This window comes from Xiphias gladius, chromosome 22, assembly GCF_016859285.1.
Source record: "Xiphias gladius isolate SHS-SW01 ecotype Sanya breed wild chromosome 22, ASM1685928v1, whole genome shotgun sequence".
Taxonomy (NCBI): Eukaryota; Metazoa; Chordata; class Actinopteri; order Istiophoriformes; family Xiphiidae; genus Xiphias; species Xiphias gladius.
In genome coordinates, this window is record NC_053421.1 from 23,469,812 (window position 1) to 23,540,336 (window position 70,525).

A 70,525-nucleotide genomic window follows, 5' to 3' on the forward strand; every position below is an offset into this window, starting at 1 on the left:
GGATGGAGAAGACAGGCGGAAAATGAACAACAAATACAGATGACAAATAATAAAGATAGAAAATCAAAATGGAATTCCATAAAAAGAGAAGAAAAGTGAGTCAAATTAATCTTATAAACACACACGCACACACACAAAAAAAAAAAAAATACTGCAATACAGATTCCCTTTTTCTTCACCTGGGCCTACAAAATTTCCGTTGGTCCTTTTGTTTTGAAACATCTGGTCCAGTTGGACAAATAAGAAGCTAACTGTTCTGATTTTTTAGGTTTCTACCTTATCAAGTCTATGGTAAATCCTGAACTGTTAAGGTCTGGCTCTGTGATAAAAAGAGTGAGCAACCAAACCTGAAAGGGGAATCTCAAAAAAAAAAAAAAAGAAAAGAAACAGAAAAATATATATATATAGATATATATATAGATATATAAAGAAACACTAAAATGAAAATGTAACATTGGGGACTCCCCATGAGCACAAACAAACACACCTGTCAAGTCAAAATCTTCTTTGCTTGGATTTTTCACTGCTTCTACACACATTCACACACAATTTATCATTATCATTATTATTATAATTATATACTACTTTGTTTGAAACATTCAAAAAGTACTAGAATCACTATTGTCAATATTGCTGTGACCAGTAATCATTCTTTTGTAGCTCCTCTTGGTCTGCACCACAACAGCAAATCAGAGCACAAAATACCAACCACATGACTTCTTAAGAGCAGGACAGGACTTCAGATCAAAAGTCATCGGTAATAATAAATACTGTAACGGTCTGAGAAACAGCATGATGTCGTAACAAACACCCCAACACGCTGATTTTGAAAAAAGATAAAACCCCGACAGGACCGGGAGGAGTGGGAGTGTGTTTGGGGTTTATCTTCAGATGTAGAATTTACATCTAAAAATCAGGGTGAAAACTGAAGTGTCTGGTGTTGAAATGTTCCTCGTCCCCTTTTCGCAAGGGGTGGATGGCCTTTGATGGGGCCCATCTTGGACTTGAAAGAAAAAAATCTCTGACAGAAATAGCGAGAGAGGCGTCTTGCTCCAGTCAGCACTCTCTTTTCTCCTTCTACGCGTTTGTTCCTTAAATCCACACAGCAGGTGGTGGTGGTGGTGGCCCCCCCCCCCCCTTTTTTTTTTTTTCAGCAGGCGTTCACTTGAGGCAAATGTGTCTGACTGTTCCCAGGACTTGGAACTGTTCCCAGTTTCCAAAATCACAGATCCCTTTCCACTAAATATATGAAATGTAGCAGGTCAGAAAAGGAAATTAAGTCTGTGATAGTCGTAAAATTGGGGAGGATGTCTGAATTAAAGTTACTCTGAAACAGGGTTGGCCATTTTGAAATGTCTAGGATTCTTGAGGAGTAGATGGTCTGAATCGGCCCACCAGTGGCCTGTTTCCATACACTACATACAGATCACTTGCAGCTGTGGATAAATTATTGCTGTGGTCCCGATAGCTTCCAGCTTCCATTGAGTTCACTGAAGTTGTTACTGTTTGAGGCTGAAGGCGAACGTTGCCATTTCAAGTCAGTCAGGCGAGGCGAGTTGTGGGTAATGTAGTCCCCCCCCCCCGCATGTCCCACACCTGGTTTTAGCTTTGAAATGAGGGAGGGAAAAGAGGGAGAACAGAGGGGTCCGCCACGGTGTATCTAGAGGTGTGGAACAGTCAGAGTGGTGTTGACCAGAAGAGGTAGGGCTCAGGCCTCAGTCTGGGACTCTTTGAGGGTTTCGGTGGGGGAGTCCTGCTGCACCTCTTGGACCACAATACCCCGGTGGAGTTTTTCTAAAGACTGCTTCATCTGGGAGATAAACATGGTTGGAGTGATTGGGGGGGGGGGTCGCCAGATTTACTGGATTACATAATGTAGAGACGACAACCGAGCACATTATGAGCATAAGCAGTTTGTGTGACACATGCATCTTCTTGCTGCCTGTTCCCCCTGCAGATGGGCTCTACAAGCATTTCACTTCACAGACTAAAATAAACACACATACCTGGTCGAGAAGTGTGACAGAGGACTGCAGGATCTGCTGCCACTTGCTGAGCTGAGCCTGGTGAAACTGCCTCTGGAGCTGCAAGACCTGAGCCCACTCTCCAGCCGTCTGGGGTAAAGGACTGAGGAGAGGAGGAGAGCAAAAACAAGAGGAGAAGAGAAAGAGAGGGAGGAGGAAGGAGGAGAGGAAGATGCACAGAGAGAGAACAGGACAAGTCCAGAGTCATTTGAATTTTTTTGTAGCCAGTTGTCGTAAATCTTAAACCTTCCCTAGGGGGCAGCAGAAACAGGCTATAAAGTCAACACATGGGGAACTTTTTAGCAAATGGTTGTCTATTTAAACTTCCAGCAGATAGAGGGATAGGGACATTACAGACCTCAGATCCCACAAGAATAACACCATAAGCCTGAGACCAAACACCAATTAACACCACGATCCCGCTGGGTGAGGAATGCAGAGACCAGAGAGTCTAGTACGGTATATTTGTATGGAAAACAATGCAGTATGTTTACCTGTCAGCAACTGAATACGAGTGCCATGTCTCCAGTGTATGGGCCGCTCTTTCCAGAGCATACAATTTGTAGAACAACAGCATGTTGAGAGCCACCAACACCACCAGACTGACAGGGACAGAGAGAAAAGAGAGTTTCTAATTTACTTACTGTTATGAAAATACTCAAAAATAGTAAAAAATCTTCAATAAAGCACAAGAGCATCAGTAAGATGTAAACAGCAAAACGCAAAATCTAATGGAACAAAATGTGCAGGCATAAACATTTCAGGGTTTGTAAAGGCCGTCAAAGTCCATTCCAACTCTCGATCATAACACACTGTGATTTTGTTACAGGAAAAATCCATCCTGACACAAATATTAGTGTTACAAACAACTACTGCTGATATACATGTTGCATTCTTGTTCTGAATTTCTGCTCTGATCTAGATTTGGTCGAGGCAGACGGCTGCCCACCATGTTCTAGGTTCTACCTGTTAAAAGGGAGTTTTTCCTTGCCGCTGTCGCCAAGCGCTTGCTCATGGGGGGATGTTGGGTCTCTGTAAATATAACTATAAAGAGTACAGTCTAGACCTGCTCTATATGAAAAGTGCTCCAAGATAACCTCTGTTAGGATTAAATAAAATTGAATTCAATTGAACAGAATAGATGTTTTGATCCACTAGCTCCATTTTAATAGTAGGATAAAGACTTTTTCCTGGACTCACCAGTCAACAATCACAAATTTCAAACACAGATACCAATTTCTCCACTGGTAGTAGCTACCATACATCAGAATGCAATGCAGCAATAACTCCTGACAACGTCGTGCTCTATTATAGCTTTCTACCTTCACGTTGAACCCGCATCTGAAATCTAGTCAAGATCTGTTCTTTGAAAGTGGGTACACCAAAAAAGTGTGTAAGATATCAGAGTGATATACAGTGATCATACACAGCAGTGTAAAGGTCCCTCCAGACTAGATGCAGAGCAAACCTTAAAAGGCATTCACACACACACTTATGGAGGTGGGGTGTGTTGTTGGCAAACTACAGCAAATATTTGTCCAGTCTTTGGATGCTTGTCGCAAACAAATGAAGACAAGTATGACACAAATACTGCTCAAAAGCAGCCAAATTTTCTTCACATTCAATCTGAACACACATTAACAGATTTCAAAGGTGGATTTTTCCTGTAAGAAAATTCTTATTCTCATAGATCATATTTATGCAGCCAGTGTTATAAAAATCAAAGCCTCTTATACGAACCTGATACAGATCCTATGCACAAGAAGTATTGCAGAAAGGAGGGGGAAAAGAGAAACAGCAAGAAAGGCATTGTGAGGCTGTTAGTGTGCAGAAGGTTGATACCCAACATGTCTGGATTAGGGAGCATTCAGACATGGATAGAACCAAGACAGCAGAAAGCTAATATAATCAAAACTATACAATCAAACCAGGGATTTGATCAAGCAGAAATCCTAAAATTTCCACTATATTACATACTGTAATATCGGAAAGGATGTACTACTAAGGAGGTCGACCACATGCAAGGACACATACATGCCTTTATGTATAGACTGCACTGATTTCCACTCTATAACTGTGCACTCACTCACTTGACCAGTGTGTAGAAAAACACAAAACATGCCGAAAACAATCTTGAATTACTAGATCCAGAGGAAAGCTCAAAGATTCAGAAAGTCTGGTGTTATTCATGGTCTCAGGGCAGCAAACACACAGTACACACTTGAACTTACATGAAGCTGACGATGAGGAGGATGGTGGATATACTGTTGTGTCCCCCACCACGTGAACGCTCTCCCAGCTTCAAATACTGAGCACCTGGAGCAAAAAAAAACAAAAAAAAATAACCCACTGATGATCAGGGTTCCCATTGTGTTTTGGGTGTATATTTCAACTAGCAATAACTACATCTTTATGTTTCCAGGCCCTTAAAATACTATTTCCATGAGCCAAAACATTAAACTTTTCTGTAAAATGATCCGTTTATGAATTTGACCAGTTTCCCTTTCTTTCCGAGTCCCCGATTTTGTCTAAACATTGCTCTCACAATTTCTTGACATCCCATTAAAGGTCCACTGTGGAGTTTCTGACCTCTTGTAGTGCTATGAAGCAGTTTTTGTTATGTGTGGACTCCCTGCATTGTTTTTCACATGCATGTGCATGAAGACACACATTCATACACACACAGTCCTACAAATGGTTTACCAGTGATCTACTGGTCATCTAGAGGTGGCTTTAATGTCCCAGCAAAGGCAGGGAAGAAGAAGACAACAAGCTAGTAAACATGGATGTAAACAAGGCAGGATTTAAAATACTTTTTAAAAAGAAAATCTGTTTCACTAATATTTTATGAGAGGGGAAATAAATTCAGGCCTTTTGTTTGACCTCAAGGATACACGCAATGAGTTTTGGTGAGTAACACTCAATGTAAGCATAACTTTTCACCAAGTTAAATTTAAGACATTTTAAATTTTAACCACATAGAAATCAATTCAATACATGTTTCACAGTCATACTGGCCAAAGTATGAAAGATATAATAAATAAATAACAGTACAACAGTAGGGATGATAAAGTCTAAAGACCTTTTTAGAATTTTAGTACCTTGTAAGGTTTTTTTTTTTTTTGTTGAGGAAACCTAAATTAAAGCATTTTAAGACTTTGCAAGACTTGCAGATAAACTGCTTTTGTTCATTTTGTTTCTTAAAAAATTCCACATGGCACCTTTAAGTTTAAGGATCAAAGATTAAGGTTTCTGTTTCTGTAATATAACTCCAGACAGAACCACAAGAGAGCAGTAGTGCACAGAAGATGGATTCAGGCTTATTGCTTGGTTACATGACCATCAATGTCGCTGGCAAGGCTTGACATTCCAGCACTGATCCAAAGCACTTCAACAATTTTATCCTGGCTGACTCACTGGCTTCTCTCCTTTCCCTCTCCTCTCCGACTCCTCTGTCCCCTCGTTCTCCGGTGCCCAAACCTCCTCCGTCCCTCTCTCTCTCCCTCTCGCCCTGCCGTCGGGAGCAGGTGCGTTTGCGGCGGCGAAGGGCCGGTGGGGTCTTGGCAGCATCGGCGCCCACTGCTTCGCCTGTGGTCACCACGGAAACCTCAGACTGCAGTAGTGTCTCCAGCTTGCACACCTCACTCTCTGCGTGGGGCAAAGTAAATAAATGGCGGAATTAAAATACACATAACCGAGCTTCTGGTCACAATGTGTCTATTACTTCATTGAAAAGTCAGTTCTCAGTGTATGAGGACTAGAGGCTTCAAATTTACACACTGCACTTCAGGAAATTGCATATTGGACCACAACTGGCTTCCAAAGTAGTTGCGACTTCAAGATCTTGCTCATAGTTACATGGCTTAAAAATGGAGATTTAAGGTGAACACTGAGAAATTTTCCCCCTTGAGCAGATGGATGTGAAAACAGTATAAAAAATTATCCGAGTGAAGTGATAGGCAAACCAGATTTTTGATATAAATTCAAAGCAAGCTATCAAAAAAATAGTTTTCGTACTGGTATTGTAATGGCAGAAAAATTTAACCAATTTAAAAACAATCACCCCTAATTCTAAAAGCCTTAACTGTCCACGTATAACACCTCATCTCTTTGACACTGTCAAATCATAATGTAAAGAAACCATGAGCCACATGAACTGTCTCTCATCATCTTTTTATGTTGAAAAGAGAAAACAGATGTGGCTCACAGAAATGGTAAATGGACTGCGTGTACATACCAACATGAAACTGTGTGTCTGGCTTTCATTTCAGCCGTGCCCTGCTCAAAAGTTTCACCTTACTTTTGTTCAGTTATTTACAAAAGGGTAGTATGCCTGAATTGGTCAGTGTGGTTTCCACGGACTGTGTGTTAATCAGAGATACGCTGATGGAGGCAAACCATGTGACTTACCCATGTGTCTGTAATACTCCTCAATTCCACTCCAGGTGTTCTTTTCAATCAACGCTTTCACCAGACTCCACGGCTGCTTTCGGTAGCAAATGTCTGAGGAAACTCTGGGCAGAGGAAAAGCAACACACCCCGTTTAAAACGTAAAAAGAAAATCTAATGTGTGGATCAAATTTATTCTTTTCACTTTTTACGAAGAAAAACATTTTCATGTTGTTTATAAAAAGGACAAATTCAACCTGCTCTAAATGGCTGACACATTAATCAGCACTCTTCAGTTAGTAATGTCATACACTTCCTATGATTTTCAATCAGCACCCAACTACAAGCAGGAACCCGTGTAGATGGCCAATGCAAGTTCCTGTAATCCCTGCTAATTTCCTTAGAAACCAATCAATCCAACTGACAGTTCCAAGTTTTTAAATGAGAACTAAAGAAAACTAATGGGTCAGATATCCATGTTCCGCAGAAAGCAATCAGAAAACATGCTCACCATGCCAATCACAGTGCACCAAAGTTTAGAATATGATGATCTGTGTTGAGTGCTTGACACTTTCCCAGAATATACTACTGGAATTTTTTCAACCTTAAGACAATCTTTTTGTTTATCTGCCTGTAACCAGCTATCATGACTTATTCAAAGATGGTTTTTTGGGAAAGACAAACTACTCTTAAAAAAAGTGCTAGAGAGAAGGGGTAAATAACAAACAATAGTAGAGATAGTGGTTTGTCTTTCTAGAAAACATCTTTGAATTATTATTAAATTGGCACGTATGATAAGAAAGAGACTACATAGTGTACGATGTGAACAGAAAGTAATCAGAAGGAGCTTTTATGGGAATAATTTTCATCATTTAAAGTTTGGCCACATGCCCTACAAGAGAATGAAATGTATTTAGTTCATTATTTTTACAGTTAATTCATTTTTGGAATCAGATTATATTAGATTATTGGTGGAAAAACTCCTCCAAATAAAGTTATTAATGGGGCTGTGTGAGAATGTCAAAGTCCTTACTTAAATCAAATATGTCTTGTGGCTACATTGCATAATGGTCTATTGAGGCTTTTCTCTCTCTCTCTTCTTTTTCTCCCTCTGTGATTGTTGAACATGGTTGCAAAATGCTAAGAAAGATGCCCTTGCTCTTTGACCCTAAGAAGCTGACATCAAGATTCGTGTTTGGCAATAATATTTAAACCTCATTGCTGGAAATACTCTAAATATGCTGATGTGTCATCAACTTATGTACAATATGCTGGGCCAGTAGCATTTTCAGAAGTGAGCGAAAAATCATCTATAAATAAAAGACAAAACCAGCAGCTGTTTAGTGTTTGGACCGACTTTTTTAAGTATTGGAAAAATAGCAAGGGAGTCTAGATGAGACAAGGGAGAGACAGGTTTGGAGAGATTATTTAATTTACCAGCTAGAGTTTTGGGTCCCCAAGATAAAGGACCTAGCCACTCACTTACTGTTTACATCATTTATTTTGCTGCAACCTGACAGCACATGTGTAAACAAGGATCGAGTGTTTGGACTTCTGATTAATTCTGTCCTGTGCTTCACCTTGCAGGAGACTGGCAAGCAGGACATACTGCAGGTCATCAGTGGAAAAACCCAACACTTGTGCTGTGCAGCTGCTCAGCTATATAAGCTGTCTCAGTGTTTGCGGCCCTATCAATGCTCTCTGATTTAGATTTAGTTTTCCTTTTTCCACTTCAGAACACTATCGCATACATTTACCACTCATCCAATTCACTTCATTCTCCACTGATTTTATTGGCATCTATAACATGTGGTGCTGCTGTTAATCCTTATTACCATGTTTAGAAAAAAGCGTTAGTTGAAGTTATGTGTCAGCTCCCTTTATCTTTATTTATCTTTAATTGTCAATGTAATTTTGAAGAACCCATTTTCATTTTTTTTCATTGTGAAACCTAAAAAGAAAGTAAAAGATCTGTGCTCACAGATGTTTTTGTCTAGCATATATAATCAGTGCATTAAGTAGAATAAATTCAGCACTTACAACATCCCCATTTAAACAGATGCAATAGTAAGAGGATCTATCATAAAATAAACGAGCACTCATAGCTACACATTCAACATGAATGTAATCTTGAGCATGACACTTGCGACTCTTCTGTTTTGACTGTGGTTTTCACAGTCCCTGGGTGAGTGTGAAGATAAAGAAAATCCGACCCAAGTCGATTACCCCAATAAGACACAACAAACCTACCTGAGCCGGCTCTTGTGCTTGTTCATGGAGGTTAGGCAGTATCTGTGGACAGTGTAGAAGTAGTCCTGGTAGGGAATGCCTGAGGTGATGACCTCCGAGTCCACCACATAACACTCGCCCCGGGCACTGCTTTTATGCAATGTCTGGAAGCAAGAAGAAAAGTGGAGGTGGACAGTTAATGGTATGCAAACTTATTGATTTACTTTGATATATAACAAAACCATCAACTGACCCATCTGCTAGGCTTCCTTGGTTGTATGTTTCTAAAGTTTTCTATTTTCTTTATTCGGTGTAAATAATTTTGTTCTTCAGAGAAGAAGAAATCAATATTACAACTAATACCACCCAAGATTGTTGAGCTGTCGAAAAACCACCACCAGGGGATATATACAACATTAAATTACCCCATCACAGCAGTTTTGGTAAGTTTTGCTCTGTATAAATGTAGCAGTAGTATAACACGACAGCTAGGAAATAAACATAAGTGCTGGAAAAAAACTGAGATTAATTAATTCTGAAAACAAAGACGATTCAAAATGCTTTGAGGGAAAAAAAACAACAAAAAAACAAAAACAAAAACAAAAGAAAAAAGTACCTGAGGCTGATAAATATTCAAAATTAGAGCAATAGAAAGCAAAAATTAAAAAGATGCCCAGGTCACTTACAAAATAAAACTACAGAAAGTGCCACTCCAGTTCAGGCTGAATAAGCACAGTGTTTCTGCCCAGTTAATTGCCTTTAACAGAGCCTGTGTACCAGAGGGCTAAATTATGAAACTACAAAAGTCCTGTATCTGTCAATGACTGACCTGCGTTTCCACCACGGGGGCAGTCTTGGGGCCGAGGGGGTTGTTGAGGGCAATGGTGTAGCTAAGCACACGGCTGGTATTCCCACTGCTGCTGTCCTGCTGCCATTCACCCACCGACAGGTCTGAGAGAGAGGGAGAAAAGAGACTAAGAACATGAGCAAATCGAGAGAGAAGAGACACAAAGTCCCAAGAGACAAGAGATTTTGTTTAAATGAGAGAGCAAAAGAACACGATAGGATGAGAATTTATGAATGAAAAGAAAAGAGACCACGAGATCCAGAAGGGTTGAGGGGGGTTCAAACCACTCTCCTTCATAAAAAAAAAAAAAAAAGGAAAAAGAAAAGAAATGCCCTAATTAGAGCTACACAATGTTCCCTACCGGGCTGGGCCTCCGACTGGGGTAGCCACTGGCCAAATCACCTCCACAGCTTCATCTCTGGCCTCATTTAAACTACAGAAAAATGTCTAAAATACACACTTCATTTATGCAAAGCTGACTTCAAATATCAAACTAACAATTAAAAAAAAAAAAAAAAAAAGTTGTACAGTGACAAGGAAAAGCATGAAAAAGCCAATGATAAATGGCTGTTAACACAGCATAAAGAGCTAGTGTGGAACCCTCATTAGTGGCATAATACAGTGGGCTACAGCATGTTTCTGGGGGGTGGGTGGTAAGTCATCACATTTGTATTTATCAGCTGGCCCAAGTGGCACAGCAGCTCTCAAAAGAACTAGTTTCAAAATGAAAAACATCACAAAAAGATGTTTACACAGTTTAAAGTAGAGACCTTTGCAAGTTTATTCCTTAGCATCTGAGTTTATTGGCAGAAAAATGTCACATTATCTAAAACATCAACAGCAAACATCAGGGTCTAGTGAGAGATAAAAAAGAATGAAAGATCGAGTGATTTTTCCATTGACAGCAGCCTCAATGCTTCAGTAAGCAGCAGAGCAACACCAAACACTGGCCTTTAACTGTCACTGTTTCAACAGGAAAAAACCTGCTCTCTTGCATTTTATGTTATGCAACAAGTTAAGGCAGGTTGTGTTTAACCTACCAGTAAAGTGTCGCTGAGAGAAGAGGTGCTGGATGAAGTGTGTGTCAGCAGAAAAGAGCAGATCGTGCAGCTTGTCTACACTCATGCGGACCACAGAGTTGATGTGCAGCCGCCCGCTCAGGTCAGCACAGAAGGACTCCACTTCACCTTAACGTCAAGAAGAACACATTAAAGATTTACTTTGCCTTAGATTGTATTTTGTGTTATTTTTCTGATTACCTTAGTACACTCAACATTTTTTAATCATGGTTAAACACTTATCTCTGTTTTTTTCTGAAGTTATAAATCCCATGCTGGCTCCAGCTCTAAAACTGCACCCAAATGTAATATTAAACCTTTGCCAGTGTATGTAAACACTAAGACAATTAAGTAGGCTTATTTTAGGACTTAAATTTTATATTACAACAACCACACTTGCTCTAGCAGTGACACAGATTGCTTCTGTTTGTTTTTGCTTACAGAAAAACGGGTGAAAGGATACCGAGCAGTTTATGGTTTACACATTAAAATCTTCTGAAACATCCTCTCTGTACTTAAAATTAAACTTCCAGACAATCATATCATTATCTTGTCAGCTTCGGGCTAATTTTAGGTTAATCATCTGACTTTGTCAAAAACAGCATGGATATAACGGGAGTTAAATGTGAAGTGCAACATGTGCAGTATCTTTGGCTCTGGTGGACATAAACTTACAAAAGAATTCATTGATTTGGCTCAGGACAGATTCAACCACAGAGCAGTAAATCACACCATGTTAGTTTGTAAAACATTCCCTGTAAATCTTTTTGACGTGGAAGGAGGAAGAGGTGGAAGCTATGAAGCAAAAAAGAAACTCATCTTTCACAGAGCTCAGGAGGAAGGGGAAATTAATAGGACTTACAATAACAACGTTTAGCATTTTCATGAAGACAAAGTTGGTTCACAGTCAGATTAAAGCTAACAACCTTAAATGAACATAGTAAATTAAGAAAACACAGGTATAGAGAATAGAGTTTAAAAAAAAACAGTATAAGCATAAAAGACATCCCATAAGAGTTTATCAAAATAAGTTTTCCCTAATTTTTAGTCAACTCTATTCACATCATGTAAATCAAATATTGACAAAAAAAGTTACCACTGAAATTATTAGTATTCTAACCTCCTCTAATCTTCATATAATTGAAACATTCTCATCTCAACTGGGTTCTTGTGGTGGTCTCTACAGATACCCAAACAACACTCACTCTCTTCTTGCGTGTCAGAGGAGTTGCTGGGGTCTGTGGGCAGTTCTTCATCGTTGGTCATGTCCAATGAGGAGAGGTTTCCCAGACTGGTGGTTGGCAGGGGCAGCATGTGATTGGCTGACTCAGACAGGCTGTCCCCACCCTCTTCCAGATTCTGATGCAGTGAGGGGGGAAAAAAAAAAAAAAAAAAAAGCACACCAGAGGACAGTTAGCAAGAGGTCTGTAGGGAAAATCACCCCATTGTCATATGACTTGAGACGAAAGAGGACTCAGCTGGGACGACCTCACGTTGACACTGTCTGAGCAGACGTACCACTGTAGCCGTGTAATTCATCTTTAACAAACACACAGTCAACACAGCTCCCCATTTATTCACTGTAGCTTGGCTTGGGCTTGATCTGATCAATACTGTAAGGGAAAGAACTACAGCAGCTGTTTTTGAGCAAAACTCATTGGACATAGAGCCAACCAGAGCAACTCCACAGTATTCCACTATAACTTAATAAAATACATGTACATCCATTTTTGTTGATTATTTGTATTATATTTTCATTCATGTTATCCTGTTTTGATTTAATTACTGTTTTTTTTGTTTGTTTATTTTTTTTCTAAGGTTTTTTTTTAAGCATTTTTTTGCCTTTATTGGGCAGCTGATAGTGAAGAGGCAGATAGGAAACAAGGGGAGGGAGAAGGGTGTGTGACATGCATCAAGGGTCCTTGGCTGGACTCAAATGGACGTTGCAGTTATGTGGCATGTGATGTCACCATTTGACTTCACCAAGGTGCTCCTTATTTGTGTTTTTTAGATTATTATTATTTTTGCCTTATCTAAGCATTGCTGATGTGTTTGAAAGGTCCGATACTAATGAACCTACCTTGCCCCAGATTATAAATGTTATTTTTGTAATCAAGTTTCTGTTTTGTGCAATACAGTATTTTGAATCCAGTTTACAGAAAAACTATCACAGGTATAGACCTTGCCTGATTTGTATCAAGGCTTATCTAAGTCACAAATCTTTTAGAGGGGTCATGTGAGTAGTGTTTCAAGAGCCTGTGAATAGTTGACGAAGGAGAACAATTCCAACACTGCACACTGATCCGAGCTCTTGGTTTGTGTTTATTGGTGAGGTATTATCTCTGGTTACAAGAGGTGACGCCGCAGGAGTCAACGGAGCAGTGTGTGGATTCTACTTTATTCAGTTCATCCCTGCCATGCAGCTAATGCTAGCTAACCAGCTGCCTCCAAATATCAGGCTGATGTTTTGAAACACAAACAGAGCAAATATAAAGAGCAGATATATTAGTGAGCAGACTTTTCTGCTCCATCTGTGCTGCAGCAATTATTTAACTGGAAGTCTCTACTTAGCTGAAGCAGAGATATAGATGGTCCATAGCAATATGGGATACCATGTTTTTTAATATGCATAACAATGACAGCTTTGCAGGTGGTGCAAGTCTTTTAATATTCTTGCACAACTGAAGTACATAAGGTAATAAAAAAATAGCACCTCCAATGCAGTCAGACTGTGCAGTGTTAGTTAGATGCTAACTACGTGTGCATGTCAAGACGAACACTCACAAATGAGGCAGCAGCAGAGGCCAGGGCAGGGGCAGAAGCAGAGGCGTTGGTGGGGGTGGTGGATGGCAACGAGCTGTGGGAGCTCGTTGGGCTGGGTTCGAGGGGGTCAGAGCTGAGTCTGTGTCCAGATGAGGAAGGCACCTCTATGGGCAGACAGGAGGCGGAGTAAGGGGGAGAGGAGCCCCCGAGGTTTGTAGCAGAGGAGGGGCTGGCTGGACCGCAGGGCACCAGGGGAGGGGGAGAGCTGCCGGTAGAGGGAACTGACACTGAGCTGAGGTCTAGTAGATCTGTGACCGACACTGACTCGTCTCCTGGCCTGGGGAAAGGAGCGAGAGGAAGTGAGACTGAGTGAAACAGGGAAACAAACAGAGAAAATCAGACTGTGAGAGATAAGCACAGAGAAAGTGCAAAGTGTTTGTTGGAGAACTTAGGGACAGGGGTAGGAAATTGTTAACAGACCAGGCTTTTAATGCAGTTATTATATAAGCTGACATTAAAAACACAAGTAAATAAATCTAAACTTATTAACTTGGATAGCATCTGCCAAAAAAAAAAAAAAAAAAAAAAACCACATGCACAAACAAGCCCCATCGCCTAATTAGCGAGGATCAGTTAGTTTGGTTAAAGGAAGAGAAAAACAAAACACTCAAGCTACATGTATGTCAGTTGATCTGGTGATATTTGCACACACAATACATGCAACCTGTTAGAACCTGAAGAGCATGTTTTTTTATGCCGCCTTGTCTGTTTTAGCAAGTAACCACAATGAAATTATAATTTGGCATCTCTGTCGTTCTCCCAGTGCAATTACTGAAGCATAGTTTTTTGGGGTTTTTTGTTCCACTAAACAATCAACAGAATTGAGAGAGAAGTGTAGTTATGTGTGTTGACAAGCATCCACACATGCATCAATGATGCAAGAATCTCAAATGACATGCAGTGCACTATATATATTATCATGTTTTTACAAATGAACACTCACAGTAGGCCGTTCATGTGTTCGGCGGTGGGGGAGACATAGTCGTCGTCCTCGCTAGTGAGGCCTAGTTCAGTGCCGTAACACTGGTGTACGATGTGCCAGAGCTCTTTCGGGGATAAAGACTGAAAAAATAAACACAAAACTCAAATTCAATACTTAATGAGGATCAATTTAAAAATACTGATTTGGTGATACCTAGAATAATGTATTGCCGTGATTTATTATACAACAGCTCAATTCCAGCATTCATGTATAGTTTAGTTGTACATGTAGACACCGTTGGTACAGACTATATGGCTAGTGTGCATTATCCTGACTACATGATACAGTGAGGTGTATTAAGTAGCGTAGGACACCTCTGTTCATTGCACATTATAGTGTGAGAGTTTATATTCATTCTTAATGCTTCATGGATGCCAATCAATTCTAACTGCAAACAGGATAGCCACACTTAATGAGATGGTGCTCATGTAGTTACTATGATATGAAATGGTGAAAATGGGGACATCCACGCAGTCAGGACACAGCAACATCATTATCTGCATAATACAGGAAATAACTGCATAGCGGTCACTTATCACATAGTTATAACTTCTTGTCAGACTTTGAAAACGTGCTTCACAACAGGCTACATTGATTTCCATGATGATTTACAAATAGGTAAGTTTGAAGTTAACACTTTTAACATTGTTCTTGGCAGCTACTGAGTTTTCTGTTAGACTTTTGCTGGTGAAACAGTGAGTCAGTCCCATACACTGATATAAAGTCAACATCATGTAATGTTTCCACTGCATGTGCAGTTTCATCTCACCATCTGTTGCCATGTGCTTTAATACTAAGCTTCTGTGTTTCTGCACCAGCGATGTCCAAATAAATGTCTGTATTCAAACTCAGCAAATTACAGCGATTTGAACTGTTCTCCCAAGCCTGTGTTTGTGGACATCTCCTGCTTCTTGACACTGTGTTCTATTCTAAGATTTTAACTACTAGCCGTGTCACATCAGGCAGCAGCATAAACCACCAGGGGGGTGGGAGAAGAGGTTATACCTTGTCCAACAGTGCGTTCTGCCACAGACGGAAAATCATCATGAAGCTGCGATCCCTTGCTCCGAAAGATGTGAAGAAATGCTGAGAGGGTAAATATCGGCGGCACAGGAAGGAGGGACGGTAGAAAGGAAGCAAAAAAAAGGAGAAAGAAGAAAAATGTGACAATGGATTTGATGAATGGTTTCCCTTTGTTGGGTTGTTTGCTTTGTCACAGTCAGTGGAGATAAAGTTGAGTCAGCTCATTTCATACTGCTTCACTGGCAAAGAAACTGCATGATTTGAAGTGAACAGTATCAACAGCTAACACTTTTCATGCTTTTGTAGCTGCCATAAACTTCAACTGTAAAGCACAGAGAGTGTGTTAATACATTACCAAGTAAAATTAAAACTTTACAGTTCTTTGAAAAGCACCCAATAATATTTGTGCTCAAGTCTGACCTTTTCATTGTCAGTGCTGATCTGGATGGCGTTTGGAATGAGCTTAGCAGTCTTCTCCTTGGTCATAGAGGTCACATCTTTCAGCAGGATAGTGATCTTAACAGAGAGGGAGAGAGATTTACCGCTTGTATGCTTTAATGTGTGATACTCTTATCTCACCAGGGGCCTGAGCGTATCTATATTGATCTGCAAACAAGTAAATTAAAATGACTTATCAGATTACAGGTGTGACATTAACCAGGTTACAACAGGCCTGTGTTTGATTGCGTGTGTGCAAATGTGTACACATTGTGTGCATGACTTACAGTGGTTTCCCAGCGGAAGATATTACTGTAGAAACAGAGCCAATTCTCGGAAAGATAAAGGCGGCCCTGAAGCAGTATGTCCTTCTGCAGAGCGCAAGAGTAGTCTAAGAAAAAAAAAACAGGAAAAGAAGAGAGGTCAGTAGATAGAGACATCTGATTGTATCAGGAATCATTTAGACTATGCAAGAGGTTGGCTTTAAAGTAAGGGGTTTTCATGAGTATTTAATCTTCCTGAGCGTGTCGTGACACAAGTGTAGCTCGCCCAACATGAGCTGAGCACGCACTGAGTTTATCATACACCAACAGGTCTTTGACACTTATGTGCCTCACTCACCCACTATAAGTCGCTCTGTGTCGGGAAGTTTCTTAAAGAGTTTACGAAAATCCTCGTTCCGCTGTTTGTATGTAGGACTGAGAACCTGAGGGTGAGGAAAAGAAAAAGAAAAGAGAATATGACACTGTAATTCACAACTAGCCTGCACAGCAGTCAGTAGCATTAGGCTAGACTGGGATATTTGGGTAAACCAGTGAGAAAACACTGTGTTTATCTAAAATATAAACACTACAATTCTTCAACAGCAATAATTAATATTTTAATGCGTCAACTAGTTCTGACCACATGACACTTGAAAAATGACAGATGTCAGCAAAGTCAAGTACCCTGGGGTGAAAACGCTTAATGAGGGGCTGTTAATGTATACTTACATTGTACCAGCTCTGCATTTTCTGTCAAGAAAAGAACAGCATATTTAGTAGTGAACAGTTCTCAAATTTCTCTATAGGAGTAAAAAGGTTACACTACTGATTCTCTACCAGTATGGAAAATCTAAATGTTTACAATGCTTTAATCAGGTAGCCCACTTTGATAATGAATGCATGTGATCCTGCCAGTCCAGTCCCTCGGCTATGTCTGTTTTATGTAGCCTTGAGGCTTTGCCGTTTTCAAGCACTGACAAAACTATCAGCACCTCTCCATTTTAAAAAAGTACATGTAAGTAACCATCTGTAAAGAACAGTCATTAGTATAAAAAACAGTTCTTTCCACAACAATGAGCCTGAAATAAAAGGTATGTGAACACTTAAACAAAACCCTCAAGCACAAAGTTACATCGCCAGGTTTGTTATGTTAGGTACGTTTAGGTAAATTTACAGAGAGTAAACATGCTAATATTTATATAGTTTAATACAGTTTTCTGCTGACAGAAAAAGTCATAACTCTAAATAGCTCACGTGGCTAAAATGGAAGCTAAAGAAAATACAAAATAAACATTTACATTCACTCATATCTGTTGTAGATGAAAAATTTAACGGCATGGAAGTGGAATGCCCCACCCACACTCAGAACCATTTTTGGTATTTAAGCTATTTATTTATTATGAATTGTTTTTCAAAATTATGACTGAAAATGCAGCTGCAGATTGATTGAAAATTCTGATTGAACGGTGCATTCATGCACAACTGTTTATCTTGTCCACACTGCAAAGTCATCATGACAATGACGAGTCTTTGATGACACACCCCGAGACTGTAGAATAAATAGCCGTAGTACAATAATATGTTTGAGTTAGTCATGACATTGTTCATTGGGATCACATATAAGAGATTTAGGTCTTTTGCTGACACACATAAAGATTACACAGCAATCATACTGTATATTGAACTGGAACACAGGTAGAAAGTTCTCGCCTTTAACCTCACCTCTCTGCATATCTACAGATCTCTCAGGAGCAGGAGCTTTAGGATTCAAGATTAGCACACATCTATAACCTATCACCTTGATCAGAGGATATTCTAAATTACCTTGGCATTGCGGCTGAAGTGGCGAGAGGCAAGGGGGTAGGCGGATGTGAGGGAGGAGGCAGAGGGTATGGAGGGCAGGGGGCTATCTGAACCTCCACCTCCTCCACCAGTGCTCTTCTCTCCTCCTCCCCCCTCGGTCTCACTGGCCCTACCACCCCCAAGGACCCTGCGCCGCAGGGAGGGAGAGCTGCCAGGGGTGCTGCGTGGAGAGTTACTGGCTGTACTGGAGACAGAGAAGACACAGAGAGATTTATTTCAGGCGAGAAAGGTGGGAACTGTTTCATATTTCATCGCTAAAGTTTACTGTCATGCCTTTAATATCATTTTTTGAAGAAAGGCTGCAAGCATTTCCCATTTGATAATAGCATACCATCTCAAACTGCCCAGTGAAGACCAAAGAAAGGCCATGTGAGGCCAGTGTTATCAGCCAAACTCCTTTTGACTACAGCGGCCAAGACAGTGAGATTATTTAAAACTGTTTAGTAATGTGTCTTAAGACATTCCAATCAAGAAATCTAACTGCAAAACACAGGACCCACAGTTTCCATTTGATTAAAACACTACCAGGTAAGAACTTCAGAGAATTTGTGCTGTAATAGCAAATTTTAAATTAGGTTTTCTTCTGGTGAACATTTGTAAAGACAGAGACAGGCATTTAACTGGGGACAGAAAAACGACATCAGACATACCTCAAAGTCAAGACAACCATATAGCTTTTATGTAAAAGAAGGGAGAAATTGTGAAGAGGTCAAAACTCCAGCAACACTTGTATAATAAGCAACTTCACTGTAAGACCTTCGGGTTTTGGCCTTCGTCTGGACCATGGTCATTTTATATACGACACACTTAGCAGACAAATGTTTCCAACATGGTTCAGCCTCTACTGTCCTCTTCCGGGTAATCCTACTGCTGCCAAAGCATTTTCATCTAATGTTCAGCTCAGCGACCCCTGAAAATGGTTGTATTGTGCCACAACACAGTTTTCCATGGTTGCACCTCATTCCTCTGCAAGTAAAACAACCTCCACATTCCCGATCAGACATCTTAGAAGTTTGCCTCTGTCTTTCAAACATACACACAAAGCTATTTATCATTGTCCGTTCCACTTTCCCGAGTGGACACCATGAATCAGATGTAGCTGCATTAGTGCTAGCTTTGAACTCCACATTTAAGATATCCTCCGACTTGATGAATGCTCCGCTTATCCTCTCAGCAGTATGGTGCCGTGGATCTTTCTGGGCTAAAGTTGATCATTTCATTAATGAAGCCAAACCAATAGTTCGAAACTTCATTCAGTCCCTTTGAGCCGAACTGCATTCCCCTCACTCTATCACCTCTTTCCTCAAAGTATTCCAATGTAGAGCTGTCATGTTTTCACTCCCTTTGTGATGATGATTATTGTACCATCTTCCCACCTAATTTATGCTGTGAAGGGTGAAGGCCCCAGAATTTTGTTCTTAATATGATCTTCCTCTCATTTTTCTTTCTCAACCACAACTAAACTGGCCAAAGTTTAAAAAGCTTTTAAACCACTTTTCCTTTGTCCTCCAACAATGTACAGAAGGACTTGAAATTGACAGAGCTGATTACTGTTTGTGAATTCATGCTTGCTCAATTTTTATTTTTTTACTTTTACCTTATTTTAGACATTTTAGAAACTCATATCTTTTTATGCTTTTTCAACTGAATATTGTCCCTACTCTTTTGCAGTGTGTGGCATTGATCTTAGTCTAGACTATGTTGTTTCTATTTATCATTGTAACGATGAGTTCTTGCTGCACTCTTAGCCAGGTCTCTCTTGAAAAAGGAGATTTTAACATTTACTTGGTTAGAAGAAAAGGAAAAATGGAGGGGGGGTGAGTATAGCTCAGACAGTGTAAACTTGGAAGCAGTTGTCAGCGACAGGAGCTGGAGAGGAACCGGAGATGAGACAAAATTACCATTTCCAAGGCAACACCATTGTGGCTGGGACAAGGAGCAGAGGAGCTGGGAATCCACCTCTAGACCTCACCAAGTTCGTTTTTTTTTTTTAACAAGAAAACAATCCCAGATATATTACTTTATCTAATGCAGCGATGTCAATCAAAGCGGCGGCATTATGACCAGTAGCATTACGCTCTCTTTGGGTAAACGTACATGAGGGCAGCGGGTGCTGTGCATAGGCTTGCGGCGCGGTCAATCAGCGCGACCGAGTGTAACCAGGACAGTGAATCTGTGTCAGCATGTGTTTACAAACCGTGGCTAATACCGTCAGCAGCACAAATGTAAGAGGCTAACTGGCAGCTCTGCCGGACTTTTCCACCCAAACCTGTGGCTATCCCTCCAGTGTAGTTGCCCTTAATATTGCCCTCCATCATGTCACACGCTAAGGCGAAGCGAGCTTGCGCCGACCGTCGGCTAATGGGAAGCTAGCACACCGGCTACTGGAACCCCAACATCATAACCAGACAAAACACCCAAGAAAGCGAGACAGAGTCAAACATGGGTCGTTAGGAAGAACTGAACTCGGTTAAGAAGCGCTAGATAGTGCAGGGCCGATGTGGTGTGGTCTGTTCAAACGGGATGGAGGGGTGGGGAACTGTAGACAGCCAGTGTGACCGGATGAACATAAACAAATCGCCAGCGATCAGTTTATGCAGCTAATAATAGACTCTGGCTGCACAGCGCACACCTGTGTTTTTACATAAACTACGCCTGTACCATCTATATATCATCAGTGGGATTTGGTCATTTGACCACACCAAACACCCATGGACGGTATATGAGGACCACAGCCAGATATCACTGTACAACACACGCTATCCATCACACTACCGGAGACTCTGCTTATGCCACTTACTCGAACATGTCATGAGGCGTTTGGGATCCAGCCGACATACACAAAAACACACACACGTTGCTGCTCACAACTGTATCAATATGGAATCGGTGTCCCTGGTGTGTGTGTGTGTGTGTGCGGCTAAAACAAGCCAGACGCCAAAGGGGTGTATGTCCGCTCCTCGCCTTGTGTCCCTTCGTTTAGCGTAGGGGTAGAATTGCACCCATGGTCCACTGTCCCGGGGTCCGTTGTCAATTTGCCATCCTGTCCGACGCCCAAGCACCTCGCAGCCAGGTACCGGACAGACCGCTGCTCCCTATACCGATTGCAGGACCCGGTAACGGGCTGCCGTCTGTGAGTCCATCCGTAATCCCTCCTGCAACCAGGGAGCTGGAGGGAGGGAGGGAGGGAGGGAGGGGGGGGGGCGGCTCCATGTGCTGAGTGAGGCCTTGCTTTCATAGTGAGGTGGTGCTGGAGTGGGGGCACCGATAAGGATGATAAAGCAGAGTCAAAACTGATGGGTTTTATCTGAATTCAGAGGGACCAGTACCTCACAGATCGCAAAACATTTGCTAACACCGATATCTCTGCGATGAGAGCCTTCATCCACATGTTAAACTGTGTACCGGCTCTTTATGCTGCATCTATTCGTTAAGTCAAACAGATGCTCAGATGCTCAAAACAAGTTTGAGCATTAATCGCTCATTCAAATCCAGTAGCATTTCCACCAAGCACAACACATCACACCAGGTATATATATATTTTTTAAAATGAATTGATAAACCCCCTGAGTGAACGATTAGTGGATTATTCGACTATTGTGATTATTGATTAATGGTTTTTCTAAAAGTACCAAAAATTCACTGGTTCTGAGTTCTCAGATGAGTAGCTTTGCTGGTTTTCTTAGACCTTTATGATAGTGAATTGAACGGCTTTAGATTTTGGACTGTTGATTGGACAAAATAAGCTATTTGAAGACATCGCCTTGGCATCTGCGAAACTTTCATAGGCATATTTGACTAATCTGAGATTTTATAGACCAAACAATTAATGAAGAAAATAATCACCAGATTAATCAATAATAAAAATAGTTGTTAGTTTAAGATTTTAAGACCCTTTTCAATCTACATGTTCCAAATAAACAGGTAACATTTGAAAATAAAAAGGGTTGTTAAGTTCCTTTTTTGGATGAATATCTTCAAACTATCAGAAGGAGGCAGTGGGTGAGGGTTATGCAGTCATGCTTCATTTCCTGATTTTCACAGTTTAGCTAGTACGAAAGTACTGCATCTAGGCAAAACAAAGCAGTCACACATAAAACTTTGAGTCAAACAGCACCCTAAATGTATTTTTGCAACACGAGTTCATCCCCATGTTAATTAATTATATCATTATAAAAAAAAAAAATTTAAAAAAAGGCTAAAACCTGACTATCATTGTAAATACAGAGACCATGGCTGCCTGTAGTGAATCCACCAGGCCAAAGCCCAGAGCTCACCCGATCCCTTAACCCTCAATCTCTATGTCCATCCCTCTGGATTAGAGTCCACATCATAATCCACACTGGGTTGAGCCAGGCCCACATCTCCTCCATTTTGTCTCCCTCAATATAATCTGCTTTTCTGAGGTTCACCAACCGCCCATAATAATGTAAGAGTTTCAGGGGCCAAGTGGGCATTGAGAAGCAAGACAGAATTCAGCCTCAAAGAACAGCCCAACAAATGTACAGGATGTACATTTCACATTACAGGGTATACGCCACAAGATGTACATGTTCTACTCTTAGGCCTTTTCCTTCCTGCCTACAGAAAATCTCACAGAGCAAGATAAAGGAGAGCAGTGCAAATGAACTTCTGTGAGAGTAACTGGGATAATTAGGAGATTGTAGCGTCTGGCATATACTAGTTGCAAAATCCAAATAGCCTTGGATAAACATTATCCATAATAAAAAATTTTTTAAAAACCCAGCGAACATGACTGTAATAGCTGATTACAAAAACAGGCTCAATGTAGATACAACAGTGCTGGATATGAGATACTTTCCAGCAACAGTGAAAGAAACTTTCGAAGAATGCCTAATCAGGTTCTTGTCAAAAACTGCTTAATAATGGTATGTACTGCATGTAAAGGCACCAACTGAATGCAGACTACGAGAACCAGGAAAAGTCACAAAGCTGCACTGATGCAGTGTGGCGGAAAGAGAAACAGATCACACTTACAAACACTGTGTCGTTGTAACATCCCCTGCAGTTATGTCACTAAGTTTCTATATGTGTATGTGTATGTATATAAATCAAACAGCAGTTTTGAGTGTTAAAATAAAAAGCATCTGTCCCAGAATCAACCTTAGAGCTTATTAATCATAGTTGCAATGATTAAACTGTATATAAAGAGGTATTATGATATTTCTTCAATAACAAGTACAAGGTATCTAATAGAAAATTATTTTTTATGTTTAAGACATGACAAAAGATAAAAGCTTTATATATAATAAAGCAATATTTAAAAATTAGAGGCCTCTGAGTCTACATATTTGTATGAGGAAACATGTGATAAGTGCTTATGACAATTTAACAAGATGAAATATCAAAATAAGTAGAATGAGTTCTCTGTGTAAAGCAGAATTACCCTGTCTGCTGTGGAAAATGCATTTGTGCTAGTTACACAAAGCAAGTGAATGCAGCTTTTACCTCAACAGTTATGTGATTGGGACATTCAAAAGGATAATAAAAATTATAAATTTGCTCCCAATAAACTCTTTCAACCCCAACGTTCAAAGACTGGGAACAAATAGTGCAGTCAGCAAATGAGCATCTAGAAACTGAAGAATGCATCACTAGTTATGCCTTTAATGACCCATATTCTACATAGAAAACAAATTAGATAACAACTTCATAGGTACCCGAGTAGATTTAGCCCTAACAAACAGATATTGACCTGTCAAAGATATCGACCAGTTGGCCTTTCTGAGTTCCCAACTTTGGCTGGGATTTTTCAATTGCTATTAAATATTATCATCAGTGGCCTCGTACTGCAAGTAGTCACACTAGCAGATTTGTCAATCCTTGCCATGATCAAGTCAGAAACTTTGGTTGAATAACACGAGATGAGAATAACAAAATGCCTTAATTGCCTAAGGTGAAAACTGGCCCATGCAGGAAAACAATTTTAGAAAGCCCTAACACCTCACGATGTCTTCAGAAGATCTTTTGGCATCCTCTCGGAATACTATCAATAACAGATTACCATGGAGTAGTGTCCATGGATGGATGGATGCTCACCCTGGATGAAGACTGAGACACCAGTAATTTGCTGTGCCTAAAGAGCCTTTAGAGCAGGCCTGGCTTGAGGTATAATCAGGACAAACTTGAACATGATCAGGGACTGTTTCGATAAGGATAAAAACTCTTACAAAACAAGAACACTGTATCACCAATGCATCTCAAGCGGCTAGTGTCAGTTGTCCGCAGCTGATTTTATCTGCATGAAAGTTTCCACTGTTAAACAAGGACAATAAACATATGTAATAAGGCCACAGGGGCTGCTTAGGACCTCACCTTTAGGGCAAACTTTATAACCATGTCCAGGTTGTTTGGCACATGCAGATCAACTGTGTTTTAGGAGCTTGTTATGCTGCACAAACACTTGTACAGACGACTTGAAATTTCTTCAGTGTGGTTTTAGGCAATAATGCTCCCCCAACTTTTTATTTAAACACATGGAAAGGGGAGATACAGTTACATGTATTTAATATTTTATCTGCATGTTACAACTTTTGGGCAATAGTGAGGAGGAGGCTGTCTTTCATGAATGGGACAGGCCAGGATCACAATGGAAATAAGTTACTTTAACATTTAGTGTTTTTATCCTGTGTTGTGCTTTAATTTTATGTATAACACTTTGTTTGCTTCGTATACTGCTTGTGTTTTGTTTTGTTTTGTATTTTCTCTATTGTACTTTTTATGCATATGTTTCATGCTGTATCGAATCCATGTTTTTTTCTCTGTTTTTCTTTTTTGAATATTTGGTCAAGTGTGTTATGTGTGTGTTGTCTTATGACAAAGTAAAACCAAAGCAATGGCGCAGGCCTGGAAGATGTTTGTCTTGCCATTGTAAATCTGAATTTGAAGTTGTTCAGAATTTTGAGCAGAAAACCCAGTATTGTATAACAAAAGACTGACTGAGAGCTGTTTGTGAACAGGGTTATATATTTCTTCTATGGCTTATTTGAATTATGGTTATCATAACCCTAGACATTTGTTTGCCAAAGCCTATGTCACAAAAGATGCATATGTATTAGGATTTACGTGACCTTGTTCAAACTTAAATCGTTCACTTGCTTTTTGAGCCATGCAAACATTAGTTTCTGAATATTAAGTTTCATTACTATCAAGCAAAACAATATAACTGAATCAATTAAATGATGTGTAAATGAAGAGGACAAGGACACAGCTGTTCATATGGAGGACAGGAGAGAATCCCCCTCTGCTTGCCCCTTGCAGCCCACTGCAGTGATGCCCAGAACGTCCTCTGATTGGATTGACATGACATCATCAGACTAAGAGTCCACTCCCATTGGCTGAAGGTGATGTCATGATTCAGAGGAAGGATAAATGGCGCATGAACTCCGCCTCAGCTCCTTGTGACTGGCCCAGCTCTGTTTCCCCTTGCTGCTACAACAGCAGTCTCACTTTCTTTGTTTACAGTTTACATAACCTTGCTTTCTTGCTTATTTGAACGGGTTATCTAGTCTAAAAGCTCATGCTATTCTTCAAAATACCAGTCAATAGCAGGTCATATGTATTATATATGTTTTCTTAGTTTTTTGTGAAGTGAGTGCATTATTTGCTTCATCACTTAAATTCTACAATATGAGTGTTGGCCTGCTTTTTTATCTCACGTCACTGCGTGCCATGAATCACGTCAGTTTAATCAGGATTGTAACAGTGTAATCTGTCCTCACTAGTTTTAGCCATTAGCTAATTAAAACCACCCTGTTCCAAAATAGTTGACCTTGTGTGGTGTCTGAGAAAAGTGGACTAAGCGTAAATCTGTCAGATGTAAGGCCTTTTTATTCCCCACCAACACACAGAAATGAGAGGCTACTCATTCCAGTCAATCATTATAGGCAAATCCGGTCTCAGTTGGCCTGAATCCAAATTGGCTGAGGTTTTACAGAGCTATAAGCGCTGAATACCCATGAGACAGTCAAAAATAGTGCTGACGGTGTGGACGCTCTGTTCCAAGCCATTGAACCATATGTGGTGCTGCTGATGTGACGTACGTGAGCCTATCTTCAAAGAAAGAGCCTTAAACTGAATGAATGAAGGAAAATAACACTTTAGCTTGGGCCCTTTGCTCATTACAGAGTAAAGAAATTCTGCACACTAGCACTTTATTTCATTATTTCTTTCATCGTAATGTTTTTAATCTTTGGCTGGTTGTTTGGGATGAATCCAGCACACTAACCTGAAGCTGTCCCAGTCAGAGTCTCTGCTGAGCAGGCTCCTGAGGGACCAACGGGAGCGGCGGCTGGGAGAGGGACTACGAGACCACGAGCGAGACGGTGGCAGGAGGAGGTCCTGTGAAGGGCTGTCCTGACCTTGCTCTTCCCCCTCCATCTTAGTGGCCACAGAGGGGGAGGGCGAAGGGCTTCGGTGTCGAATGGTGCCCCTCTCCACAGTGGTCTCTACTACAATTTGTGGCGTTTTACCTCGCTTAGGAGTGCAGCCTCTCTCTTCCTCATTTCGTTTCTTAGTTCGGGTCCTGCTGTGGTGGGATCCACTGTGGCGGCTGAAGCGTGACAGTCTAGGGCTAGGTGAGCGAGACCAGGACTCTGTATCTGAGGATGGTGGCAGGACAGTCAGTGCTGGGACTGGGATGGGCTGAGCCAGAGTGATACCTTCTGATCCCACAGGAGAGGACATAGTCATCTTCAGAGCTATCTGGGGGTTAATTTTCTCTTTCAGTCATGTAAAGGGCACCAACATTGGCTTGTTGCATCTTTAGAGCTGACACTGACCCATGACTGACTGTGATGTTGCATTTGATCTATTTTACAAACAGAATAGGTAAACACATGGAGTACTCCTTCCAGGGAAATCAGTTCTGTCTGTTGAGTAACACTAACTGCATTTAAAGATGATTCCCTAGTCCCCATTTTTCTTGCAAAGTTAAACAAGTTTCTTCACATCTAGCAAGTGAAACGGATCATAACTGGTAAAACCACCGAGCAGTTCACAAAATGAAAGTGGTGGGGGGGGTTCCTTCACGGTCAAAAATGATGCAGCAGGAAGCTTAGAGGAGGCCCGTCAGATAATTTCCCAGGCCTCTCCTTTATTTAATCCATTTCCAGTTGTCAGTCTGTACATATGTTGGCTAAGAGTGACTAAAATGCTCGATCAGCTCTCTTCTGTGTTCAGTATATATGCCTCACCCCTTCCTCCTCTGCACCACTTGCAATGTCCGGTGTTACTCTTTCTTCAGTACTTCTCTCCTCTCCTCCCTTTGGCAAACTTCAAGCTTGCATTTGCATTATCAAGCTCATCTTTGCCAAAGTTGAAGCCTCTGACAAAGACAGATCTGTGCCTGGAAGTTGCTACCTGAGGAGTGAAAAGAGCAGAAACTTTGCATTCAAAAGGCTGACCTACATGTGACTACCAGTTTGCTTTATATGTTTTTTCTTGAAATATTAATCGTTCAACTTTCCCACTAAAACAATGACTGCAAGACTAGGGCTATTTACATCTTGTCTTTGATACTGTCTGCTCTGCCAATACTGGGAATATGTGATATAAATGACGATGTGCAATGAATACTGTTCCTGTTAGAACGCCAATCAACAGGATTTATTTTTGGTGGTGTAGTTTATTTTATAAGAATTCTTTAGCCCAGGTTTGGAGAATTGTTTTATTATTTAAGTGGCATCATTTAATCTTTTTTCTCCCTTCAAGTAACCCAGAAATAGCCAAAACTCTGCCAACATGGGACGGACTGACACCAGTCTGTTTATCAGAGGACAGAAACATACACCAAGAGAGAAGTTTCATCCCAGTGTGTTGCAAGGAAAGTCCATACGGATCCATGCCTGGGCAAAAAAGCAGGTGGTCTAGCTAAATACCAGCATTTCCAAACCTTGGCGAGAAAGATGAAACACACAATCTCATACAGCAACAACCAGACACTGTAGCAGACATAAACCACACACCCTTTGAAAATACAAAGATCATAACAAGGTCCAGTTACCACTATATGCTACTGAGGTCATAACTACATGGAAACATACTGCAGATGTGTCCTCCGACAGGGAAGGGTTGTGTGTGTGTCACTCCATTGTTTGCCTTCCAAGCAGGCACTTCCAAGCCAAGGGCCCAAGTACGTCTGACAGTATTTGCTGTGATCTGTTTGAACAAGAACAATCTTGGCACAGACTTGTTCGTCCAGAGTAATCCACCATAATCTCCGCGCCGCCTTCACTCTTTGGTCCATACAACCCTAATCTTTTCTGCCATAAAACACGAGCCATATCAAGCTATAATCGTACAATATTACACATCGACCACAGCCAATTCAGATGCAGTACAATGCGGTAGACTACAAACGAGCAAATCAAGTTTCTGCAGTGTGAAGCAAGTGTCCAGGAACAGCTGATCCGGTGACACCAAGATCATCACTCAACATTACTGCTGTTTATTTTGGCGTAAGAAACATATCCCTTGAATGATCGGTAGTTATGTGAAACACCGCCAACCAGCGATATCTGTTGACATGATATTGTGTGCAGTTGAACACCCAAGGCCCAAAGGGTATGCAGAAAGAAACCGAGTAATGTTTAATAATATAGCACAGAAAAACTGTTACAGCCTGGTTAGACAAAAGTTGGAACTCCTACCTCCCATTGGATGAGTTTCCTCCGTTTCTGTTATCTTGCTCGGCCTCGAAAACAAGCCGAGCGACGGTGCGGGACGCAATGTTAAAATCCACTTTTTCGCAGGAACACATCAACATTATTGTGTGCGTGAAGAACCATCTGCCGGCTACAGCTAACCGTTAGCCTTTAGCCAGCTAACGCTAAAGACAACCAAGTTTAGCTAACGGTAACCCCCTGCCCCCCCCACCCCCCCACCCCCAACCTCCGAAGGCCGACAGCCCAGAAAAAGATGACTATCTGGCTAATAGGCTTTAATTTCCAGCAGAGAAAGTACCGTGCCGACGTCATCCATTTTCTCTTTAAAAAAAACAACAACCCCGGTATAAAACACTGATCAACTAATTGTAAGATGTAGCTAAACAACAAAGTTAGCTTAGCATTACTAGGGTGCTAACTTGGTATAAAGTTAACAGTCAGTACGTTTTTTTTCGAAATGTGAAAACCAACGAAGTCAATCAGTCGGACGATTTACTTAGTATATGGGAGGGGGGGGGGTTACGAGGACTCTCATCAAGAAAAAGTATTTTCCCCTTTATTTATTTTTAAGAAGGCATAACCCTACCAACACTTTCAGACACTACCGTTTAGGAAATACGGGGGGTGGGGGGGGTCGTTTATAATTATGTAATCAAGTACACACAGCCACCAAAACAAGACGAACACCCCTCCGACAAACTTTGTGGTACAGTCCGGGAAAATAACTGTTCAGTGGATGTGGCGAGAAGAAGACGAGTGTCTACATCAAACAAATACAATCTGTCGAAAATTAGTTGTATCTTTCGCGCACTAAAATCCTTCGTTTGGCTTAAAGCAAATCGGCCCATGACCTGCACCGTGATGTTACAGTTAGGTTGCTTTACTGCGAAGAGAAACAAAGGAAGCGGTCTCATACAGTTTCAGTCCTCGCAAACATGAAGTCACAACAACAGGTTTTTCTCAGTACACCACGAACAACTTACAGGTAAAGTCACTGATTTGACATAATTTCAGAGTTAATTTGAAGGGAGCTGTTACGAGGCCGAAATTAACGGAGAGAGACATTGCGACCCCTTGCGTCTAACAAGGTTGTTTGCAGGCACTATTTGTAACCCGATGATTTATGTTTCATCCTTTACCTCACTACAGTGCTAGGAAACTGCATGTGAGGTTTGTGCGTCCTTATTAAGAGCAAGGACAGCATGTTGTGGTTCGTATGGGCATATTCATCTCACCTCCTGCCTCCTGCAGCAGCATTGCTTCATATGGTTTCATGAACTATTATAGGTCGGATGCAGCCTGTAATATTGTTGATATCTTCTCCTCCAGGACACATATGGAAGCCAATGGAAGCTCACCTTGTCTGATGCTGAAAACAAAAAGAACAAACATTGACAAGACAGTTTAAGTTAAAATGATGCATAAATGTGGATATTTGAACAGATGGATGCACGATAGTTTAAAATGTACTCATAGATTATACAGAGAAACTGAAACTGTTGAGTTTAGGGTGGTACCTAACAATTATGGTCATTTAGATTTATTTTTAAATCAATTTCCCAATTAATACAATAATTTGAAATTTTTTTTGAATATTTGAGAAAATATTAAGTGTTAAAGATGTCCATCACAGTTTCCTAATGCCCAAAGTAACGTCTTCAAATTGCTCGTTTTGATTGACCAACAATTCAGAACTCAAAGATATTCAGTTTACCATCACATAAGACATAAAAAATGCAACAACTTCTCACAACTGAAAGGATGGGACATTTCTGCTTGAAAAATGGGGGGGAAATGCCTCTGTCGATCAACTATTGATTAATTGACTAATCATTTTGGCTCTAGTGGATATAAAAGAACCCAACAGTTTTAGTGTACTTTATAGGATGGACATTTCTAAAGCCCACACACCAACATATACACACACTTTGCATCTTTCAGTCTTATTTCCAAAATGTTGTGCACTCATTGTACCAAACTTTTTTTTTTTTTTAAATACACATTAGGCCAGATATCCTCACACTTCAGCAACTAAACTTTAGAAGCTTGCTAAAACAGAGAAATTTGCAGCCCTGATAGAGGCAAAGTCAGACTTATCATTTCATTTCTTTTTAAAAAAAAAAAAAAGGAATATGCAGTATTTAACTATTTATATCCTGACAATCTTTTGTTGTAATGAATTTGCCTTTACCTGTTTGTCAGTTTTAATCATCAGCCAGCAGTTGCTTCTGTATCCTTTCAAATCGATAGCAGAGCATCACAATGACTTGGCAATTTCACATTCTCCGTAGGTTTAGCAGGCATCCTCTGTCTCCTCACTCCTTGTGACTGCCTACTAATATCAACACTTCACCGGCTCCGCTTCAAGGCACGGTACCGAGGTCTGCTTCACAGGGAGTTGTGTTGCCGAGCGCTTCTGGCCACTGAACCGGGGACTGGAAACTCGATCTGTGCTAAAAATAAAAAAAAAACATCACCAGCATTGCGAAAAAGGAGGTGTGTCACTCACTGTCTTTATGCGTGTGTAGGGTCACAGAGGTGCAGCCCACCCCAAAACACACAAAACCCACATAGGACACAAACACAGGGTTTATCATATGTCAACATTTCCTTGAAGTTTCCCCCGTCATGAGTGTGCCAAACCAAGGTCTTTCTTTCACCCTCTCATGGTCACGTGTAATTTCCAAGCTTGCTCTGGCTGATCTTTATTTTCATTATCCTTCATAGGCTACCACAAGGTCAAAAGAGGCAAGGACCCTTGTCAAGAGCTCAGTGCCTCACTATGTCATCTGGTTACATCACATGACAACATCCCTGACCTCCGACGCAGCCAAAATACACAAACACCCACAAGCGCGTACACGTACACATACACATAGGCACACCCTGGCCGGCAGAAACACAGCTTATATCATGATAATTTTTTAAATGTTTGTACGGCCTCACGGTGGGACGTTTAATCTGACCTGACATGTGCATAGGCATTCCCCTGGGGAAAAAAAAAAAGAAAAGAAAAAAAAAAAAACCCAACTCATCACATTAATCACGTCAACACCATGGCTTTATCTACCACGTGAATGTTTTGGTCACTGTAGTCAGGGCGCAAATTGAGGCCTTTAGTCAGTGTATGTTTTGTCGGCCCTGACCTCAGTGGCCTTGTTTTTTCGGACAAGTAACCGGCACTGACTAACTGTCAGACCCCTTGATGGGTCCTTATGTTTCCTTTCTGCCTATTGTATTATCAATAGTATTTCAACTATACAGTATTAGTGGTTGTTGGTCTACACACAGAAAATGATTTGTTTCTGTGACTTTTACTTTTCTGGCGAACTGACCAAACTGTGCGTTAAATAGCAACCGGTGATTATGTTTCTCAGATAATAAATAACCCTGTTCCTGGCATCAAAAAAGAATTGCGGAAGAGGTGAGACCATTAATTGTAATTACACAATTATATAAGTCCAAAACCTGATTATATTGTTGCCTTTCAAAAAAAAAAAAAAAAAAACATGATAAAAGATTTGAAACTTAAGTAGTAATATATTATTTATATTAATTAATTTATATTGTAATTATAATTCTATCCTTTTACCGAACTTAATGACCCTAATCCTCAGATACAGTGACCTCTGAGGGAGTTTAGCCGATTTCTACAGGACACCGCAACGCGGTTTAGACTAAACCACAAGTGCAGTTTAACTTGCAGCTTCTGAGAACACAGCAATGGGGTTTAGGTGATGGTGTGACTTTGACCCAGACAGCAAAGGCTTAAACCCGTCTTAAAGCTTAAACCGCAGCTAAGCTAATGACAGAGAAACAGGTCCCACAGGTCTGACACAAGGTACCCTTTTATATATGTAAGAATCGCCACACAAGAGATGAATTGTAATACAACTGATATTGGTACCTGAGTACTGGGAAAATTAGCTGTACCTGCGTATGTCAAAGGGGGGTGTTCGGTTTGCTGCATGGGATAATTCAGGGCTTCCAGCTCAAGTTGTCACAGCCCTGAGTGCATCTGGTTTTCAGTCTTTAACACAGAGATACTTGGACCTTGAGAGACCAGGTGAAGTCAGTTCACTACATGGAATGACAGGAAAAGGTTGGCGTGCCAATCCTCAGAAAAATTATTTTCATCAGCACAGTCTGGCGGAGATGCTTACATGTGTTTCTGAAGGCTTCATCTCTGCTGGAGCGTCCTTGAGCAAGACACTGAATCCCTGCCAGCCGCACGGTGCTGGAGCTGACCGTGACCTCTGACCTGCGGGGAGGAGCTGGAGAGTTGAGCATATATTTAGAGAAGACATTAAGGTACTAAATTGCGTCTAAATGTACCGATATGTGCAGCTATACCTTTAAGCCCTGCGTGGCTGTTTGCTCCACTCTAGGCAGGTGTTTGTCTGAAAAGATTTGTTTAACAAAATATGTCCGGGATGATTTACCATGTCAGACCTGCTGCTCCTGTTTATTAAAGACTGAACATAAAACCCCCTACATAGAACGGTATGATTACTTTTCGGCAAAGTAATGTTAAGGCAAGAAACGATAGTAACCAATGCCTGCATAACATTTCAAGTTATTCGCTAATTACTGAGTCACTTCTCAAAAATACTTCTAGTAATGCACCACTAAAATACAAAAACAAATCAAGTCTTTAGAATGTCTAAACTTTTCCTATGTGAGAGAATACTCCTTCGTCAATCTATAAATCAGAAGAAGCATGGCTGTAGTCCTGCTTTGGACGCTTATGGATCAGGTCTCATCATCTCAGGTTTCCTGCTGGCTTTCAACACTCCAACTCTCCTGGATTCGCACGCTCTAATTATAGCTGCCTTAAAGTCAGTCGAGACTGCAGGGGAGACTTAAAACTACTGCTAAGAAACACGGAGACTCAAGGCTTTTTTTTTTTTTTTGCTTTTTTTTTTTCTCTCTTTTAGTAAACAATTTCTGTCCCCTAAGGCTTTTAGACGCTCTGTTTTTTTGGCCAGTGTGAAACGCAGGATTGTTGAGCTAATGGACTCACAGCCTGGATCAAAAAGTGGACTGGTTGGCAGTGAGGGACATGGAATTAATCAGCAATCAAGCGGCATCATGTCGGTAAAGTAATCTCAGCTGCCACAGATATTTCTCCCCGGGTTTACGTCAGGGAAAGTTCAACATTGTGTTCAACTGCGGGCCGAAAATGTCTCCAGCAGAAATGATATGCCACTTCTTTCTTTTAGTTTTTGTCAGTCTTTTTGGTAAGTCCCAAATCATCGTACTTTTAATTATATGATACTATTGATGCCAGTGGTTGAAGTTGCACATTTGACTGTGTTCTCAAGGGCTTTCTCATACAATTTCTAGAAATTAAAAAAAAAGGGGTGGCTAAATTGTAATCACTGTATCAGAGGGAAGGAATAAATAAAACGACAAAGTGCATTTTTATTGAAAGACTTTCATCATTTTTTAACACCCTATGTTTTATCACGATTAGTTAAATCAGTGTACATTCAATGTAGATGAATTTTAAAGATTTTCATATTTGAATTTGTAAACGAGTAATAGATGAGTGAATCTATAAACGTTTAAGTCCTTATTTTATTGGTCTTTGTTTTAAATCATATACATTCCTAATAGACTGATATTCCCACTGCAAGTGCTTTTCATAAAGCAATTAATAAGGGCCTCACGATCTGAGACTTTGTTGATTCACATCCTCTTGATTACATATATTTATGGTGTTAAACTCTCGGACAGATCATGGGAGGACATTTCGTCAGAGAAAAGGGAAGCTGTTATTACTCTGAGATGTAAAAGACTGTCATCCAGAAAATTTACCTTAAACTTCAAAGTATCTTTAATCATTGTACCTGAAAACAACATGTAAAAAAAATAGCATTTATTCATATTGAATTCAGTTTGTGAATATTCATTCACATCTCTCACTGCACTGTTACTTTTATTCTCCTCTTTAATCTGTTTGATTCAACTTTATCTTATTTTTATCCTCTATTTGATTTTACTGTATTCAAACTGTTTTTAAATTTTTACTTTGGCTTGTTGCTGAAGGGTGCTATACAGTACAAATAAAATAGCCTTGGCCAGTAAGAGGTCTAAACGGAGCAGCATCAGTTTTTAGTTAACTATACGAACAGCTACAATCTTTTAATTAGAGGAATAAATTAGAGATATTCCCAAATTAAATGTATTTTCCTATCAAATGGGATAAAGTGTGTAAGTGGTGCATGGAAAGTCGTCACTATAATAATTCATCTTAATTATTTTCTCCTGTTCATCCTCGCCTCTTTTTTCTTCTCATTCTTGTTCTTTTAATTTGTGTGACTGTTCGGCTCATGCGTCCTGCTTTTCTCCTCCTTTATCCTCCCCTCCTCTCCCATCCCCTTCTGCCTCTTCTTTCCCCTCTTCCCCTGCCTCTTTTTTTCCTGCAGTGTCTCAGTGCCACGGCGGCTGTGCGGAGGTGGACTCCCTGACTGAAGCCGTGGCAGGAGGGGGATTCCTGCTCGGCTGCATCTCCTGTAAAAGAAGAGAGGAGGTCCCTGCCCAAGCTTCCGTAGACTGGCACTTCAAACCAGTGGGGGAGGAGGAGTTCAGGCATGTGAGTTCAACAGAGTCTTTGAGGGAGCCGGGTCGAGTTGTGTGTTAAATTTGGTTGGGCTTTGCGAATGAAAAGGGCTGTCTTCTACTGTCAAGATGCCCGTGAGCAGCTCTGATACTTTGCCAATGAAGCCAAGTATTACCAAAGATGGAAGTATATTTTAGTTGGCCTTTTTAGTTGACATTTTTAGAGTCAATTGCCGGCATTAAATACAAGAAATCCAGATTCATGCTGTTTGATTATTACATACATATACTGTATGTATTACACATACATATTGCACATACATTGACATGATAACATCCAAAAATGTATATCTTAAATGTGCTTTTACCTCTTTATGTTTATACTGGGTTATTACTTACAGATGAATAAGATATTGTTACCACTTTCTGTTGGGCACCATTTCAAAAGGCTTTATAAGCTCTAGTTGATGGATTTGTTAAAAGTTAATAATTTTTTTACCAATTTATTTACAGATCAGATATCAGGCATAAATAACAACAACTTTTGGGTCGCCAGGTTGCGTAATATCCTCCTCCAGCCGGACATTATGCACTTAATGTCAATCAATGTTGGTAAGTTATGAACTTACTAACATTCAAGAGGACTTACTAAGTCTAAGATTATTTTGTTAACCTAAAAAAATAACTACTAGCTCAGATAAATGTAGTCGAGTAAAAAGTACCACATTTCCCTCTGAAGTGGGGTGGAGTTGAAGCATTAATGTGCATAAAATTGAAATACTCAAATTGAGTACAAGTACCCTCAACAGTCCATTGGAGGGGTGTCCCTAATGAATTAAATTGCTCGCTAAAAAGACCAAAAAGGTTATTTTTGTCTTTTTAGCGAGCAATTTAATTCATTCTACTCAATCTGGCAACCCAAAAATGGTTCTTATTAATGGCTTATAACTGATCTAGAAAGCATCAGTAAATGATGCATTAACCAGTAACAGAGCCATTAATTACATTACAGCCTATATAAATGGTGCCTCATCAGAACATGGTAGCAACACATTTGTAGTAGTTCTGCTTTAGAGGGACATGCCACACTGTCCACCATTTGTAACTATTGGGGCGTTAATGTGCACTGCTACAGTATGTAAAGAGAAGTTATAGCACTGTATAATATACTTAAAGTAGGAAATCTTTTCAAACCTTCCCTGAATGATAAGATTATTCATAAAGTTCCCAAATCCTTATCTTTTTTTTGGTCTTTCTCTCAGATTTTCCACTATGACCACCCCAGTGCTGACATCCTGCATGAAGATTTCAGCGACCGTCTGGAGTGGTATGGGACGCAAAACAGCGATATTCAGACAGGAGCCATTTTCATTCACAATGTCACCTTCAATGACACGGGGACGTACCGATGCAGCTTTCACCGCACCATCTTCCTGCCATTGTCTAATGAGCACATCACTGTGGAGAAGGAGGTGGAGCTCAGCGTGGTGGCTGCAGGTACCTGTGAAAACACGATCTGTCAACAGTGGTAGAAGTATTCAGATCCTTCACTTAAGTAAAAGTACTTGTACAACAATGTAAAGGTACTCTGTTACAAGTAAAAGTCCATCATTTAAAATCCCACTTAAATAAAAGTACAGAAGTATTGTCCACAAAACATTCTTAAAGTATCGAAAATGCTCACTCTGCAGAAAAATGGCCCTTGTTGCCTCTATATCTACTATTGGCTGTCAATTTTCTTCAACTCCTTGTATTTGGTATCTCCCCTTTCTCTTAGTTTTGAAAGACTACGTACACAGTTTTCCTGTCCAGATGCTTTTGTGATTCAACTATTTAAAACCTGAACATAATACCTTGGTTCCTCTTCTCCTCGGCCATGACTCCGCTCACTTTGAAAGACGTGGCAGAGTTGAAAGACTTGGGAGTTGTATTTACGCAACTGTTTCTCAAGAGCAAAAATTTCGTCAGCATGTGGACCCAAAAAAACCCCTTCAGCCTTCAGCATAACATTAGACGATAACCCAGTGAAAAAGGTCCGAGGTCAAATGAGCCATGCAGTCCTTTCATTCCACTGCTTCTGGCAAACAAGCAGTCTCTCAGGAGCAGGACATTAGAAAAGAAAAGACACAGTGGAGAGCGTCTGATCAAGAACAGTCTCCTCAAATCTTCATCAGAGTCAGGCCCGGTCTGACTTTCCCATAGATTTTACATCAAGATAATGTCGCTACATAAAAGGTGAGGGGATCACCAAAGTTCACAAAGACTGTGAATGTCTGCACCAACCTGCATGGTAATTAATCCAACAGTAGTTGAGGTTTTTGCTCTATACCGCAAAAGGAAAAGTCACGGGAATAACAAAGTCAGCAGGATTTATTAGATATTTTGAACAGCTGGTGGTGCTAGAGAAGAAGTCCGAGGATCAACAAAGTCATTAGGATTTATCCTCTGGGCCACATGGGTATCCGCACCTTTTCTGAAGCTTGGATTTGGGTTTGAAATTTGTCACTATCTTTCTTAGTTTCTTGAAGCAAATTTGGGCAATAAAGTGGAGTCCAGGTGGAGTTGATGAAAAAGGAAACTTCTGGCCCAACATATACCTGGGTCCTCGATCCAGAGTCTGATTCCTCTAATGCTGGTTGATGGCCCGCAAGATTTTCTGTGTGCGCACCAGAATTGGTCCAGATGTGGGAGTAGCATCTAACACTCATGCTATTTGTTGGCCAGACTTGGGCCAAGAAACCAGGCGCATATCAAGCCAGAAGAAACACAAATATTTGGCCCAGATAGCAGAGTTATTCTGGTGCGTGCTTACCAGAATAGCTTTGCTATCTGGGCAGTGACCACTTTATATCCTATCAATCGAGCAAACGGGATTCCGGACAAAGTTTTCTCTCCGTGGGAATATAAAGCGAGCAATGAAAGATGGCATGACATAGGCCAGTCCAGATATCGGACAGAACTCTCTGAGATGTTAAAAGAACAAAACATTTCAAAAATTACTGTCATATTACAACAAATATTACTGTGACTGAAACTAGCTACAAAGAGCTGAAGATGGGGAAAGCCTTTCTAGAGAGATGTTGTTGTTTCCTTTTTTCCCCCCAGCCAATCGGGAGCTGACAGGAGTGATCTCAGAGATAATGATGTATGTGCTGATCGTGGTTCTGCAGCTGTGGCTCATTGTGGTTCTGGTCTACTGTTACAAGAAGATTTCGGATGAGCACGAGGCTCGCGAGGCCCATAAAGCTCTCAAGGGTCAGGCAGTGTGAGTCATCTGTCTTTTATGTGATGTGTTTTATCAATAAAGGGATTAGCATCAGATTTAGGCCATTAACTAATATACTCAGGGTCAGGGGTCTTAAATAATGCCATACATTTTAATACAGTACACCATATGTTTGATGGCTTGACCAGATTATGATGACATCTTCATTCTGAAAATTGTCTCCTCCACAATCAGCTTGATGCAGCAGAAAAAATACACTTTCTTTTTTTTTTTTTTTCAGCAATGAGGTTTAAAAAACGGGAGGGGGGCTAAATTATGATTATTTCCCTGCTGTTCCTCACACCGAAATAATTCACCTTTTCTTATTATATTTCCAGACTGGTAGAATTAAAAGACAACTGTGACGGAGTGCAGCTAGAATAACATTACCGCTGAGTTAGATCTACATTTCAAGTCGCCATTATACAGATTTTCTGGCTTCCACAACATCTTTTTAGGATTCAGGAAAATGTGATGATGTAACATACATGAAAGCATGTTTTTCTCTTTACTTTACATTTTTTTGTTTTTACTTTTTGTTTTGTATCCATCAGGTAGAAAGATCATCTCCGCGAGAGTTAAGCTTCATCACTGCACCCTGATTTTGCTGACAACGACACAACTACTGTATAAGAGGTTGATTTGAAATGCCTTGGTCACGTTCAGTCATATGGGACAATTAAACACTTGAAAGTTTGTGGAATTTTAAAAAAGAGGGACTTTAAAGGTTTTTGAAAACAAATGGCCTTCAGTGTAGGGAATCCAATTAATTACTATTTTTATTGTTGAAAAATCTATCAGTTAATTAATTAATTATCAGTCTATAATCTTTTTTTTTTTTTAAAGTCCAATTAGCAGAGCCCGAAGTAATGTTTTTAGTTTTTGTGTAATGTCCAAACAACACAAAGGTATTCAACTGCAAACAATGAGACACTTTAATGCTGTAACTGTAGGAAATTAACTCAAAATCAGTTATCCGATTGGCCATCGATGCATTTTCTTTCGATAAACAAATTACATGATTGACTTATTAGTTCAGCATTATTTGAAATTATTAAAAAAAGACTTAAAAGCATCCCGATAACACACATCCTCATTTATCATTTTTCCTCAGTTGTCTGGACTGCTCTCATTTATGGTGATCAGCAGTGTTGATAGAAACGTGTGTTGATAAAGCAGCAGTTTTTAAAATAAATGGCTTCAGGCAAACTAGTAGCTTACTGGGCTGAGGTGGATGTGTACCATGTAATTATGCTGGGTTTAATGCAGCCCCCCAGACCTTTGCAGCATCTAATTTCCTTTTACAACTCTTTTGACCATCAAAAAATAAATAAAATAAACCCAAAAAACCTATATTTCTTAATGATTTTACCATAATAAGAAAATTCCAAGTAACAAACAAGGCCTCTAAGTGGTTGCGAAAGCCATGTCTTAATCATACGTAATGAGAGTCAATTTCATTAATATGAATTTCTAGGTATCCGAGAAGTCTCAACGTCATGTCATGTCATGCTAGCGTATGGTAAGCATAAGCAGGATGTCTTTATTTGCCAGTGTCAACAGGCAAAACCCTGTTCTACTAAATCTAAACTTATCCATTTGTCCTAGTCCATGTCTTTGCAAGTTTGTAAATGAAGCAGAATAAAGTCAATGTTTTTTTTTTGTAAATCATTTTTCCATCCACTGCCTGTGCTATGTTGGAAGAAAACAAAAAACGAAGAAACTAATTAACTTATCATTGTTAACTCTGACAGTTAACCACTGTTGAGGAACTGTATTTGTTTTCAGGATGTTGCCTAATGTTTCCAGTGCAAATGCTGTGTAAAGTGTTTTAAAAAAATATATATTTATGTATAATACTAAATGTGTTGGAGAAAATACAACATTGATCTCTTAACCAAAGTTTGTCCTTTGCTGTGCCTGCCAGTCCAACCAGGGAATACCAGTACAAATATACATATCTGCATACGTCTCTGTCTTAAATACCACTTTATTGCAGGTTTCAGGAGGCACACCAACGCTATAACAGTGAGTTAAAGGGCATTTGGAGGGGATTGTGTTGTAACTCAATCCAGTCTGCGCTGTGCTGCAGACTGTCCAAGCTAGCCCCGGTCTGAAAGCAGCTTTGTTCTCCTCTGTCAGCGCGGCACCGTCCCCAGAAATGACCACACACTCCTGCTCCCACCGCAAAACCTTTTTTTTTTTTTTTTTTTTAATACATGGGGCAATACTGCTAACCACATACACTCCTCAAAAACTTGGATTAAACACCAGTCTTGATCATCAGGCGTGAGTGAGCCACGAAGGATGATGTTCCTCTGAATTTTTCTGCAGAGAAATGACAGAAGAAGAAATGACAGAAGAAGAAGACCCTGATTACTTGGCACAAAATGGGTAGTCTTTGCCACATGCAGTTGTAACATAAACACGTTAAAGCGAATTTTAACACATTGTTCTTATGATTTTCATGAAATTTGACCAGATTAACACTGTTCCAATAAGGTCTGATCTAAAGACAGTATCCTAGCTCTAAACTGTTCATTGTAGCTGATTATAGCACAGTGGTTTAAGTCATGCTACACCGCTGCCTCACTACACTGAGCTTTTGACCTTGCCCTGTGACCTCCTCGTTTCATTAAACGTGTTGACATGTTGAACATGCTGCATATCTCTTTGTCGTAAAAGCATGGAAGGAGGGCAGAATATGTGACTAAGAGAAGAGGGGTTGTACATTTTTACTCAAAGTGGCTTTGGGATGCCTGGGCTACCAGATTCTTCTAGTCCTGCTGGATACAGGTGACTTGAAATGACTGATGTTTGCTGATGCCAATAACGTCAGGAACTGATTCCGGATCCTTGAAAGGTAGGCTTTTCTTTCTACTGAACAAGGCCCGAATAATCCTGTATATTGTTACACTTCACTTTCACTCTCATAAAACCCAAAACTAACTCTGAGAGATCAGCCATGATTAAATAAAAAAAAATGTGTATCCAGCATTCAATATCAAGTTTGTGGGTTTGGAGTCAGAGAATACATTCCCCATGTTTACTTTGAAAATATGACAACAAAAGAGTATCCTGAAATGTATTACTTGTTCTTGGTTCCTTCTCCTGGATGAGTTTTATTTAAAATCACTGTGAGATGTGGGTCATTTTCTCAGTCTGAGATACAGCCTCATTCTTGTATATCGTGTCTCCCACTTCGCTCCTTCATCTTTTTTTCTAATGTCTTAATATAAACCTAATGTATCCAAAGTGGATTTTAAGGGAGAACATATCAAATCTTCAAGCAACTTCCGATATTAGTCATCTACAACTCAGAAATCATGCTTTTCTTTTTGTCTGTTGCCTCTTGCTGTGTTGTAAGTGGGTTGGGATGAATCATTTACATATTAATCAGACTAAATAATGCAATACTGAAATAAAGTACATTTTCTGCAGAGATAATAAAGGTGGTGATCCTTCCTGTGAGATCTTTTTTTTCACAGCCTCCTCTTCCTCCTCAGTTGCAGTTTGCTGAGCGTCCAACAGAGGTTAGCCATGTCGCACATCAACACCACTGGGCTGCAGTCGCTCCTGGTGTCCTTACTGCAGCACTGCCTCAACAGTACAAGTATACTGTCCCCACCGATACCTCAGAACTACACCACGCAGCAGGCTGTGCACTTCGTGACTGGAGCTAGGGTCCATGCTCAGTCGCAGGGAATCATGTATATCCTTCTGGTGGTTGGCATGTTCAGCTTCTTCACGTTCGGCATCATGCTCAGCTACATACGCTCCAAGAAGCTGGAAAGCTCTCATGACCCATACCATCAGTATATCGCTCAAGACTGGAACAAGGTCATGACTCCATCCAGGGCCGTCGCTCAGGCTCTGCACGGGGAGGCTGGGGGTAACGGAGCCAGCAGCAGGGAGCCAGTCATCATCTGCAACCGGGCAACACTGGATCGGCTGCCAGCTTAGAATGAGACACTTCCCAGATTCAAAAATGTGACATCGCAACACAGAAATGTTATTACACACGATTTTTAATTACCTTAACTTATAATGTCACATAGCAACCAAAAGTTAGTGTTAGGTTTGCATTTTCAGATTAGTAATTTCACAGAAACAACTTTTATCATAAAATTGCCTCATGTTGTAACCTTAGTTACCAACACATGCAGTTCCTCACACTTTACAGTCACAAGGTACTTCAACCTCTTCCACTAACACCTGATTACAATCCTGCATATCTGGAGAATAACAGTAGTAACACAGAGTAAAATTGGTTAAATGGAACCATTGTACCCGACTGTGATTCAGAGTGTGCGCAAAAACGGTGAACAGGTGCTTCTGAAATATTGCCCGTTGGACTATAATGATGGGTTTAAGTGAAAAAAATAAATAAACCACTGATGTCAAATATTTTTTTATGTTCACTTAGATTCAGAGGTTCAATTCATCTAAGCAAATTTTGCATCCATGACATCAGGCCTTGTTTGTTTTTTTTAGGCTTAGTTACTTCATTGGCTCTTTTTTTCTCTTCCTTCCTCCTCTCTCGCTCCTTCTCTCTCTGTCTCTGCTGCTCCAGTCTGTGTTGGTGGACTCCTTTCACAGCACGGTCAGTCTCTCTGGACAAACTGAAGTGAACCATCTGCATGTTGAGCATCGGTACAATGAGGTTGTAATTGTCCACCATCTTGTTAAGTTTCACCAACTCCTCCTCTACAGATAGACACAGCTGATCCCATTGGCTGCGTTCTTTGGGGGTCATGGGGTCACCAAGCATGGCCCTCCCCTCCAATAACCTCTTTCGGATCTGAGCAGTGGTCTCTCGGATGTCGCGTTGTGTGACGACCCAGGGCGGCTGGTAACCATTGTCTATGAGGATGCGGTTGAGGTTGTGGGTCATAGGATCAGCATACGGATTATGCTCAAACTTGTTGAGGGGCTTTCCAGCTCCACTCAGGTTCCTGAAGTCTCCACGGGCCATGGACTCCTGGATCAGGTCCTCCACAAGCCGTTCTACAGCTTGGGTGATCTTGATCTTCTGGCTGCGCTGACGCATGTCCCTTTCCACCAGCGCTCCGTCTCCAGCAGCTGCCCTCTCGTGCTCCCTCTGCCGGTAGTTCAAAACCTGCTCAGATGCCCGGTCGACACGAATCTGCCGGTACTGACGCTCACGCTGGCTGGGTGTGCCTGAGCCTATACCCTCATAGCTGAGGTAGTGTCTGTGTTGAAGTGCTGCACCTCTGCTCTTATCCTCATCTTCCACTTCCTTCTCCCAGTCAGGTTGTTTGGTCTTGCTCTGATGTGCCAGCACAGCACGGTAGGCCTCCTCAACACGGGCAAACAGTGCTGCATCTGCAGTCGGAGCCCCAGAGTCCGGGTGGTAGAGCTTTGCCAGGCGCAGGTAGGCCTCTTTGACCTGCGCAGGACTGCTGTGTCCCTCATCAGGCAGTTGCAGAAGTCTGTAGCTCTCTTGCAGACTGCGGCTGATCTGGGGGCAAGAGCTGAGTGCTCTGAACAACAAGGATTGTCGAGACCAGATGAGCAGAAAGCGGCCATGGTAGAGGTCACTGCGGGAAACCAGGAGGTGGAAAGTGCAACTCATTTCTAGAACACTCCTGTGGATTTGAAAAGCAAAGTTATTAAAAAAGACAACCAGTCATATAAATTATCTATAATGAGAAGTAGCTAATTCTGTCAGGTAGGTGATACAGTATTTTACAGAGATAAGTAAATATTTTGTTACGAAGCAATAAAAAGCTTAATTAAAGACTATACAGTATGGTCAAAACAGATGGTAAAATTATAGGTGCAAATCAGGTCCAGTTCTGTATATCTATTGTTCAGGGAGTCTGACTTACTGCCCTCTGGTTGTCGCTTAAGGATGCAGCTGGATACATTTAAAGGATCCCTTGTCTCCGTTGCAATAGTCCTGTTTAACTCCAACCTTACTTTTTCTTAGCTGGACCAGAGAATTTTTCTGCCAAACCCAACTAACCCTAAAATTTGGGTTAGTTGGGTTTGCTGCTACTGGTGGTGGGTGATAAATAAAGAATGATTACAATAAAGAGGTAACCTCTTTGACTTTCACTTGATATAATGAATTTCTTTTATTTTAATCTTCTTTCATTTATAATGGTGGTAGTAAATTTCGATAGAATTATAAATGCAAAATAAACACATTATTTCCTTTTTTTTCTTTTCTTTTATTCTGGCCTTATCAAAATCCAATGTGTAGGCAGTACTAAGCAGTGTTATTACACCAAATAAGAAAATATTTCATGTTTTTTTAATGCCATATGGGCTTTTCATAGACAAACATATATTACATTTATTTATCAAAAAGTCATTCACTTTGTATGTAATTCTACATAGTGACTTGGGTTCAATTATGCACCAAAGAGGTCTAACCCCCTATAAAACTCCAATAACGGAAATACAATAGAGCTGCAGCAATTATCTGATTAAACATTTAGTTAATCAAAAGAAAATTAATCTTCAACTATTTCGGTAGTCAAATAATCCCTTTAGTCATTTTCAAGTAAAAATGGCAAACTTTCTCTAGGTCCGGCTTCTCAAATGTGAGAATTTGATGCTTTTCTTTGTCATATATGATTGTAAACTGATTGTCTTTGGGTTTTGGACCGTTGGTCGGACAAAACAGGCCATCTGAAGATGCAACCTCAGACTCTTGGATATTGCAACAGGCATTTTTCACTATGTGCTGACATTAAATAGAGAATAGACCCATTAATCGAGTAATTGAGAAAATAATCTGGAGATTAATATAACAGATAACAAAAATAATCCCAAATTGCAGCCCTAATATAGAGCATATGAAATGAAATGTATATAACCATGTTTTACAGCTGAGGCTTCTGAGACCCCAAACAGAAGCAAAGAGACATAAAGTTAGGAAAAACCATCATACTGATAAAACTATGTTTTTTGAGCTGTTTAAAAGGGCAGAGGGTTTCCAAGACTCCAAAAAAACAAAACAAAAAAACATTAGGGTTAACAGGCAGAGTTGCAGAAAGACCTTAATCTAATTTTAAATCACATTAATAGTTATAGTGTCTTCCTGACGGAGTAAGCCACCTAATTATGTTTTTTGTTTTTTTTTAAACTTTTATTCCACTGGCTGCTAGCTGAAAAGAGCTGCTAAAATTGTCCAAAAAAATTGCAATGAGCTTTATCAAGAGCATTGTCCATAACAAAGCTAAAGCTACTTACTCACAAATCACGGGAATAAGCAAGAAGTACATGCCTGTTTTGATGTGTATGTTCCCTTTAAAGTCCAAACCAGATTGCATGTTGGTCGTCAGGACCCACAAATCCACATGAATTACAGTTATATGACAAAGACTGAAGTTAAATTAGCAGGCTGATTCCCTGATAAGCTAGCTAGGTAATGCAAGAGGTTAGCAAAAAGGATCTAATTTTCCAGAACACGACATTTAACACTAGTGCATACTGAAAAACTGAGTTAAAGCTACAGCACAAACCTGTTTTTGGCACATTAACGAAAAGCCTTAACGTTACATGACCTACAGCTTTACAGTAGAGAAAAAAATCAGGTCACCTGTTCCTGGCTGGTTTGTTGTCGTTACGTGCTACTTCTTCTTCTACTTCTACTTCTTCTTCTACTTCTACTTCTACTTCTTCTTCTTCTTCTTCTTTTTCTTCTGTCATTTCTCTGCAGTTGTGTTGTATTACCGCCCCCCTCTGGATAAACCGAGGTGGAGGAGGTATTCATATCCTTTCCTCTGGTTTTGTTAGTGCCATATTTTAGAGGGCCGCTATATAACTTCTGAAAGAAAATATATTATTCCTTAAGTATAATTAGGTCAGTCAAGTCGATTTATTTGTAGAGCACATTTAAAAACAACAAAAGATGACCAACGTTCTCTAAAGGGACATTAATTATGAGATTATTTGATTAATTATTACAATCCAATAAAAACACAGGAATGATCAAATAAAAACACAGACATAAATAAGAGGATATAAGTAAATTATCAAAAGCGTGGAATATCTGGATAAAATCATAAACACAACAACACTGCACAGAGAACAGATAAAATACAAACAAATACAAGACGGAGTGTGGTCAGGTAGTGTCTTCATAATGACTGTTAAAAGGTTAGATAAAAGAGATGGCCCTTTTCAGGGGTTGGAATGGAGAGCAGTGATTGTTCAGCAGATCTGAGGGGTCTTGAGGTGGAATAGGGGACGAGACGTTCAGAGATATAACCTGGCGCCAGTCCATGCAGTGCTTTTATAAACAAATAAAAGAATATCAAGATTAATTCTGCACTTCACTGGTAACCAGTGAAACGAGGCCAAATGCAATATAAAATCATGGGTTTTGCTGCTGTGGCCTCACTTAGCCACACTGGGCTTTCGCAGAGTTGTCTCTACTTCTGCTACTATTAAACTGGTCAACGGTTTTATCACGAAAGTCAAATAAGAATGTAACACAGCATCCGGAAACATTTGTGTTTTTTCCTACTTGTGGCCCCATCCCACTTGCTATTGGAAATTTAATTTGCCATTATTCTGCAGTTGCCACTTTTTTGCTGCCGTTCAGCAAAAACCGCTCGGTCTTGCTTTAACACTGTTTTGGACCAATGACTGTGTATGAAGACACTGCTTCTTCTAACCCTTTTTTTTATTTTTTTTTAAAATAATGTTATAGCCTCCTGCGTCGCTTTTAGCCAACCTGAACCGGGTAGTATCTTTATTTTGGTCCGTTAACCTTGTTTCTCTTCTAATTCAGTGGAGCTCAGTGCCGGTCCACAGGAACCACGGTACATCAGTATATGTAGCACCCCCTAGGCACGTAGGGGCCTGCCGCCCCATTTCACCCGGCCTCAGCCCACTTAGATTAAGGTTTTGTTTAATTCTTTTGAACATTAGAGGGACATTTTACATGACCTATAAGGGTGAAATATTTTTTTGTTTGTTTTGTAATAAAAGAGTACTTTTATAGGTTGCATGGCATCCACATTGGTCATTTCTAACAACTAACTGATTTCTGCCTTTTCAGCAGTATCTTTCACTCTCCGTTTAATTGATTCATGTGTATACCAACGCTGCTTTTGTAAGTAAATTATCAGCGGCATCAGAAACATTTAATAATTTACACCGAGTTATTTCACATTGCTAACTGTATTAAGACCAGTCAGTGATAACAGCGTATAATCCGGAGTTTTCAGTTTCAATAAAGAGGCTGTCCTTTTTTCATATATGCCTTCTGAAGTTCTATTATTCTACTTCTATTTTGCGACAGACTGGGTCACCGCTTGTTAGAAACAAATTTACTGGAATTTAAAAACCCCGTAGTGAAATCAGCACACAGTAATTACAGTATGTTGAGAAAAAGTGGGCTGAAATATGTTCAGATTTCAAATTGTTCATACTTCTCTAAATACGTTACAAACATTCAATTAATTATGACCTGGCAATGACCACTATAGATATATGTTTACTTTTTTGCTTTAGTTTCTCATACAGGCACGACAACGGCTGTATTAAGACGGGGAGCTGCAAGTGTTGGTGCCCTTTCATTGTGTTATATGTATTAGCATTATTATCTCTGACGCATTCATTTTTTAACCAGCATTTTTGCTGCAGTATTATAAGAACATTTCTGTCCATGATTGAAGGTTGAAAAGAATATTTAACTTACCCTGACATAATAGTACAAATATTGTTTTCATAGTTATTCTCTTTTTTTTAATCCTCATTTTTGAGAAAAAAAAATAATGTTGTTGTTTAGTAATATCCTGTTTTAAAATTGAGTTTAAAAAATTAAATTACGTTTCATGCAAAGTCAAGTATGAAAAATCGGTATCAGTATCGGTGCCAAAATTAAATTTAATATTGTTTATTTAAAGATTATATGCACCCTTTATTTTGCAGTGTCTTATACATCAGTGAAATGGGCGTTGATTTGATGAGGTTTGGGTGCGTTATTTTTTTTCCCACCAAAGGTGGGAGAAGACCCGCCCCTAGCCCGCCGCTGATTGGCTAGTACTCGTTGCCTTCATTGGTTGGGTGGGTTAGGGTGAAGAGTGATGATTGGTCAAGAATTAGGGTAATAATATCAGGGTAAAATAATCGGAGGAAGGGTAGGGGCGGCCCTTCGGCTACCCCAGTTGGTGGTGGGTGTACTCAATACAAGTTCAGACAAGAGGACAGGATGTAACCGAATCTAACTCACAAGCAGCCGCCTCTGGCCGCGGAACGATCCGAAAGTAGAAACGTAGCTGGATTTTATTTGGGATTTGCTTTTCAAACGTTAAAGATATTGAAAGACAGAGAGAGAGAGAGAGAGAGAGAGACCCGGTAAGTTTTACTGCCATATACAGTAGTAAAAAAAAAGGAATGTTCATGGCGGGTAGCAAAGCACTACATATAAACTAGATACATACAAATAGATAGATGGACACTAAGCACTAACGCTTCAGCCTACTTCGTCACCGAGAACGGGATTTTGTGTGTTTGTGTTTGTGTTTGTGTGTGTGTGTGTGTGTGTATGAGAGAGGGAGAGAGCAAAAATGTACATGCTAGGCTAATTAGCCTAGGGCAAGGCTGGTAAGAGATTTAGTGTAATGGTTCCTATTTCCCTCCCTCAGTCTCCGTTTTTATTATTAATAAACAGTCGCACAGTTTATGAGTAGACAGTTATATGTAAAAGTTTAGGCTACCCTGAGCAAATTACATAATTTGGTGATTTTTCGGAGTGAAAACAAGTAAAAAATCTGAGTAAACATTTGAGTCTTTCTCTGTTATTTTTCATTTCATGGACTTAAAAAGCTGGAAAAAAAAAACCAGTAACTGGCATGTGCAAAGGTTGAGACACCTTTCTACTCATAAAATATTGAGAACTTCGTTAAGTTATTAGGGCTTAATTGACTAAGCAACCCACTGGGGATCTGAAAATGACGCTAATTGTTGCCTACAAAGCGTCGGAGGCTATTTTATTAAAAAAAAAAAAAAAAAAAAAAAGCAATCAAAGTGCTTCCACTGTCCCAAATGTCATAAAGTGAAAGGAGGCTGGCCTGGAAATCTTTCTATTGATTTTTTTTTTTTTTTGTGCGTGTAGAGTATACTTGTTTTCATAAATAATTTTATCTCGCTTTTTTGGCGCTCCGATCATTAAAGAAAGACATCATTCTAGCTACCATTAAAATATGCATGGGACAACAGACGTGTGCATAAAGTCAAAGAGCAACACAATGTTCTGAAGTCTTAACTTTCCCCAAATGTTTTACAGCTGCGTGATCCTCAGCAGCGGCAGCTGATGTAAATACCAAGGCGGAAGGTAGGTGCACAAGTATTATGTACACATTATGTTACTGTCGCAGTTGTATGCAAAAAGTCAAAGGCAAATTCATAATTTGACTGTAAAACTTATTTCCTCGTCATCCACATGGTTGAACCATGGAAGGATTTTTTGAAGAGGTTTATCTTAATGAGGGGTTTTTATCGTTGAAAAGCTGCCATCAAATTTAAACAGAATTATACAAGCTGGAAATGTAAGACGAAAAAGACAGAGATTTACAAATAATCATTTCCACTGACATTCACTGTTTTAAAATGCTGGGGGGTTTTTTTCTCTTGAAATTCTTGCTGGGGTCAAAATAAACATTGTCTGGTTCACTTTCACTATAAATTACTATTGTATGAGTATTATTTTTAGTCTTTCTTTAAATTTCTACTGTAACACCAATGGGGATTTAATACACATCACTTAAGTTATAGTGATGCACACATCTGACAATCAAAATCAATCTTAAAGAACCGTAAGTCTTTTGTTTAGAAAAAAGGAGACATTAATTTTCTGGTTTTGTAATATTTACTGTAGTTAGTTTCCCCACTTTTTATGAACTATATCGTGATGCATATTATCTCCAAACAAACAACCCTGTCTTACGTTTCCTTCCCTTTTTCCTCAGAGATACTTGTGGATAAGCATCGAGTCGAGCTGATCCAGACAGTGACCAGCATTACAGTTTTGGATGGACTCCTCACATAGGATGTTATCAATAATAAAAAAAAAAAAGTTATGATAAAATCATGTGTATCCCTTTAGTGGGCCTTTGAAATCCAGTGGAGGTCAAGAAAAAAAGATTTTCTACAACATCCTTACCTGAAGAGAACGGAGTATGGGGAACAGCACGGGTAAAGTGCCAGTGAGTAAATCCGTACTTACATGAAGCGTTCTAATGGAAGTGTGTATAGTGTAGGCTTTTAGCTTTTGAGACTCAATTGGTGGATACAACTGAGAATCAAATTTTAAGTGAATATGAGTTCTTGCCTTCTGTGAAGCACTTTGTAACATGGGTTTAGAAAATTGATCTGTAAATAAAGATTATTACAATATAAAGTGTGAAAAAACCCAACCGGTAATTTTAACTACACTTTCCTGCTTTGGAAAATGTTCTGCCAGGATCAATTCTTGGACCTGTTTAACTGAAAATCTACATGTTCCGTCATATACTCATTCTCATCATATCCTACTGTCTGTCTCTAAAGTCCATAATGAAGTGGGGGGGGGGGGTGTTTTACGTTTGCTGCTCCCTCTGTTGCAAAATTACCTGAAACTCAGAGAGCTGGCCTCACTGGATGAATTGAAGTAATTTTAAATGACTTGGAGGCAGGCACATATTACTGTAGATGTTTTGTCTGATTCATATAGCCCCTGTTTGATCCCTGATGTTGCTGACTTGTGATGAATATTTGATAAATATTTTTGATGTTGAGTTTCTGTAATTTATTCTTTATTTTTATTGTAGATTGGGTTACGTATGTCTGAAACTCTGTTTATTGTGCTTCTGCCCATCTTTGCCAGGACGCTCTTGTAAAACAGATTTTTAATCTCATTGGGACTGTTCCTGGTTAAATGAAGGTTAAACAAACAAACAAATTATAAAACAGCGTTGCCATAAATTCTCTGAAACTCTACTGGAGAGATTAACACATACCAAATGATATTCCCTCATTTGGGGTTTTGATGATGATGATGTTGGCGGAGAGCGCTGTCTAACACTTCAGTCCAAATTCTCCCGTACGTATTCCAATGGGTTGAAATCTTGTGACTTTGAAAGCCATAGCCTATGATTCACATCCTTTTTAAACCATTCAGTGACCTTTTGTGCCCTGTGTGGAGGAATCTGCATTTTTTTTATGTTTCTCCACTCATTTATTCAAGCTTTTCCTTTACAGAACAAATATCTTGTTTGTTTTATACACACTTGCTATGTGTAATCTTGGTGATATATATGATATTGCTGGCATGAATTAAAGACAAAGAGATCAGTTTCCAGTCATTGTATTACAACATACAAAGAGCATACATCCTATCATACATAATACTGTATAATTATATCCTTTTAATTTTCAAGGCAGAAAAAAAGATGGTTAAGAAGCTGCTTGCCAAAACACTGGATAAATTGAGCTCGGAGGAGCTCCACGCATTCTTGTCACTCTTGGACCTGGAGAGAGATTTCCCATTCATCTGGAGGCGCCAACTGAGAGTGTCAAACACGCAGGAGGTAGCGGAGCTGATGGTGAAGACGTGTGGCCAAGAGTGTTTGGACATCACCAAAAAGGTTTTAAAGATGATGAAAAGGACTGATCTGGTGCAAAGATTGTCGGACATGAGCACAGAAATCGAAGGTGAGGCAGAGAAGACAGAAATATGTGAGAAACACAAAACTACTGCAGCAAACATGGCTGTCACATGTCTCATAAGTTTTATATTTTATTATGTGAAAATAGGAGAGTGCATCAGCTGGGCTACAATTTTTTGATCAGATATTTTACATTTCTGCATAACGCAATAACAAATAGATCCATACCCAGTCAACTTTGTTGGAAAATCTTTAAGTAGCTCTTCAAATTATTATTACGTCACTTTTAACGAGGTTTAAGTGTCACTTTGGGATGAAATCTTTTGTATTATAAATCCTCACAAAACCTTTTCTTAAATCATTTACTGGTGGGTCTGTTTATATTTCTTATATTTTTTATTTTATATTTCAGACCAACACTCTTGGGATGAACAGCAGTGTACTCTGATCCAGAAAGTGAGTAATGTCACATCAGTCCTACTTTACACAGTGCAGCTTTTACTATACTAGATGTTATGAACAAAATGTCTATTTTTTCTCAGATGGTTCTCTCAAAGAACTGGTGCTGATCAAGCTATATTATGCCCATATGAGGTCTTAAGGATCAATGTTATTAACCAATAATGTAAAGAATGTGTGTTTTCTCTACTGCTTGAAAAATGTAAATGTATGGTGTATTTTTCTTGGCGTGGTTTTTCTAAATTTGACAGAAAACAGAAATTTGCATTATTTAGAGCTAGACACAAAATTACTATTTTCACAAGTCAAACGGAGACGATTTGCTCACAGCAACTCTGTTGTGAGATCAGGAGGCCCATTGGAGTCTTGGCGAGACAGGGTTTGAAAGAAATACAGCCAGGCAATAAAATAGAAAATTATGAACCAGATTACAAGAGGAAGATAATTGTAGAAGAGGAAAAAGTTTAATATGATTGATGTAATCTTACCACATCGACATTTCTAAAACACATACATTGATGAGACGAGAACAGAAAAATGTGAAATCATCTGAGTTGAGAAATTTCACTCTTGCCCCATAAACCTTTTTATTTGAATCTACCAGGAAGAAACGATGGCGTCTGTTATAGAGCTGCTTTTGGAAACGCTGGCTGATTTGAGCGACAGGGAGATCAAGAAATTCAATCTCCGCCTCAAGAGACAAACTCAAGGTCACAAACCTCACTCAGACGTCCCGTTGAAGGTGCTGGAGGTAGGGGGCGTGCGGGGGACAGTGTTTTTTATGGTGCAGACTTTTGGCCAACAGTCTGTGGAGAGGGCCAAGGAGATTTTAAAGAAGATGAAGAGGAATGATCTGGTGCAGAGACTGTCAGACAGCAGCTCAGGACCCACAAGTAAGACAATAAAGACATGAAAATCTGGAAATAACATCCATACCATGTGTTTGCTATGTCTTCTAAATAATAAGATTTAAACGTAACGAAAAGAAGACAAATAATTTTATGTAAAAATATATATTTTATGACGATTTGAAATATGAAAAAATATTGTGAATTATAATAGTGATAAAATTACGGGATATAATAGTGATAAATTATATGTAACTGTTGATGGGGTTTAAGTTCGTGTTGACTACACTGTACTGTAATTCTTACATAGCAATATTGCCTGATATAAATTGTTTATTTTTATTTTCTTTATGTCCTTTCTTTCTCGTTAGAAAAACACCCTGTGGATGAACTACTTTCTGTACCGATGCACAAAGTGAGCAATGTCACATCTGTATGACCATGCAAAGTACAGCTTTTATTCAATAAGATGAAGGTTTAAAATCCTATCAACATTAGTGATGATAATTGATGATAAATCAAACTCATAGTTTAGATTGGATTGGAAACATAAACTTGAGAAGGTGCCTGCGTCATGCTGCCACCTATTTCTATATTTAATCCATCTAGAACATTTCATCTATGATGAGGTGGCTCATTTCAGTTTTTGGCAGCACAGCGACAGAGTTACAGCTTCGAAATAAATTTAAAAAAAAGAAAAGAAGAAACAATCAGGTTACAGATATATAGATATAGGTAGAAGGAAAAATGAGTTCGCTCTAACAGATAATTACCAAATTTATCAATAGATTAGATAATCTGGCAGGAAAGCATATCATTAAACTCCACGTGTCTACAATAATGACAATGATAACATGCAAAGGGATAAATATGTAATTTTCTAAGTGAAGAAATGACATACAGTATTTTCCCTATGAATATGTACTTTGAATTTTCCAGATGGGAACAATGCCAGCTGTTAAAGAGCTGCTTTTGGAAAGCCTGAATAATTTGAGTCACAGTGAGCTTGAGAAATTCAGGTGGATCCTGCAGCTCACTTATTTCCAGAAGGGCTATCCACAAATCGAAAGGGGACAACTGCTGTTGGCAGCCAAGGCAAATCAACTGTTGGATTTGATGGAGGAGAGGCATGGCCCGCAGTCTCTGAAGGTGACCATGGAGGTTTTCAGGGACATGAACAGGACTGATCTGGTGCAGGGGCTGTCAGAGACCAGCTCAGGACTCAAAGGTAAGATAAAGAAGACAAATGTTAAATTAATCTCGAATAATAAATAAATATGCATGGTTACAAAATCTTTTTAATTGTAGGGCACAATATTAAATGCAGATAACAGTATACAGCAATACAATAATACCATACCAGCGTACCATGACAGCAAAAATACCAAACAGTTGAATCAACACCTCTCGAACACAGTCTCTCAAAAACTCAAATTTTTTGAGACTGTGTGTAAGTTTCACAAAGTTAAAAAATAAGAGAATGTGCTTCCTACACATGATGTGGGTAATTAAAAAAATTAAATTTATTTGAAATTAGACGACGATTAGTTCAGTGGTGAATGTTTTGGATTTTGACCTTGCAGCTATTTCGACCAAAGCAACGATATTCTGAAGGGTTAATGAATCCATTGACTTTGGTCCTTTTTTGTAAAAGTTGTGGTCCACAGTTCTTTTAACACTTTTTCACTGAAAACGTTGTTTTTTCTTCATTGGGCCACATGTTCTTGTTTGTTTGCATTTGGAGCTCATTGTTACCAGTCGTGTATTGTATATGGCCTGATAGGAATTTAGCTAATGTTGTCCACATAATTTCACATGAATCTTTTGAATTGTCTTTTTGTCTAGCTTTGATTTGACTTACACTACACTTCGCTATCGAGACAGATAAACATTCTGTATAAAGTAGGTTATTAGATTGCTTTCTTATGGATTCCCTTTCTGCGACTATGGCCTCCCCCTGACTTCAATCGACACACCTGAAATCCTTCTGTGTCATACATTATCATGTGCTAGTGTCTGTGTAATGTATTTTAACATCATGACAGTATTTTGTCAAACTGCATGGGTCTAAGCTATGAAATATTGTAGGCTTTTTATTCTCAGGACTCAGTATTATACACAGGACAAGCACACATCAAGGCTTCACACAGTTTATTCATCATGCAATTACAATTTGCATTAAATGTGTTGCAGCTTTGGGAGCATCAGCTGAAGTTTTTGGAGTGAATACTACAGAGGGAGGTAGGTGCCTCTATGAAAAAATACAGACACTGAAAAGACTAGTAACATCAAACAAAATAAGAAATATTGTTACGTGAACTAAGAGTAAAGTTGACTGAGACAGAACTGAATCCTTTCCTCAAAGCCCTGTAGTTATTTTTCATTTACATTTCAGGGTATGAACCTTTAACACAGAGTTTAATAGCAAATGTGACAGATGTTAACGTCAGCTGTTAGTCAGGTGAAACTGGTAATTGATTTGATGGTGTTAGTATTAGGTAGATTTTCTGGTTATGTCAAACAACATAGTCTGACTGTATCTGATTATAAAGCCTGATGTTGAATTGATCATTCGTTGATCTTTTTATATCTCCTTTCTCCTCATAAAACTCATAAAACCTGAGGAGTTTGTATTGTACATTTTTGCAAAAAGTGTTAATATTCAGTTGTCAGTCACTAATGAGTCATTTTTATTTCTTCTCACCCTAGAGAAACGCTCTGTATATAAATGCTGTTCTGCACTGGTCCAGGAAGTGAGTAATAGCAATTAACAATTAATCGATCGACAGAAAATTAATCACCATCTATTCTGATAATACATTAATCATTGAAGTATTTTTTCTAGAAAAATGCCAAACATTCTCTGGTTCCAGCTACTCAGTTATTAGGGTGTTCTTCTTTTCTCTGTTTTTTTATCATTTTAAATGGAATATTTTTGAGATTTTTATGATGTTGATCAGACAGAACAAGACATTTGAAGAGCTCACCTACTTAAGGAAACTGTGATAGGTATTTTTTAATATTTTTGGACACATAGACCAAATGATAAATTGATCAATTGAGAAAAAAAATACAGCACAATACAGCTTTCTTTCAATAGATGTAGGTTCAAAATAATCCTCATCTTGAATATTATAAATGATCTACAAAGCCAAATTCCTAATTTTTATCCAAAGTTATTTTCAGAACTGAAGCTGTAGTCAGTTTGCCTTGTGGAAAATCTTCAGCAGGTAATATGATTGACCATCTCGCGGAGGCGATCACACCAGCCGTGACGCCATGTTAATGTTCTGACCACACCCTTCCTCAAACTCGGGCTTCATTTTTGATCAGGCCAAAAAAGGCACGCCGTTGCGACTGTTAAAAATAAAATGTCACAAAACTGTTAAAAGAAATAAAACAATTGTAATGATGACAAAAGTGAATCACCTTGATGTTACTAAAGAAATGTATGTTTGTAAAAGTGGTTTGTGAAAAACTGGTACACATGACAGATATTAGCAGCTGTATCATTACCTTGTGTGTTATGGCTGATGTAATCTGACCACATCAACATTTCTTAAACACATACATTGATGAGATGTGAACAGAAAAATCTTTAATCATCCCGGCTGAGAAATTTCACTTTTGCCCCATGAAGATTTCCTCTCAATTTGACAGGAAAAAACGATGGTGTCTGTTATAGAGCTGCTTTTGGAAACGCTGGCTGATTTGAGTGACAGGGAGATCGAGGACTTCAAGATACTCCTCCTGAAGCGAATTCGCCGTCAGAAACCTCACTTAGACATCCCGTGGTGGCTGCTGAATATAGCAGGCGTGAAAGACACAGTTTTTTTAACAGTGCAGACTTTCAGCCAACAGTCTGAGGAGGTGACCATGGAGATTTTAGAGGAAATGCAGAGGACAGATCTGGTGCAGAGACTGTCAGACAGCAGCTCAGGACTCACAAGTGAGATGATTAATGCATAAACTTGTCAAAATCATTACAACTCATCCATGTGTATCATACGTTTAAAAGACATGTCTTTGTCTCTTTACATTATAAATAGAAAGATTTATAATTTAGAGAAAACAAGACATCTTGTGCAAAAGTTATGTTTTATGACTAATGAAATAAGAAAAAATTGTGGGAGAGTGGAGAAAAGAAGTTATCATTTGTATGGAACTGATCGGGGAGCGTCATTTTGTGTGGAACTCTATGTATTATACATTTCTCACAACTGTACATTCAGTTGTCAGTTACTAATGACTAATTTTTATTTCTTTTCACCGTAGAGAAACACTCTGTAGATGAACATCGTTTTGGGCTGATCCAGAAAGTGAGTAAAGTCACATCTTTCTGACTTTATATAACAAAGCTTTCATTCCACAGATGCAGGTTGAAAATTATCCTCATCTTGAACTTATTAGTAATAATAAAACCCAAACCCATGATTCACGCCGAATATTGTTCACCGAACTGAAGCTAATCAGGTTGAGCTCTTCAGCAGTATTTCTATCCAACAATAATGTCGCGATACCTTTAGCACTGAGGGATGAGATGAGAAAAAATTGTAAAAATGTACATTTTTATTGATTTTGTTTTTCAACTTCTGCAGTAAAGATAGTTTGTGAGAAAACAGTTGCAGCCTGTAGATTAAAAAGAAAAAAATGAACACATTTATAAGAATTAAAGGGGTGGGGGGGTCATTGTTTGCTCTCTAGCTTCTCATAAAAAAGGAAGAGGCATAGAAAAGAAAAAAGGGAAAAAAAATGAACATACTATAATCAATACAATAGCAATTACCAAATGGATGAATACTTTATGTGATCTTGCAGAAAACTTTATAACGCCCATGTCTACATGAACATTGATAAGATGCAAAGAGACACATTTGTAATTCTCCCATGAATGCATTGACTTTTCCAGGTGGCAACAATGGCAGCTGTTAAACGGCTGCTTTTGAAAACCCTGGATAACTTAGGTAAAGGGGAGTTTGAGAAATTCCTGAAGTGGATTGTCCCTAACATTGGCCAAGAAGACATTTCAAGGATGTTAAACAAAAGTGCTGACAGGGAAAACACAGTGGATCTGATGGTGGAGAACCACGGCCGGCAGTGTGTGGAGGTGATCAGGGAGGGTTTAAAGGATTTGAAGACGATAGATCTGGTGCAGAAGTTTTCAGAGACCAGCCCAGGACCCAAAGGTAGGACAAAAGGAAGGAAAAAAAACTGTGACATTACACAATCGTGTGTCTCATAAATGTCTAATAAATACATCTCATGATTCGTAGTAAAAAAGTAAACCTGCTTGGGTTCAAACTTACTTAAATTACTATGACAGCAGAAAACATCAGAGTCCATTTTCATGATGTCACTACTGAGTTGATTTTAGTTTCATTTTGTGATTACATCTTTGTGTTTTATTTTCTTCAAAAGCAACTCAACCAGCTGTGTTGTGTTGCAAATAGTCCCTTATATGAGATTTTATTCAAAAGAAACTAAAGAAACTGCCCAAAATCTTTTATACTATACTCAGATCAGGAATAAGTGTTTATTTACTTTCTCCTCAGAGAAACGGCTGTCTTTGCAACTCCAGAAAGTGAGTAACGTCACATCAGACACACCTCACAAAACACAGCTTTCATTTAACAGTTACGGGTTGAAACTTATCCCCCTCTCGACCGCTATAAATAAAGATGCAAAACGATTGCACAGTTTTCATTCGAGGGCTCTCACCAAACTGAGTGAGTGAAATTTTATGCACTAATAATGTTATAATCATACCCGTGCTGTCTTTGCCACTGAGGAGGAGAACAGAAACACAAGATGACCAGGCATGTATGTTTCTTCCTTATTTTTCACTTTGTATGCAAACACGTTGCATTCATCAAAGAACAAAAAATTGGAGGTACTTTTGCTGTAATTGTGAGAGCTTATCTTGAGTCCTGACCTTGTAATTATAACCTCCGTATCTCATTATTACGACTTACTAACTCATAATCACAAGAAAAGATCTCATAATTACGAGACACTTTTTTCGTAATTATGATGTTGTTTTCTCGCTAAGATGGTTATCAATCACCACTGCTTGAGAAGACAGGGGCGTGATAGTGCTACCTGATTTAATTCACTTTTATTTCCTCCATGGTTTGAGACAGTGGGAGATATTAGTATCACTGAGCAATGTGGATGATGTTATCTTTATTATTTTTGTTATTATTATTGTATTCTATGCCTTGAGTAAATAACCAGTCAGATGTTCTGATGGCATAGTGCCGTTATGTACATGAGGTCGATATGCTGATAAACAGTAGCATTCGGCACATTGTTGCCAGAGAGTTATTTAGTAGACACTAAGAGTGACAATACAATGAGCTGGCGTACTAGGGAAAGATCATGCAGAAAGCACGACAGGAACTAAAGCTAAAGCAATATGTTTGTGAAGATTCTCAGTCATCCAGGTCATAGTATTCTGTAAGGGCTATGCGAAGCCAACGGGACTTGCTTGAAGTTCTTGAAGAAGTTTCGCCTCTCACGCGAAAGGCTTCTCCAGTTCAACTCCCCACTAGTCAGTTAGAACTGAAGAAGCCTTTCGGGTGAGAGGCGAAACGTCTTCAAGAACTTCAAGCAAGTCCCGTTGGCTTCGCATAGCACTTACACAAAGCTAAAGCAGTACAGGATGTTTTTACTGATCAAGTCACAGAATCTGGTGGGTCACAGATGACAGTGGAAAAAGCTGTTATTTCGTAAAAATTTTTTCTTGGGTGAAAGCAATGCGCGTCCATCACTTTGACAGAAAAGAAGTGGAAAATTTTTGTTTAAACCAGAAAAATCAGAGCTGCCATTTAAGCGATGACAACATGTGATCAGGTGGCCAATCCCTGCTTTTGGTAGCGCAGTGTAGGAGAGAGTTGGAAACAGTCAGTAAAGCACAAAATAAATCACAGAATGATGCTATAGAAATGAACACATGGAAAAGTTCTTTGTTTTTTTTTTATAGAGTCATTTTAGAATCTAATATCATCCAATTTATTATTGTGTCTATTGTGGTGAATATTAGTTGATACAATACTCACATGAGTTAAGTGTTTGATGCAAAGAAATTAATGTTTCATCGCTACAGTGGAAATATTACATAAATTCCCCCTGATCTCCATCAGGAAGAAGCCATGAATGTTAAAGAGGAACTTCTGGAAGCACTGGAAGATTTAGATTCTAGTGAGCTCGAGCTATTCAATTGGCTCCTCATCAGTGGCTCTATTCGAGCCACTGAAACAAAGAGAGGCCTCCCAAGAATCCAAAAACACGGAATGGAGACGCCACAAAGAGCTAACATAGTGGAGTGGATGCTGCAGACATACGGAGAAAACTCTCCGGAGGTGACCATGGACATTTTAAGGACAATGAAGGGGAGGGATGTGGTGCAGAGATTGTCAGAGACCAGCTCAGGATCCAAAGGTAAGTTATGTGAAAAAAAACAACAATATAGTATTCCAATGACAAAAATGTATTTTGCCTCACATGGTCTGTTTTTTTTAATTTTTTATTACACTTTTTTTTTCACTTAAAACATATGTGGAAAGTCAAGCAGCCAGCTGAATATGAGCTGATATATGAATATTGTTGTAATATTATCTGGAAACATATTCTATATGATGTATAATTGTTGTGGTCACTCACTCTAGATCAGTCACTGTTTAAACCATGCTAGTGTCGTGGCTCTATGTATGGCAATGTCAGTGTGTCTGTCTGTCCACCACTTTGGTCCCTACTGAAATATCTCAACAACTATTGGATGGATTGACAAGAAATTTGGTACATCAACAGTCATGGTGGTCAGGGGATTAAACCGTAATGACTTTGGTGATCCTCTGCGTTATACGGCAAAAGAAACAACTACTTTATTGACGACGGCCCTGTTCTCTCTTCCATCCACCCCAAAAACACGAACACCACAACAGATCCTGTCTCTGGAACAAAAAGATCTCCCACTTCCTCCCAATACATTATGACATGTACCCTCATGCTGGTCAGCTGAATATAATGCAAACTGTATGTTGATATTATAAGTATACATATGCAATAATGCATATTAATATCTGGAACTTAACCTGCCTATTCATCTGGTGTGACCACTAGGTAAAAAAAATTCATTCGTACAGTACTTTGGTTTATGACGAAATACCTACAGAAACTACCATTTTCGTCAACTGTGTTTTGTGTTTTGTGCGAATTAGCAAATGTTAGTTTGCCAACACGCTAAATTAACATGGTAAACATTACACCTGCTTAACATCAACATGTTAGCATTGTCGTTTTGTGCGTCTTAGCATGATGAGGTTAGCATTTAGCTTAAAGCACCACTGTGCTTAACAGAGCCACTAGCATGACTGTAAGCTCTTAGTTTCATAACATTGTCCACAGCAACAACAACCTAAAAGTAAACTCAGAGTAACTGGGCTCTCATTGGCAGCATTGTTTAACTTAATGAAATTGCATGTCACTGCACTAAATTACTTTTATTGCCATCAGTGTAGCCTATGTGTTGGCAGAGAATATGAATTTCACACAAAATTATGCCTCAGATATATGACATCTGCTGTTTTTTAAAAGCAAGATCTTCACATTTAAATCATTGGTTCTTCCGGGTTGCAACACAGCACTGCAACATTTGTTGTTGAACATCATTTATTATTTGTAATTTGGCAAAACGATTGTAATTATTCCAAATTATCTCTGAATTATTTATGAGAACAATTTAATTGTTAGCATTAAGTTTCTGTTACGACATCAACAGGTTTTAAAAATCTTGCATTGCCACTTTGGTTTTTGCAACCTGACTTGAGACCATTACATCATCGAACAGGACCCTGACTATACAGAATGACTGCAACATCAACTCCCATTTTTTAACACGTGTGATGTTGGCTATTATCCAGCTGTTTACTGTTGTAATTATATACGGTAATGGTGCAAAACAAATAAAGTCATGTGACTGCTTCTGTATTTTTATCGTATTATTTCTTGCTTTCACGAGGCATCGTTACCTAAACAGCCACATGTAGCCAGCCTGTGCTTTGTACATAACAGAAAGCTCTGTGAAGTGTTGCCACTTCCCCTCGAATCGGACTTTGCTCAACAGTTTGTCCTGTTACACATACTACATAGCACGTACCAGTAAGGCAGAAAAACATGGAAAGCTTTTGATTTTATATATCAACATATAATCATTTAAAAATGTTTTTCATGTGTCTTTAAAAGGACCTTCGAGACGCTTGGAGCTTGAGGGTTGTGGAAGCACTATGGTAATCCCTTACATTCATTTATTTGTTCATTAATGCAATGTTGAGAAACATCTCCCCTTACGCACTTTCCTTCTGTCCTCTGCAACAGAAATCCAGCGACTGGACTAAACTTGATCCTGAAGTGATCAGTACAGATGCAGATGAGAGTCCAACGTACAGGTAAAAATAAAATCCTAAATACTGCAGCACAGCAAACTGGAACTATAGGAAAAAATTCAGCTTGGTTCTTGGGATTTTTCATAGAAGCAATACCAGAATCTTTCTCTGTGCTGCTGCTGGTAATACCAATGTAACATGACAGTTATAGTGTCAGTATTACATTTCACACCAAAAATCAGACCAGATCTTCTCAAAAAATGTAACATTTATTCCATTTTGCCCCTAATACAGTATTTTTGTGCCTGTACACAAACTCACGTGTTTTGATTGACTCAGTCTACAGTCTGAAGCCGGAAACTTTGAATGCAGTGTCTCTAACTTACACTGGCTCTGCGAGGAAAAAGTCAGCTTCAAGTACAAGTTTATCTCTTGGGAGGGACACGTGGAGAGGATGGAAAGCATACAGTACATGCCCGCAGGTCCCCTAATGGATATCACAGTCATTGCTGGGAAGTTAGATATAGTGTACCTGCCACACTGGATATGCATAGGTAAGTGGACGTACATAAAAAAAAAGTAACCATAAAAAATGCATGCTGTTTCGTTAATGTTTTATAGTATGTGTACAAAAACAGTGATGCAAGTCATTTCTCCCCAGTAAATGTGCGTACTTGTATTTTTTACAGATGACAACCCAACAATATTAGATAAGTTTGCAGTCCTACACATAGATGACTGTGGAGATGTTGTGGAAAAAGTGTCTGAGGTCACACCTTCCCATGTCAAGTTACCTGAACCAAGTTTCTCTCCGAGAGCGGTCCTGATGAAAGCCGGCTTTCCTGTGAAAATTAACTGTAAAGTGTTAATATATAAGACCAACACAGCTTTCCTCACACTCCATGTTTATCTGATCCCATGTGATCCTGGTCTGCAACAGGTTATTACATATCTTACTGTCACCAGTACCAATTATTATAAGATACAGAATGCATCAGGAATTAATTGATTAACACAACGGAGAAAATGTTGGCTACTATAACGTCTCTATGCTGTGACCTCTCTGTGCTGAGAAGTTGATGATTTGTTTTTTGTTTTTTGTCTTTTTTTTTTTTCTTTTCTACAGACAATGGACAAGAGGGCATTATCCTATGGATACAAAATAATCCATAAACCACATCCAGAGAAGTCTCTGAAAATGCAAGAGCGTTTCATCCTAAAAGCAGAATTGGACGGTGCAGAAATTTGTCCTGAAGTATGGTTTGAGCTGTGATGCTATCAAATGAATTCAACTGAATAGATGTTTGCTTTGGATTTAAAATGTTAACAAGTCTCATGTAAAAGTCTTAGGCCACTCTGAAACAGTATAATTAATGAAATCGAACTTTCCTGAAACATTTGTGGAAGGCTAAAAAACACTCTCCCCCATTACCCGTATTCAAGCTGCGTGGCACTAAAAGCTTGTTACTTTCTCCGGCTACTGATGAAGTCTCAAAGAGAGCTCTAGACCCGTCTCAGCTCCGTTCCACTCACCTCAATCTTTCTGAAAAGCTCAAAACGATAACAGTATAACAACTGCAGTGCTTTTGTTTTTTTTAATGTTCAACATGTACGTAGCTTCCTTTTCCCATGGATGTTTCACTTAATTGTATTGTCAAAACCTCGTAGCTGAGGCTCTTGAATGCCCCCCCCCCCAAAAAAAAAAAATTATCATCCAATAATATTAATATTATTACTCACACCAAAATATGATTTACAAATTGAGATATTTCTCTGAAAATATGTTCTAAAAGAAAAATAATATGTAATATTTTTAGAGTTCAGTCATACATTTTCTTTCGCTCATAATAACCCTTTTATCACTAAAGCACATCAAGAGTGTATGATCTTTTACTTTCACTCTTTTTACTTCAGAGAGACTTATTGTGATTCAGACCTGAAATCAGTTGATCCTTTTTTTTTAGGGCTAATATCTCATGATCATTACTTCATTGTTTAGTTAAATAGTTTTTGTTTTTTTTTTGGGGGGGGGGGTTACATGTCTATGTATTGTTATCTCCTTGTATTCAATTGAGCTAACAATTGATAAAGAAATTTGTGATGTTTAGCCTACCCTCATTTATATCAATGAGGAACAAACTACATCCTCCGAAATGACCGTTCATTTGAATGAGCACCTATCTGAAACAGTTTCAGCACAAACTGAACATTAGAACCTTCATTAAGATAGGATTTGTTGCAAGACTGTTGTATTAGACTGCGCGAGTTTCAGCTAGGTGTTCCTAATAAACTGCCAACTGAGTGCGTGTAAGTCCTGATTCCGTGTGCTCCTCCATTTGAGCCTAACATTTCACCAATACTTGGCAGGGTACAGCAGATTTATTCATCTTTTTTGTCCCTGTTGTAAATGTCTTTGATTTAAGTGAGAACGTCACCACAGATTTCTTAACTTCCTTTGACAACACGAAAAAGAAGGTGTAACAAAAAAAAAAAGAAATTGTGGTCCAGCTCAACTCCCTTATTTATTTATTTATTTATTTTTAAATTTCTTTCACAGATGTTAAAGCTCAGATATGAAAGCAGAGAGCCAAATTTCTTTGAAATGTTCGTTGAAAATCCGTGCAGAAACTTCAAGCTCACTCTCATCCAAAGAGATCAGTTTCAGCCAGTATGGACCTGTGTAATTCGAAAAGGTCAGTTAATAATACTTGAAGAATTTACCTAGACTGTGCATGTACCACTTAAATTGTATTGAGTTAAATATGCATTATTAGCAAAGCAGATGTCTGCTGTAAGATAAAGGCAGTAAATCACCTGCATGTCCATATTTTTACCTCTGCATTTTTAAAAAAAAAATTTTTTTTCCTTCAGAGGAATACCAAAGCACTGGCCATACACAAGGTAAGACATTTCAGATTATTTGTATTTAGAAGAATTGCACTTTGGATTTCATAGACATAACATTGCTTCACATTCAGTTTCAGAGACAGCTTTAAAAAAAAAAAAGTATTTCTTTTTGTTTATAGATTATATATATATATATATATATATATATATATATATTTTTTTTTTAAATCTTAACAAAAGGTTAAGGGTATGATAAAATGTTAATGAAATTGTTGACATTATTGACTTCATTGTTAATTGTCTCTTAACAAGAGACAATTAACAACAAGTTTTTGGTTGCCAGGTTGTGGAAAATCCTCCAATTGCGCGACACTTTTCTAGCACTTAAATTCATTTAGGGAAACCCCTCCAAACCATCAAGTCTGCAATTCTAAATGTTAATAAGCAGGTTTAGAAATGGATTTTGGTCCAGATGCCCTGCCGCCATTTTCCAGAACAAAAGTGGTCAAACAGTCAGTTGTAGAGGTCTCCATGATAAATGAAAGAACTAGCTAGGCGAAAGGGTCATGCTGGAGGAGGATCTTTCACCACCTGGACACCCAAAAGGTGGTTTTATCAACGGCTTATAACTGATCTATAAAGCATTAGTAAATGAATTATTAACCAGTAATAGAGCCCTTACTTACAGCTTATAGACACTTTAAAAAGTTGTCAAAGATTAGCTGACAAAGATGTTGCGAACATTTCGGTCCAGCTTTAGTCAAGAACAAGAAGAAGCATTTTAATCAGACTTCAGAAAAACTGCTTTCCAATAAGATTTCAGCCAACAGATATTATTAGAGACTAAAAGAACTAGTACTGAAAATTAACCACAAAATGACAGGTTGTATGATTAAGAATGCAGCTTTGCAGAGAGAAGTGTCTGGCTTAAATAAATAACGTCAGACCATACATCCAGACATAAAACATGTTCTGATTTGAATATTTACTTTGAACCAACACAATTCAGCAAATGAGGCTCCTGGATAAACATACTGTCTTTAAAAAAGATGCAGATTATGAAGACAGTTAACAAAAACGGACCTCACTGTATATTTTTACAACAATAATAATAATAATAATAATAAAGTCAGCACAATAAAATGAAACATCATCATGCTACTAAAACTACAGAGTAATTAAATAGAAAAGATAGAACATATGGAAACCAATGAAAAACACTGACATTAGCAATAGGCTTTTTTTTTTTAAAAGATAAGTTTTAAGTGATTTAAAATATGTCACTGATTCCTAAAGCACATCTAACACTCCAAATGAGTCAGATTTGTCTGAAGCCAGAGGGGATTTTAAGTTAAACCCCCATATGCAAGCAATGTCCCATTGTAATGAGGTGCTAATAATACCTACTGTTACACCACTGCATTTGTGACTTAAGTTGGCTAAAGTTTTCGTCAACAAAAATAAGGTGATTTTGTTACAGTTATTATTTTTAAATTGACCCTCTTTTCACATCAACGATATTGGACGGAGATTTAGTCACAGTTGTTGCTTAGTGAAGTCATCGAAGTTTGGTCTCGTCAACGTCTCGTCTTCTACATGGAATAGGCAGTCATCGATGAATATATTTCTTCACAATTTTCATCAACTAAATTAACTCTTATGTAAAACCGATAATTTGCTTGCTTCCTGAAAAATGAGCCCGAGTAAATAGGTGAACTTTGAAAACCGACTTAAAAGGAGCGAATTGGCAGTAGAGGGTCGCAGCAGATAAAACATGTCATAATGTCTCCAAAATGCCCATTGAAACTTCTCAAACTATTCCTGCTGTTGTGTATGTTCAGTATATTTTCACTTTGCCAATGAACTGCTAAGTATTCTTTTTAAAGTACTCCTTTAAACCACTTGTGAGTTTGCCTTTGCTCAGTTTGCAAGCTGCCTTCAAATTCTACATTGAAATGAAATACTGTTACTGTACATTTATTTTCTTCGAGTACCTTCCAGCAGCTTACTACAAGAAGCGCACTGCCGCAAAAACACTTTGACCTGGACAGTCAGGAGTCTCAGGAATTTGCTTATTTTCTAGAGAAATTGTTACAATATTGTATGTTTCTGTAAGAAAACTGTCCTAACTCCAATGCTTACATCACTTGTTTCCAACCTGCAGTTCCAGCACCTGCACATTGTCATGGGAAATTATCAAAGGAGCCATAACCAAGGGATTTATTCGATTGCAATGACATGAATTATGTTTAAGCCTTTTGTGCTTATAGACTTATTTCCTGACGCTAACTTCTCACCGGGCTCATTAATATTTGTCAGTGAAATATTTCTATTTTTAAAAAGAGTTTAAATCAACATTTTGCTTTTGGAAGACGACTGCCAAAACTATAACTTGAGATTAATCCAAATCACACCAGTAAAATTTTTAAATGTGAGTGTTCGACTGTCCAACTCAAACAGAGACAAAACTTGTGTTTTTTGTTTTTCACTAGCGAAGAGGGTCGAGTGTCACTTTCCAATTAACCTGTACGTCTTCAGGAAACTGATGTCACCACATATTAACCTAAAACAAATTATTTTTCGTCTCCTCTGCTCTCAGGAGGGCACTTTGTGGATGAACACCAGTGTGACCTGATCGACAGAGTGAGCAACATAGGACCAATCTTGGATAATCTTCTGACAGATGGTGTAATCCAAAGAGAAGAATATGACCAAATCAGGGCTATCCCGACCACTCAGGAGAGGATGAGGAAACTCTATGCTGGCCCCCTGAAAGCTGGGGGACATGAAAGCAAAGACATTTTCTACAAAATCCTTGAAGAGAAGGAGCCGTGTCTTGTTGCTGATCTCAGGAGGAAGGAGTCATAAATGCTGTGACTATGGTTAAATGTGCTTTTTTGACCAAAAAGACTCTCGCTACCTGAACCTGATATTTTTTATACGCCAACAGAACAATTTTACAACCTTTATCTTTTATATACTGTACAAAAAAATCAAGTATTTTTAATAAACTACAAACTCTGTGACAAACGCTAATTTGAGCTGTCCTACGTCTTCATTCTCTCATGCTGGACTGACGGCAGACTGGACGCTACAGTGACTATTAATGCTAACGTGGCTATGTAGCGATAGCAAAAAGTTATATAATGCACCTTCAAAGTTTTTTTTTGGGGGGGGTTGTCTTGTATTTGGAAGCAGTAGAAGAGATACAAACGTCAGAAATGGGAAAGACAGAGAGAGAGAGAGAGATTGGGGTTATGTGGTATGGGCTTTAACAGGTAGTTCAGTGTTAGAAGTGGGGCCCTTCCGTTCACATCAGGCATTGATTAAGGCTTCAATGGTAAAATAGGTTTCAAAATCCATCAGTGATGCAGCCTGTGAGAGAATAATCCCCCCCCCCATTGTAACCACAACATTTTAAACTCATTGCCGTTCTTTCTCTGTCTGTCTCCCTCTCCGAAAAGGGCTTAAGATTCTGTTTTATCTGGACGTATATGTCATTCTGTCATCATTTCTGTATCAGACCAGGTGCATGTAAGCGTGTGGCAAACAACATATGCAGCATGAATAAAAAGGAAAGAGCATTCATGGAACCTGAAAATATACCATTTCAGCTAGAGGACATTAAGTGTGATAGTCTAGTATTCCTTTCCAATTTAATTATCAATAATATTACTTCAAATGTCACTTAAAGAACATCAGTGTTCATGATATGAGTATAGATTTAAACAAAAATAATAAAAACTAAAAAAAACGTATTTTTTATTTTATATATTTTTCCAGCATTTGTTGCTTTTAAATAAATACATTTTCTTGATGTGACTTAATCCTGATGTTTGATATCTTGTGTAATTTATCGCTCACTTTTCTAGCAACACTATCAAAATAATTTGTTAATCTGATTCTATGTCCTGACAATCTTCTGCGTCTTCTGCATACCCAAAGTTCTTAAAACAAACAATAGAAAAAAGAGTTTTTATTGTTTTTGTTCAATTGTAAGTCTATACATTTTTCTCAGGAACACTGATGTTCTTTGTTAAGTGACATTTGAAGTAAAATTAGTGATAAATTAGAAAGGAATACTAAACTATCACACTTCATGTCTTCTAGCTGAAAGGGTATATTTTCAGGTTCCATAACTGCTATTTCCTCTTTATTTATGCTGCGTATGTTGTTTGCCACACGCTCTACATGCACCTGGTCTGATACGGATATGATGACAGAATGAGAAATACAATGGATGATGTGCGTAGTCTTTAAACATCCTGCTACTGCCTCATTTTAGGTTTAATGTGAGCTTTAGGGTGGCGTCTGCCTCAGGCAGCAGGTTTAAACCATTTAAATTAATTTTGTTAAAACGGCTGCCACCAAGTAACGTGTTGTAACGGGAGCAAGCTCAGAGCTGTAGACTGTTCATTGGACATTAAGCTTCACACTAAAAAGCTCTTCACAGTGAGTGCACGCGCTCTGAAGTGCTGCGTTGGGAAATGTGGCTGGAAATGTAAGGGCGTTGTAAGACATGCTTGTGAAAGCACTTTTAACTTCCTTTAACTTCTAAGAGCATTTGCTTTTGGATCTTGTTCTACATCTGACAGAACTGTGGGGGAATCCTTAGTGCCAGTTAGGAGTCTCTGATCCTGTGCTGCGGGCAAAACAACTCTCCCACAGAGAGTTAAAGACGTCCAGATAAAACAGAGTCTTTTCAGACATGGGAGACGTAATATTGCTGGCTTCACCTATCTGTTAAAGCGAGGTCTTTTTGTCTTACAAAAATCCAGTAGGTTTCTACGTTAAAGCCCATACCACATAACCCCAATCTCTCTCTCTCTCTCTGTCTTTCCCACTTCTGCTGTTTCTTTCTCTTGCACTGCTAACAAAAACAAGACACCCCCCCCCCAAAAAAA

At 39.1% G+C, this 70,525-nt stretch overlaps 5 protein-coding genes across 15 annotated transcripts; 3 read left to right on the top strand and 2 right to left on the bottom strand.

Annotated features, from left to right (window-relative positions):
- Positions 1-450: 450 nt before the first annotated feature.
- On the bottom strand, positions 451-31,066 carry gramd1a (GRAM domain containing 1A). 5 transcript variants are annotated; one of them, XM_040118859.1, is made up of 21 exons: positions 30,816-31,066; positions 29,860-29,993; positions 26,188-27,320; positions 17,901-18,123; positions 16,806-16,826; positions 16,435-16,519; positions 16,101-16,204; positions 15,796-15,891; positions 15,358-15,438; positions 14,314-14,432; positions 13,332-13,647; positions 11,753-11,906; positions 10,530-10,676; positions 9,472-9,593; positions 8,664-8,806; positions 6,435-6,538; positions 5,442-5,672; positions 4,256-4,340; positions 2,519-2,626; positions 2,007-2,127; positions 451-1,810 (listed from the first exon to the last, which is right to left on the bottom strand). In XM_040118859.1, exons 3-21 carry the CDS (start codon positions 26,649-26,651, stop codon positions 1,709-1,711), a joined length of 2,826 nt encoding a protein of 941 aa, XP_039974793.1. In that variant the 5' UTR covers positions 26,652-27,320; positions 29,860-29,993; positions 30,816-31,066; the 3' UTR covers positions 451-1,708. The 5 variants fall into 5 exon arrangements, with proteins under 5 accessions (XP_039974793.1, XP_039974794.1, XP_039974795.1 ...); XM_040118860.1 differs by lacking the exons at positions 29,860-29,993; positions 30,816-31,066 and adding an exon at positions 28,610-28,719; XM_040118861.1 differs by lacking the exons at positions 29,860-29,993; positions 30,816-31,066 and adding an exon at positions 28,004-28,585.
- A 2,606-nt stretch (positions 31,067-33,672) lies between these two features.
- si:ch211-225p5.8 (uncharacterized protein LOC555567 homolog) lies at positions 33,673-40,584 on the top strand. Of its 2 annotated transcripts, none has more exons than XM_040118869.1 (5): positions 33,673-33,864; positions 35,056-35,222; positions 36,451-36,685; positions 38,294-38,453; positions 39,008-40,584. In XM_040118869.1, the coding sequence occupies exons 1-5, from the start codon at positions 33,807-33,809 to the stop codon at positions 39,009-39,011; spliced, it is 624 nt and encodes a 207-aa protein (XP_039974803.1). In that variant the 5' UTR covers positions 33,673-33,806; the 3' UTR covers positions 39,012-40,584. The 2 variants fall into 2 exon arrangements, with proteins under 2 accessions (XP_039974803.1, XP_039974802.1); XM_040118868.1 differs by having other exon boundaries at positions 39,012-40,584.
- A 214-nt stretch (positions 40,585-40,798) lies between these two features.
- Positions 40,799-46,122, bottom strand: dnajc28 (DnaJ (Hsp40) homolog, subfamily C, member 28). 3 transcript variants are annotated; one of them, XM_040118866.1, is made up of 2 exons: positions 45,950-46,050; positions 40,799-44,062 (listed from the first exon to the last, which is right to left on the bottom strand). In XM_040118866.1, the coding sequence occupies exon 2, from the start codon at positions 44,047-44,049 to the stop codon at positions 42,895-42,897; it is 1,155 nt and encodes a 384-aa protein (XP_039974800.1). In that variant the 5' UTR covers positions 44,050-44,062; positions 45,950-46,050; the 3' UTR covers positions 40,799-42,894. The 3 variants fall into 3 exon arrangements, with proteins under 3 accessions (XP_039974800.1, XP_039974801.1, XP_039974799.1); XM_040118867.1 differs by lacking the exon at positions 45,950-46,050 and adding an exon at positions 45,712-45,935; XM_040118865.1 differs by having other exon boundaries at positions 40,800-44,062; positions 46,027-46,122.
- LOC120784017 (potassium voltage-gated channel subfamily E member 1) lies at positions 41,982-42,416 on the top strand. The gene has a single exon (XM_040117428.1). It carries the CDS (start codon positions 41,994-41,996, stop codon positions 42,414-42,416), a length of 423 nt encoding a protein of 140 aa, XP_039973362.1. The 5' UTR covers positions 41,982-41,993.
- A 2,472-nt stretch (positions 46,123-48,594) lies between the features above and the next one.
- Positions 48,595-68,657, top strand: LOC120784446 (NACHT, LRR and PYD domains-containing protein 1-like). Of its 4 annotated transcripts, none has more exons than XM_040118286.1 (23): positions 48,595-48,794; positions 49,726-49,773; positions 50,408-51,519; positions 51,857-52,130; positions 52,497-52,540; positions 53,148-53,436; positions 53,763-53,806; positions 54,331-54,619; positions 55,585-55,632; positions 56,101-56,144; positions 57,052-57,340; positions 57,667-57,710; positions 58,301-58,577; positions 58,944-58,972; positions 60,534-60,831; positions 62,635-62,678; positions 62,767-62,837; positions 63,114-63,328; positions 63,464-63,714; positions 63,901-64,029; positions 65,332-65,467; positions 65,646-65,675; positions 68,221-68,657. In XM_040118286.1, exons 4-23 carry the CDS (start codon positions 51,869-51,871, stop codon positions 68,487-68,489), a joined length of 3,102 nt encoding a protein of 1,033 aa, XP_039974220.1. In that variant the 5' UTR covers positions 48,595-48,794; positions 49,726-49,773; positions 50,408-51,519; positions 51,857-51,868; the 3' UTR covers positions 68,490-68,657. The 4 variants fall into 4 exon arrangements, with proteins under 4 accessions (XP_039974220.1, XP_039974219.1, XP_039974218.1 ...); XM_040118285.1 differs by having other exon boundaries at positions 50,408-50,644; XM_040118284.1 differs by having other exon boundaries at positions 50,408-50,515.
- The last annotated feature ends 1,868 nt before the right edge of the window (positions 68,658-70,525 follow it).

What these genes read in the sequence shown, in the direction of transcription:
- LOC120784017 (XM_040117428.1), top strand. Translation starts at nt 41,994, where the DNA reads ATGTCGCACATCAACACCACTGGGCTGCAGTCGCTCCTGGTGTCCTTA.
- LOC120784446 (XM_040118284.1), top strand. Translation starts at nt 50,471, where the DNA reads ATGGACTCCTCACATAGGATGTTATCAATAATAAAAAAAAAAAAG. An exon ending in CAGCAGCTCAGGACTCACAA is followed by an intron (nt 57,341 to 57,666) that starts GTGAGATGATTA and finishes TTTTCACCGTAG; the next exon opens with AGAAACACTCTGTAGATGAA. An exon ending in GACCAGCTCAGGATCCAAAG is followed by an intron (nt 60,832 to 62,634) that starts GTAAGTTATGTG and finishes TGTCTTTAAAAG; the next exon opens with GACCTTCGAGACGCTTGGAG.
- dnajc28 (XM_040118866.1), bottom strand. Translation starts at nt 44,049, where the DNA reads ATGAGTTGCACTTTCCACCTCCTGGTTTCCCGCAGTGACCTCTACCAT.
- si:ch211-225p5.8 (XM_040118868.1), top strand. Translation starts at nt 33,807, where the DNA reads ATGTCTCCAGCAGAAATGATATGCCACTTCTTTCTTTTAGTTTTTGTC. An exon ending in AGTTTTTGTCAGTCTTTTTG is followed by an intron (nt 33,865 to 35,055) that starts GTAAGTCCCAAA and finishes TTTTTCCTGCAG; the next exon opens with TGTCTCAGTGCCACGGCGGC. An exon ending in GCTCAGCGTGGTGGCTGCAG is followed by an intron (nt 36,686 to 38,293) that starts GTACCTGTGAAA and finishes TTTTCCCCCCAG; the next exon opens with CCAATCGGGAGCTGACAGGA.
- gramd1a (XM_040118859.1), bottom strand. Translation starts at nt 26,651, where the DNA reads ATGACTATGTCCTCTCCTGTGGGATCAGAAGGTATCACTCTGGCTCAG. An exon ending in CACAGAGCGACTTATAGTGG is followed by an intron (nt 16,205 to 16,434) that starts GTGAGTGAGGCA and finishes TTTTTTTCTTAG; the next exon opens with ACTACTCTTGCGCTCTGCAG. An exon ending in TCGTATTCAGTTGCTGACAG is followed by an intron (nt 2,128 to 2,518) that starts GTAAACATACTG and finishes TCCTCTCCTCAG; the next exon opens with TCCTTTACCCCAGACGGCTG.